Source organism: Lactuca saligna, chromosome 6 (assembly GCF_052625555.1).
Source record: "Lactuca saligna cultivar CGN05327 chromosome 6, ASM5262555v1, whole genome shotgun sequence".
Lineage (NCBI taxonomy): Eukaryota > Viridiplantae > Streptophyta > Magnoliopsida > Asterales > Asteraceae > Lactuca > Lactuca saligna.
In genome coordinates this window covers 15,627,049-15,691,735 of record NC_136422.1, presented here as the reverse complement: position 1 = coordinate 15,691,735, position 64,687 = coordinate 15,627,049, and the positions used below count along the sequence as shown (strand labels likewise).

Here is a 64,687-nt window from a genome sequence, read left to right as displayed (position 1 = left end):
ATTAACAATTCTGGAATTTCGAGACAAAGAACTGTTTTTACCTAAATCTAACAAAAAGTTAAACAAACATAGTAAATATAAACTATATACGATATTAATGTATAAAATCAGACATTTTATTGTAAAACAGTGATATTAAATACTTCGAAATTGACATCTCGGACATAAGTGGGGACATTTCTTCCAAAAAGAATTGAAAAAAAAAAAACAAAAATAACCTCAAATTGAGCATTCTTTGGAACAAAATTTTTTTAAGTAATCTGGAATATAAATAAAAGTCTCCAACAAGATATTTGAAAAAAGCTTTTAATTTTTATGGTTTAGGTCATTTTTTGTCACTTAATTTTTAGTTTTGTGCTCATTTGGTCACTTAACTCTTTTTAAGTTTTAAAAAGTCATCAAACTTTTGACTTTGTGCTCATTTAGTCACTTAACTTTTGGTTTTGTCACTTAAATTTTGGATTTATGCTTTTTTAGTCACATAACTTTTAAAATTGTGCCCATTTAGTCACTAAACTTTTAAAAAAATTTAAAACTTTAGTGACTAAATGAGCATAATTTTAAAAGTTAGGTGACTAAAAAACACGAATCCAAAAATTACGTGACTAAATGAGTACAAAATCAAAAGTTAGATAATTTTTTAAATTTTAAAAATAATCAAGTGACCAAATGAACAAAAAAACAAAAAGTTAAATGATTAAAAATTACCAAAACTATATATATATATATATATATATATATATATATATATATATATATATATATATATATATACACTTAAAAAAAAAAAAAAAAAAAAAAAAAAAAAAAAAAAAAAACTCATTTGTGTAACACCGTAAATTTCAAAACAAATTTTTCAAATTTTCATAAAACATAATTCATTTAATATTCATAAAACAACCATATTTAATTATCCAATTCAGGTAAATACAAAATCCCAAGATCACAAATGTATAAACTCCGTTTGTGTGTGTACGGATCAAGCCGTCGCCTTCCCGCGGTCGTCACTAGTACCTGAAACAATAACATCAAACACTGTAAGCACAAAGCTTAGTGAGTTCCCCAAAATACCACATATAACACATATTAGCCACTCGAGGCTATAACTCTGTAGGTCCGTGCACCCAAGCTTTGTGAACCCTCAGGTTCAAACTCTGTAAACATGCACATCATAAATCACATAGAAATAATGCAGTACAACACATAACATACATAGCATACAAATACTCTATCACATAACTCTGGTTACCTACTCAAGGTAAAGTATAGTGAGAAGACATACCTCGCGTGTCTCGATAAGTCGTGAATCCTGAAATCACTAGTGCTCGAGCTCCAGAGCTAAAGTCCTCCTAAATCACAATACATCTCTAATTAACACTTTCCCAACTAAGGTTGACTACTCTTTAACAAGTCAACTTAATCAACGGTCAACGGTCAACTTTGACCGGACTCGGCGAGTGCACTATAGCGACTCGACGAGTCTGAGCGTATACACTGATTTCCCTAAAATCCTCCCTTGACACGTCGAGCATTCTCTGTAACTCGACGAGTTCCACCTGGCATGAGTTGTGGGGCTACCACGACTCAACTCGCCGAGTCTCAAGAACAACTCGGTGAGTCCAACTTGACTCAGTCCACCTGTCCACTCTGACTTCCCCCTGACTTACTGAGTCAACCCTCCCCAACTCGGCAAGACCACTCGCTGTGTGGTCGGGCATTATTCATACTACTCGTCGAGTCTGTTCTTCAGACTCGGCGAGTCCGTGCCATGCAATGATCCAAACTTGCTCATAAGGTCAGATCCAGTCCATTAACCCATAGATCCAGTCCTTCCAAGCTTATTTAGCACGTAAAGTCACTATCTTGATGCACATACAATCTCTATATAACCATATATGATGTTTTTGTATCAAATACTACAACTCAAGGTCATAAACTCCATTGCTATACATAAAGCTTAATGAGTGAGGCTCTCTGGACCTCGATGGATCCAGATCCAGAGCCTCAACACAAGAAGGGAACTATTTAGCATCAAATCATCCCATAAATGTCCATAAGAAACCCTAAATCCCATTATACTTCACAAAACAGAAGATAAACCGAAATCATACCTCTAGATCGATGATCTAAGCTTCAAATCCACATAATAGCAACCTCCTTTGCTTCCTCTTGCCTAGAATCTTCTCCTTCTTTGCTAAATGACACACACAAGGTCAAGAATGCTTCCTTCTCTCTCAAAACGTTCAAGCACTCAAGGGTTTCTCTCTAAGGGTTGGGTGAGCACAATTGACGGCCATAAGGCCCTTTAAATAGGTCTCAATCCCCAGAAATTAGGGTTTCACCACACATCGTGGACTCGCCGAGTCCGGACGCGAACCCGTGCCCAAATCCGCGATCCTACTCGGCGAGTTTGAGCTCCAACTCGCCGAGTCCACTCACAATTTCCATAAATAAAACCAAAATAAATACCTGAAAATTTCGGGCTGTTACAATTCTCCCCCACTAGAACTAGACTTCGCCCTCGAAGTCTCACTCTGCAAATAACTCCGGATGCTGCTCTCGCATCTCACGCTCCGGTTCCCACGTCATCTCGGACCCCTTCCGATGCTGCCACTGAACAAAGACCAAAGGTACCTCCTTGTTCCTCAGAACTTTGATTTTCCGATCTCTGATGGCCACTGGTCTCTCAGCATAATTCAGGCTCGCATCCACCTGAATATCATCTAATGGAACCACTGCCGACTCATCGGCTATACACTTCCGCAATTGCGACACATGGAAAGTGTCGTGAATCTTCCCCAACTCTGCTGGCAAATCCAAGCGATAGGCTACCCTGCCTACCCTCGTGACCACCCGAAATGGTCCGATATATCGGGGCCCCAACTTGCCCCTCTTCTTGAATCGGATCACTCCCTTCCAAGGAGAGACCTTCAGGAGCACAAAATCACCGACCTGGAACTCAAGTTCGGACCGGCGTCTATCCGCATAACTCTTCTGTTGACTCTGAGCAGTCAGTAACCTCTGCCTGACCTGCTGGATCTGCTCTGTCTTCTGAAGCACTATCTCCGTGTTGCCCATAACATGTTGCCCGACTTCTCCCCAGCAAATGGGGTTTTGACACTTCCTTCCGTACAACAGCTCAAAGGGCGGCATACCGATGCTCGAATGATGGTTGTTGTTGTAAGAAAACTCGGCCAACGGCAAATACGTATCCCAACTTCCCCCGAAATCCAATACACATGCTCGAAGCATCTCCTCGAGGGTCTGAATCGTCCGCTCACTCTGTCCGTCTGTCTGGGGGTGATATACGGTACTAAAATGCAGCCTAGTACCCAACTCCTCATGGAACTTCTTCCAAAACCTGGAAGTGAAACTCACGTCCCGGTCGGAGACAATCGAGATCGGCACCCCATGCCGAGATACCACTTCCCTCACATATATCTCTGCTAACTTCTATGCCAAAGAACTCTCACTGATGGCAAGGAAGTGAGCGCTCTTTTTTAACCTATCCACAATCACCCAAATTGCATCAACTCCCCAAGCCGTCCTTGGCAATTTGGTGATGAAATCCATGGTGATCTGTTCCCACTTCCATTCGGGAATCTCCAATGGCATGCAACTTACCATGCGGTCTCTGATGTTCAGCCTTAACCTTACGGAAGGTTAAGCACCTCTCAACGAACCACGCAACATCTTTCTTCATACAGGGCCACCAATACTCCTTCCTCAAATCCAAATACATCTTAGTGGCCCCGGGATGGATCGAGAATTTTGACCGATGAGCCTCTTCCATCAAAATGGCACGCGCACCTCCCACGAACGGTACCCAAATACGCCCCTGAAAAGTCATAAGCCCCCGACCATCGGTAACGAACTCTAATACCAATCCAACAACTCGCTCTCTCTTCTGGTTTTCCGACCTCACTGCCTTAGCCTGAGCTCCTCGTATAGTGTCCAACACTGGAGTCATCACGGTCAAACACAAACATACACCTCGCAACGGGGCACTCTCCGCCCGACGACTCAGGGCGTCGGCTACCACATTAGCCTTGCCCGGATGGTACAGGATCTCACAATCATAATCCTTAACCACATCCAACCACCTCCTCTGCCGCATATTTAGGTTGGGCTGATCCATCAAATACTTCAGACTCTTATGGTCCGTGTATATCGTACACCGAACCCCATACAAATAATGGCGCCAAATCTTGAGGGCGAACACCACTGCCCCCAACTCTAGGTCATGGGTGGGATACCTCGACTCATGAGGCTTCAACTGCCTCGATGCATACGCTATCACATGTCCTCTCTGCATCAGTACCGCTCCCAATCCCAAAATCGATGCATCGCAGTATACAACAAAATCCTCCATTCCCTCCGGGAGGGCTAACATCGGGGCCTCGCATAACCTTTGGCGAAGCGTCTCAAAGGAGGCCTGTTGCTCGGGGCCCCATGAAAAAGTAACACCCTTCCGGGTCAACCTAATGAGTGGCACTGCGATCTTAGAGAAATCCCTGATAAATCTCTGATAATAACCGGCCAACCCTAGAAAACTCCTGATCTCGGAGGGAGACCTCGACACTTCCCAACTCACCACTGCCTCCACTTTGGCCGGATCGACCAATATCCCATCCTGGTTAACAAGATATCCTAGGAACTGGACCTCTTGCAACCAGAAATCACACTTGGAGAATTTGGCATAAAGCCTCTCCGATCTCAGAACTCCGAGGATCTCCCTCAAATGCTCCCCATGCTGCTCCCTAGATCTTGAATATACCAAAATGTCATCAATAAATATGATCACCGACCGATCCAACATCGGCCTGCATACCCGGTTTATGAGATCCATGAACACTGCCTGAGCATTGGTGAGCCCGAAAGGCATCACCACAAACTCATAATGCCCATAACGCATCCTACACGTTGTCTTCTGAACGTCCTCATCTCGTACCCTCACCTGATGGTATCCAGACCTCAAATCGATTTTGGAGAACCAAGATGCTCCCTGCAACTGGTCGAACAAATCGTCGATCCTCGGCAACGGGTAACGGTTCTTGATCGTCAGCTTGTTCAACTCCCGGTAATCAATACACATCCGGTATGAACCATCCTTCTTCTTTACAAACAGAATAGGCGCTCCCCACGGCGAGCTACTCGGTCGAATAAACCCTTTCCCCAGCAGCTCCTGAAGCTGCGAGGATAGCTCTTGCATCTTTGGAGGTGCAAGACGATAAGGCACCTTAGCGATAGGTGCGGCCCCCGGGACCAAATCAATACCGAATTCTACTTGCCTCATGGGAGGCACCCCCGACAACTCCTCTGGAAAGACATACGGGAACTCATGCACTATAGGAACCTCCTCCACCGACCTCGGCCTCCTGGAATCAACCTGCGTATCTAGCACGTATGCCACAAAACCCTTACAGCCCTGCTGTAAACACTGCCTCACCCTAGCGGCCGAACAAAATGCTGACCCAGAACGGGTACCCTCGTCGTACACTGTAAGAACTCCCCCACTAGGGTCTCATATGGTCACTAGCTGTCGCTCGCAGTCGATAACCGCACCGAACTTGCTCAACCAGTCCATGCTCACGATGACACAAACATCCCCCATGGTAATAGGAACCAAATCAATCGGGAACTCAACACCGAAAATCTCGAGTACGTACCCACGGATCACCTCCGTGGCATATATTGCCTTCTCGTCAGCTATGGAAACTCTTAGAGGCTGACTCAACGCCTCGCGACTAACACTGATGTGCTGACTAAAAGCCAAAGATACAAAGGACCGACTCGCACCCGAGTCAAATAATACCAAGGCAGGTACAGAATTCACAAGAAAAGTACCTACGCATAACATGATATAAGCATAATATTTCAATATTATAATAAATACACGAAAGAATACATACTAGCCACGACATCGGGCGCTGCGCGGACCTCCTCCGCGGTCAACTGAAATGCTCTCGCACGTGCCCTCGGCGCATCGGCCTTCACTAGCCCACTCCTGGTAGCTCTAATGGCGGCAGGGGCAGATCCCTAAGGTGCTCTCTGAGTTGATCCCCGCAATTGCGGACACTCCGCCTTCCGGTGTCCGGTTTAGTTGCGGTGAAAACATACTGCAAACCCCTTGGGGCAATCCTTGGCCATATGCCCCTCCTTGCCACATTTGTAGCAAGATCCCGCTCTACACACTCCATCATGACCCTTGCCGCACTTTCCACAAGTGCGGCCCTTCTGGCTCCCTGTTTTGGGATCAGCGGGCTTGGCCCGCTTGGCTGCCGGCTGGAATTGTGCCGGTCGCCGATCCCTCCCATGAGACTCAGCCTCCTCCCTAGCCTGGGTCTCCAGCTCGATCTCCCTCTTCCGGGCATTTTCCTGAAGCTCGACAAATGTCCGGTATGAGGAGTTCGCCACGAACTCCCGAATGTCCCGTCTCAAAATACTCAAATATCGAATCATACGTGCCTGCTCAGTGGACACGTGCTCAGGGCAGAACATCACCCTCTCGTGAAACATCCTGGTGATCACCGTAACAGACTCAGTGCCCTGCTTGAGGGTCAGAAACTCTTGGGACAAACGCTCCCTCTCCACCTGGGGAACATACTCATCTCGGAACATGGCAGTGAACCTCTCCCAGGTCACTGCCGCAAGCTCAGCAGGCGAAAAGTGTGTTGTGACAAACTTCCACCAGTCCTTCGCTCCCAAGCGAAGCTGGTTCAGCACGAACCATACTCTCAAATGCTCAGGAGATGAGCAAGTGAAGAAACACCCTTCTATGTCAGAAATCCATCTCATGGCCGCCACCGAGTCCTGGGTCCCATCAAACTCCGATGGTTTCGTGTTACTGAACTCCCGGAACAGCAACGCGTCACCACCCTACTGCCTAGCAGTAGCAACAACTGCAGTGGCCGCCGCAACCGCAGCCTCAGAAAGAGCGGCATAACGCTCGTCGAAGGTCTCGATCAGCGCGGTTTTAATAGATCAGAACATCTCTGGTATCTCTGCCCTGATGACCGTAGCCACCTCCTCATGAATGATCTGTCGGATCTCCTCATCACTAGCCCTGACACCCTCCGGCATATGACGTGTCCTCACCATGATCAACCTCTGAAATACAACATACGATAAATTAGAATCTGCTCGAGCATACTCACACTCGACAACCCATCCCTCCTTGATTCTTGGTATTCCGAAGATTCTTATTTGGACCGTGCACTGCCCCGGTGCTTTCAGTAGTACGGGCCCAATACTACTGTCCACACCATCTCAGTACACACCCCAAATCCCCCTCTTCGGATCCCAAATTCCAAGTACTCTATCACTCTCTAACAGATCTCTCATAACCTCCTCGCTGCTACCTATTTGCTCTCAAGCATCTCATAGCAGCTCACAACTCCCTAGGCTAAGGCATCACAAATCAGGGCACTCTAGTCCTAATAAGAATACCTAGCCTACTCTAGCAAGAGAATACATCATAAAATATAATATAAGGGTATTTTGGGAAATCACCGTTAGGGCGCTAACTGATCGTACACACGTTTCCTCCTTGAATTTCTCTAAAAATCTTTTACTCTTAGAAAAGTTTAGTTTTCTTTTGAAAATATTTTCCAAATCCTCAGTTTGAGTTCAAATACTCCCGAAGGTGTACCCGAATCCCTCAAACCAAGGCTCTGATACCAAATTGTAACACCGTAAATTTCAAAACAATTTTTTCAAATTTTCATAAAACATAATTCATTTAATATTCATAAAACAACCATATTTAATTATCCAATTCAGGTAAATACAAAATCCCAAGATCACAAATGTATAAACTCCGTGTGTGTGTGTGTGTACGGATCAAGCCGGCGCCTTCCCGCGGTCGTCACTAGTACCTGAAACAATAACATCAAACACTGTAAGCACAAAGCTTAGTGAGTTCCCCAAAATACCACATATAACACATATTAGCCACTCGAGGCTATAACTCTGTGGGTCCGTGCACCCAAGCTCTGTGAACCCTCAGGTTCAAACTCTGTAAACATGCACATCATAAATCACATAGAAATAATGCAGTACAACACATAACATACATAGCATACAAATACTCTATCACATAACTTTGGTTACCTACTCAAGGTAAAGTATAGTGAGAAGACTCACCTCGCGTGTCTTGATAAGTCGTGAATCCTGAAATCACTAGTGCTCGATCTCCCGAGCTAAAGTCCTCCTAAATCACAATACATCTCTAATTAACACTTTCCCAACTAAGGTTGACTACTCTTTAACAAGTCAACTTAAGTCAACGGTCAACGGTCAACTTTGACCGGACTCGACGAGTGCACTATAGCGACTCGGCGAGTCTGAGCGTATACACTGATTTCCCTGAAATCCTCCCTTGACACGTCGAGTATTCTCTGTAACTCGACGAGTTCCACCTGGCATGATTTGTGGGGCCACTACGACTCAACTCGCCGAGTCTCAAGAACAACTCGACGAGTCCAACTTGACTCAGTCCACCTGTCCACTCTGACTTCCCCCTGACTTACTGAGTCAACCCTCCCCAACTTGGCAAGACCACTCGCTGTGTGGTCGGACATTATTCATACTACTCGTCGAGTCTGTTCTTCGGACTCAGCGAGTCCGTGCCATGCAATGACCCAAACTTGCTCATAAGGTCAAATCCAGTCCATTAACCCATAGATCCAGTCCTTCCAAGCTTATTTAGCACGTAAAGTCACTATCTTGATGAATGACACACACAAGGTCAAGAATGCTTCCTTTCTCTCTCAAACGTTCAAGCACTCAAGGGTTTCTTTCTAAGGGTTGGGTGAGCACAATTGACGGCCATAAGGCCCTTTAAATAGGTCTCAATCCCCGGAAATTAGGGTTTCACCACACAGCGTGGACTCGCCAAGTCCACCCTTGGACTCGTCGAGTCCGGACTCGAACTCGTGCCCAAATCCGCGATCCTACTCGGCGAGTTTGAGCTCCAACTCGCCGAGTCCACTCACAATTTCCATAAATAAAACCAAAATAAATACCTGAAAATTCCGGGCTTTTACAATTTGTTTAGGCTATATTACTTATTGTAGTTTCATCCTTTCCAAAAAAAAATTAACAAAATTTGTTAACATAGTTAATCATAAATGGTGTTATAACATCGAAAATTAAAGATTGCAAACAAAAATCTCATAAATATATTTTGAAAAAAAAAAATTAACCACAAAGACTAACTACTAAATTTAGTTAAAAGAGTAAAATAGTTCTTTTAAATCAAATTTTAGGCAAAATAAAACCATCACAAGCAATCATGTAAAAAATTAAAACTAAAGGTGTTCTAATGAGTTCCGACAAACAACATAGACTAATCGAAAAAATTATGAACTTTTATTTTATTGTTAGCTAAAATGAAATTCCAACTTGTATAAATACCTCCTTATCTAATTCTTCCCATTTCAGCCTCTGGTTTAAGACTCTTCACCTTCTTCAAACTACAATTTCTGCAACTGAAAAGGAGGAACTACGAGTCTACGAACATGTTGCCAAAAGAATCTGTAGGTATGACCTTCGATCTTCCACAAGAGGTGTTGGAAGTGCTACCATCCGATCCATTCGAACAGCTCGATTTCGCACGCAAAATCACTTCCATTGCGCTTTTCACTCGAATCTCCGCCCTTGAATCGGAGTCATCCTCCCTCCGCGACGAGCTTATGGACAGGGAACTCGTTGTCGAAGACCTTCAGACTCAGATGGACTCTCTCAACTCTTCTCTCTCTGACGTTCTCCACAAACTTTCCCGCGCTGATCAAGAGAAAGTCAGTTCCATACTCCAACTGTTATCTTTTCCTCTTATTGTCTTTCGTAGTTCATTGCCTCACAATTTTCTTGTGATGATGAATAAATTTTCTATGAGCATTGTTAGGAAAATCTATTGAACGAGAACGCGTCGCTATCGGAACAAGTTAAAAAGCTCAACCGTGATGTTGCTAAGGTAATTCGAAAACCAGAGATTCGGGAGTGAAGTTAGGTCTAATTTAGGTTGTTGGATTTATCTAGTGTTCATTAAGTTTGGGGTTATCACATTTTGACGAATGATACTCTTGATTCCTTATTGTTCCCTGATTAGTTTGTTGAAAAGCTCTTCAATTCCTAAACTTAATTCTTAGTTTTGTAACTCGATCATGCAGTTGCAGAGCTTCAGGAAGACACTCATGATGTCCCTTCAAGATGAAGAAGGAAGTTCAGTGAGTTGCTTCTTTTAAGATTTCGGGTAGATGAAAGATTGTTTATATGGTTTAAAGTCTAGTTTTGTTACAATTTGACATTTGACTTACAGGCAAGGAACACTCCGATTGTTGCACAAGACAATTCAAGCTTATCATCTCAGTCGTTTGCTGGAGGTTTGTTTAATTTCTAGTTTCATTTCATTAATTTGTATTCTAAAAAAGAACGTAATGTGTTTCAGAAGATGAAGAAACTGAAACTGAGCCACCTTCAATCGATGAGCCTGTGATAGATGGTGAGAAATCTTTTGGTTGCTATTCGATCACTTGGGGTAAAATTGGAAATTTACATTTGGGTTTCTCTTATCAGCATCGAGTAGGGCCCACATTTCATCAGGCATGTTTTTAGCATCCCAAACAAGCACACCTCGGTTAACACCTCCTGGATCTCCTCCAAGCTTATCAGCATCGGGATCTCCAAGAAGAAGGCAATCTATTTCTTTGTCAACGACAAGAAGTATGTCTGATGATCATAGATCTTCTGTCTTTTCGTCTACAACCTCAACACCATACAGCTCCATGACAGGTGTCAATATGTTACTGGATCTCTATTCTCTACATAATACTATATGCTTTTTTTGTGTTTGCATTAAATTTCACTCAAGATTAATACCTTATAAGTTATAACTAATTATGAGAACTACTTTGTGCTTCTTGGCTTATTGTTGTAGGACGCACTCGAGTGGATGGGAAAGAATTTTTCAGACAAGTGAGGTGAAATTACCTATATGCCCCTCATTTGCTTTTTTTGCTATTCAGTTTGTTCTTTTATTAATCAGTCATCTATCACTTTTTTTTTTTTTACTTTTATTAGGGGAAGATTATCATATGAGCAATTTGGTGCATTTTTAGCGAATGTGAAGGAATTAAACTCACACAAGCAAACAAAGGAGGTATGTTTAAAGTGTAAACATTAGCTTTCTTGACTTTGTAATTTGTTCACCCGAAAATGCCCTCGAACCATTCATTGTTTTTATTTTGTGATCATATAGGATACTTTAAGGAAGGCAGATGATATATTTGGCCCGGAAAACAAGGATCTTTATGCAATTTTTGTGGGATTAATTAGTCGTAACGTCCATTAATTAAAAAGAAGGATTATATTGTTATTTTGTTGTTTTTAAGCTATCTATTGTTTAGTTTTACTCAATTGTATTGTAGGTCATCAAACATTTAGCTTTTGTTTTAATTTCACTATATTGTCATTACGTTTAACCTGGTAAATCATGTTGAAGTAAATGTCAACAAATTTTGCCATGCAGGATGCAACATGAGATTTATTACCATTTACTGGTTTATCATGTTAAAATTGATACAATAATTAAAACATAACTCTAATGTTTATTGGCATATTGATTACGACAACCCATCTCCATTTTTTCCCCCATAAATGGAGTAAACAGTGTTTCATCTCTAATCTTACTCCATTTTCTATCCTATTTTTTACCCTAAAAAGTATATTCTTGGAATATTCCATTTTTATAACTTATATATATATTGTCAAATACACCCCTCTACTAATTAAACTCTATATTTATGATTAATTAATATAAATTAGTATATAATATTATATTATAAATATTAAATACTGTATTTAAATTATTTTTGGTAGATAAAATAAACTAGAAATGTATAAAATAAAAATGAGAGGGACTAAAGTTGACAACCAAACTTCACCTCCATTTTTGGAGATATGAATAATATTCCCCCATATATGGGGGAATACTATTCATATCTCCAAAAATAGAGGTGAAAATGGGATAGAGTTGGAGAAGAATGGGGGAAGAAATGGAGTTTGGGAGTGAGTTGGAGATACCCTCATAGACTCTGGGATTATAAATCATTTGTTGCACTAATCTCAGTTAGGCCCGAAATTTTCTCCTGAAAGTGTTAAAACCAAAATTGAAATAACACACTATTCAAACATATTATATCAACCTATTAAACAATTATATATTAAATTATATATATATATATATATATATATATATATATATATATATATATATATATATATATATATATATATATATATATATATATATATATATATATATATATGAAAATTTACCGATAAAGTGCCATTTATTTTAATCTTAATTTTTATTTTTTTGAACAGAAAAGTCTTGATCATTTTATTTTTGCTCAAATTAATGAAACAATCTTTATATTTTCAACATAAATGACATATTATCGTATAAAATTAATTAATTCGAGACTTTTCTGTTTAAAAAAAATGTTGAGATTAAATACAAACTTACCCAAAATATTGAGACTTTTTTTTTGGATATTTCCAATATATAGGGTTAGGATTTTTTTAGAACCCATATATTTATGAGAACCCGACAACCATTTGTTTTAGATTTTTTTTCGAAAAAAAGTTTATACACTTGTAAATTCATTTGAAATTTCAGTCACAAGTATATTTGAATTATACGTTACTTGTTCTTGGTTGAAGTATGAGTTATGTATGAATCGATTGTTCCTGGTTAAAGATTGAATTGAACATTGAAGGTTCTCAAAACAAGTATGTGTTGTGCCTACGGTTTCTAGTTTAGATCAAAGAAATTAGACCGTATATAATCATGCGTATAAGTAGAAATACTACGTCTATAAGGATATTGAGTTGACAGCTCTTTATTTGGTTGATCTTGAGTTGGTGGGTCATGGTTTAAATCGAGATGAGTTTTTCTGAAATGTTTCTTCTTTGAGTACCCATGAGTAATTTTGTAAGCAACAGGTTCACAAATCGAAGTTGCAAACAATGCGATTTAGTAACTTCCTTACTAAATTTAACTTAACAGGTCTTGATTGTTTTTTGTAACAATAAAAATAGTAAATTACTAAAATTATCTCAGTGTTTTAGTTAAAATTGCACGTTCTATGGTTTGGTCAAAATTGCACATTTGGTTTGTAACTCTACGTATGTAAATGACGAAAAACGCAGTAAAATCAAATCATAGGGACGATTCAAATGAAAAAAAAAAAATTAAAGACCAAACGTATAATTTTGACCAAACCATAAATACGATTTTGATAATTTACTCTAATATCATAAATTGATCGTTCATTAAAATTATAAATTTAAAATGTTAAAATATATCATTAATAATTATTAAAAAAACAAAATTTGTTGAAAATGGATTTACATTTAAACCAACACTAAAAATAAAATAATAAAATAGAACATTTTTAATCAACATTATTTAAAGATTTTTATTACTCGGATAGTTTTTTAAAATTTATAATTATTTGATCTTTATATTTTAATGAATTAACAAAATACACATAATTAAGAAATATAAAAAAATATAAATTCCCGTCAATGGTATAAATTTTAAGATTATCAACATATATTTTTATTTATAAATTTCAAATAAATAATTAAGTTATTAGATTTTAAAAAGAAATAAAATATATAAGGGTTTGTTTTAAAACTTATATATAAGTTAAAGTAGTTAAAATTAAAATAAAAAAAAAAAAAAAAAAAAGGTAAGGGTGGTTTTGACTTCTTTAAGTGCTTTTTATTGCGATTAAAATCCTCCGGGAACAATATGACTCATGATCATAAGTTGTCAACTCAATTTGTAAACCTTCTAACAAGAACTTGTAACACCTCTTTAGGGATCGAGACCTAAATGTAAAACAAAATTGTTAGAAGACTGAAATTGAATATTGAGAAATACTTGATGGGCGATTTTGTGAATATGTTCACGAGGCGGGAAGGGTGGCTTCTTTGGGGCATGGAAATCCATTGAAATATGTAAACAAAACACAGCTCCCATGGCTACCACTATTTCATTTTCACCATGTCTCCTTCATATCCCCGATCTCTGTCTCTCTCTTTTTTCTGTCCATCGTCAGATGGAGGGTTCTGCGTCTTGTATCGTTCTAAATCTTCATACGCATTTCTTCAGATTTCTCAATATATCTCTCTTCTATAAATCCTAATTTAATTAACCAGCTTTTGTTATCGCAGAAGAAATTCCGTGTGTTTTTCTTCGTTAATCGAGCGTCTGTTCAATTCGATTTCATCATCATTGAAAACCCTCATTAGAATTATCGTGTTTTCATCATCTTCTAATTGGTCAATCTCGCATTTTATGATTTAGGTTATGTTCGATAGGATACATATAGAGTTTATTCTGAATATATAGCGAATGATGTCTGTTGATTTGTTCATCTTACATGCAAACATGAAGCTTCACAACGTGTTCTGTCACTTGACCTCATATTCAATTTTAAATATGCTTTTATCATGTTGATTTTCAGTAAGAAATGGCCGAAGACGAAAAGAATGAAGCTGTTACATCTGCAGTAGAAAATCAGAAACTTCTTCCCTCTAATTCTACAGTTTCTCTTTCTGCTGAAGGTATAAAAAGATTCCTCCATTGATCACTGCATTTTCTATAACACTAATTGCTAAAATTTAGCTTTGTAGATAAGGATGAGGAGAATTGTGATTGTGATAAGTCAACAGTGGAGGAAACTGAGGAGAAATGTGAATCTGAACCAGCATCATCTAAGGCGATTGTTGCTTCAACTTCAAGCTCATCATCTTTCAGATTTGGGATTTTAGATTTAGTATCTCAAATTGATCCAAAAAGTCATCCCCAACAATGGTGTGGTGGATTGTTAAGAAAATTAACAAAAGGGCCCTCAGCAAGCTTGCTTTCATTCAATCCTTGCCTCCCTAGCCTACCTTCCATTAAAAGAACCAAGAAAAAACCGAGTAGGAAACACACTCAAAGCATGTCAGAAATTCCCACCAGTTTTGATCCCAATTTGTATTGTTTTGAAGCTTCATGGACAATTTACTCACTTTCAGAACTCAAAGATGCAACTGACAACTTTAGTCATGGTTTGTAGTTTGTAACTTCTCTCTCTCTGTCTATATATATATATATATATATATATATATATATATATATATATATATATATATATATATATATATATATATATAATGAAAACAAATTCCTATTTTGGTTAACACACACTTTTTCATGATATTTTTACAGAAAACTTAATTGGAGAAGGAGGTTATTCTGAAGTGTACAAGGGTCATTTACAAAATGGACAAATTATAGCAGTGAAAAGATTAATCAGAGGTACACAAGAAGAGATGACATCAGATTTTTTATCTGAACTTGGAATTCTTGTTCATGTAAACCACCAAAATATTTCTAATGTTATTGGGTATGGAATTGAGGGGGGGATGTACCTTGTTCTTCCTTTATCACACCATGGGAGCTTAGCTTCTCTTCTTTCTGGTTAGTTTTTGAATTACATTTTTTCATTATGTTTGTTTAATAATATCATTTGATGATAAGTTGTTTTAGAACCATTTCAGGTCATAAAGAGAAACTTGACTGGAGTATTAGATATAATATTGCATTGGGCACTGCATCTGGGCTTTCTTATCTTCATGAAGGTTGTCAAAGAAGAATCATTCATAGAGATATCAAGGCAGCTAATATTTTGCTTTCTGAGGATTTTCAACCTCGTGTAATCCTTCTGACTTTATTATTTAATTTGGAATTTTTTTTTTTTTTGTGTGATTTACTCACAAACTTGTATTCGTTTTATCTGTTATAGATTGCTGATTTTGGGCTGGCGAAATGGCTTCCAGATCAATGGACTCACCTGAACGTGTCACAGTTTGAAGGGACATTTGGGTATATAAAATTATATATTATTTAATTAATGAATTTTTATAAAAAAATTTGTTTATATAAGTTGAAGGTTGTGTATTAAGCAAGTAACTACAGGTACCTTGCTCCAGAGGTTTTCATGAATGGGTTGGTGGATGAGAAAACTGATGTGTATGCTTATGGAGTCCTTCTGTTAGAGATCATAACTGGACGCCCCGCTTTGGATGAGGCACAGAAGAGTCTCGTTATGTGGGTATGTATTCACATTGTATTTATTTTTTTATTGGGTTAAAATGCAGGTGAAATAAATAAATGATTATTAATTTTTCTTTTTTGTTACAGGCTAGACCTTTAATACATAATAAACACATTGAGAAACTTGTTGATCCACATCTTGATGGTGAGTGTGAGTTGGAGCAGCTGAGCGACATGCTATGGATTGCTTCTCAATGCATCAACGACTGTCCAACTGAACGTCCACAAATGAGTCAGGTAGGGTAGGTAACATTTTGCATAATAATAAATTACGTCTTTCGTCCCTAAGTATAGTGATTTCTGCAATTTTCGTCCCTATTCCTTACAACATTACTTGCAAAAAATGGGTGAAACAAATTTGATGTTGTTTGTAAATTGTTGTAATGCAGGTTTACAGGATGTTAAGTGGTGATGAAGGGATTCCTGATAGCAAAAAGTTTATGAAATGGGCTGCTTTCAGAAGAAGAAAGAAGTCAACCGAGGTCTTTGAGGAACTACTCAAACTCAAAGATCTTTTACCCTCACCTCACCAAGCTGACGGAGTTTTAGAGGGTTAAATTGAATTTCATGATTTAAAAAGCATAAAGTACATACGTCGATTATTATTGAAATTCGTGTAATTTCTAACTTCATAATAAACTACTACCACATTCAGAGCCATTGTACTTTCATATTTATTGCTGTTGAAATCCCTGTTTCCTTTTATTATGTTTGAGAAATTACCATTCATTTTTTTTATATAAATCAAATCCAATTCAATCCCATTTTACAACAATACAATATATTAAATAGCAGCCAGGGCTGCATTTTATAAAAATAATTTCAGAATGATCCATCTTCAAGGTTTCTCCTACAAAACTGTGTTAAAATTGATCCTCTTGTATATTTATCTTCTAAAACCAGCTTGTTTCTCCCTAAAATCACCTCGTGGACCCCTGTTCATCTGATAATCTGGTGGTGGTGGGGTTGGTCCTTTCTTGTACCTATTTACCTCCACCGGTCTACTGGCGGCCTCAGGTTGATTTACACCCTGCCGCCGGTTGCCGCCACTTTCTGGTTCAAACTGTCTCCTTACACCACCAGGTGCTGCATACCTATTTTCCGGAACATTTACATTTGCTGACCTTGTGGCAGATGCATACCTATTTGATGATGTTTCTGGTGCAAACTTCATGGTGTCATCATAATTTTTGTTTTCAAAATCATCGACTGATTCAATTGGGTCTTGAGAAAGTGTATCATCCTCGGTTTCTGAACCAGATTCGTTTTGCTCTGGTGTTTCGGTGTTTGATGTTGCTAAAAGCTTCTTTTTGCCTGGACCTTTCTTCAATGGCCCAAATTTGACATGCCGAACAACAACGTATGCTTGTTTTGACTCCACTCTAGGGCCGCTTTCCACTAGAGAAAAATCATCAATCTGCCAAAATAAAACAATTTACTTATTCCTTTTTTAAAAATCAATTTCAATTAATGGGAAAAAATATGAAAATGTGCATACCAGAGCAGAAAGTCGTGATAGCAATCCTCCCAAATCCTGATCTTCAGTACCCACTGCCATACACTGGATAACAAAAACATAAACAATGAATATTTTTATAAAATTTTATCAACATTTGGTAATTGATATAATATAATTACTAAATTAGATACCTTGATTCGATGACCACGTTCAGCTAATCGCTTAACTGCATCTGCTTTTGTTTGCAAATCATTTTTATCCTACAAAAACAAAATCACTTCAGTTTCCGTATTCAAGGAGAAGAGAATCTAAGGAAAGGAAGGAACTTACAATTTTACAAGTAATTCGAACTTCTTTCAAGCCTCCTTTACGCAAAACCAAGTCAGACTGCAAAAAAAAAAATAAAAAAATAAAAAGTTAGAAACAAGAAAAGCAATATATTGACAATGGCAGTGTTGTAAATAGGGGAAGCAGTTACCTTCTTTTTTGTTTGTTCTTTTTCCTTTGCTTGTCTTAAGTACATTTCCCTGTTATAGTCCATGAGTTTGCAAACAGGTGGTTTACCATCTGGTTGAACCTAAAAAAAAAAAAATACACATAAATATATAACATCCAAAATGTTTTAAAAATAATATTTTTTTAACGTCATATAACAGTTATTACTTATTATAATTTATACCTCAACTAAATCAACATTCAGTCTCCTTGCACGTTCCAATGCTTCATGCCTTGACACAACACCATGTCCTGTAAATTTAGCATTATGCTAAAGATTATAAAATAAATAATAGAAATATAAAGTAAAATGATATGACCTTTAAAATGAATTCTAATCTTTTTACATTCTGAAAGTTGTATGAAGTACATGAATAAGTAGTAGACATACCTTCATCTGTCACAATTCTAACATACTGAGCAGATATTTGTTCATTCATTCGAGGACGCCCCTTATCCTTCTCATCATATTTTGGTTTGACCTAAAAAACCATTTCAATACAGATCTCCCAATCAACAAACAGAAAAGTCTATGTTGTAGTTAGTTTTGATGAAGTTGTCAATTGATTTGGACTTTTAGTTGATTCAAAGGATTAAATCAATATTATAATGTGTTCTACAGCGTAAATCTTGGAATAAATCACATATGTAAGATTATAGGGGAGTGAATACCTGAACAGGTGCAGCAAAGAATCTCACACAGTTGTTAAACTCAGATCCAGTTCTGTGAAAGGATGAATTTGGACCCTTGAGAACACCAACTGTAGTTCCTCTGATGATTGAAGAGGACCCATGAATCTGAAAGTAGCATCGTTTGAACTGATTTGATAAAGCTCTGAGCTGTGATTGTTTAGTCCGACACCAAAACATCACCATTCTTCTTCCTATGTCGCATCAATGAATCCAAAAATTAAGCTCACCTAAAGCTAATAAGATGTCCGATTCAAATGTTGAAGCTCAAAGCAAGTTTCGATTCCTATAGTCATTCCTTAAATCGCCAAACCAAATGGCACAAAAATCTCTTATCTTTTGAGTAATGGCACTACTGATGGAAAACTTCACTTCAACAGTTGAGATTTTCGGAAAGAAGAAAATTAGGAGGATCAAGAACTTTCGTAACCTGAGAGTGAGAGAACCGTATGTTTGATTAAGATTTGCAATCAACGAATACTTGTTTGAATCGTCTTCTCCAGAACCCAGGGCATCAGACGCCTCGTCTTCTTCGGCTTTAACTTCAATTCAGACTCCTCGTCTTCTTCAGCTTCAATTATCTGGCGTGCAGGCCGGCCCTAAACACATATTTATGAAACCAAAATAAAATTTTTAGGTTTTATGATGAAACAAATTCTCCAATAAATGCAACAAAAACACATATCGATTAGGGTTTCGTCATCACTGTGACAAACGGAATTGAAACAGGAAAATAAAAAAGGGGTATAAACAAACTAATTAAAAACCTAATTAAGATTCTGTTGGCTGCGATATGTCACTTGTACAGATAGTGGTTCGTTGACATGAAGATATAGAGAGATCAAATCCAATCGAATCAAGAAAAATTTACCAATAGAAGACGAAGATGGTTTTGCCGTGGCTATTTCCCTCCAGAAACCGAGAGTGGGGAGAGAGTTATGACGCGAACGTCGATTAGGAGGAAGATGGGGGTGGCAGTAGACTGGTGACGGAAACCATGAAAGTGTAATTTAAATTTGAGTATACTACAAAAATGTCTCGAAGTTTAAATAACTTTTGCAATCTTAGTCCCAAAAACTTTTGTTAATGTTTCGGTGAAAGTTAGGTATGAGAATTTGGTCTGGAAACTCGAGCCGAACCGAATTGGGCTCGAGTAAGCTATTCGAATCGAGTTTCGGGTATCTATATTATATTTATTTGGTTTTCGGGTTATTCGGTTCGGATTACCCAAATAATGGTTTATTTGGTTCTAAATACTCTACATGAATACGCATTCCTCATCCCATTTCTCTTCTTGACAGAAATCAAAATCACGATTCATACTTCTGTCATCGTCGTTCATAACATGGGAAAAAAAACCCTACACTCGTTCTCATCGTTTCAAAATCGACCAATCTTCTCAACTATTTCCAAACTCCAAATCACTTTTGTCAATCATTCCTCTTGTTTCAGACTTTCAAAAATCGACCCTTCCTATTTTCTCTAATGATTCATGAATTTCTACTTTTTCTGGTCATGAAAAATTAGGCTCAAACTCATGAAACTCAAGTAAGAAATTAATTCTTATTATATTAATCTACTATATAAATGCTATTTATTTCAATCTGTTATTGTGTTATGTTAGTCTTTGAATGTTTTACATTAATGTATAAATGTACATTGTTATTCTATTATTCGAGTTATAAAACCCTAATACGGTTTATTCAGTTTTTTTTCGGTTATATTAGGTCTTTAATCATATTGTACATGTTATTCGGGTTATTCAGGTAATAACTGAACCGAACCGATTAATACCCGAACCGATTAATACCCGAACCTAACCGAACATGTATTGGTTAATCGGTTCGGTTTGCGTTTCATGCAATTGCCCTTATTCAGCTTTCGGGTTATTCGGGTTTGGATCGGCTCGATCCAGTTCCAACCCGAATAACATCCCTAGTGGAAGCCATGAGGAAGGAGATGTGAATGTGATTGCTTGCAATGATTATTTTCATGTGAGGGCCTTTGCAATCAAGCTCGTATACGGTGCCAATCGTGATGTGTCTAATTTCTCAATAAAGGAAGCTTTAATCATGTATAACCAAGGCACTAACGTTGATGCTAACATATCTATTTGAGGGAATATAGACTTTTTTTTAGAACGACTAACACATACTTATTAAATCAAACTCCTAAACTACATCTTTATCCACTACGGGACTTGAACCCTCTACCTTCTATGGAGGGACATATTTTCAAACGCTTGATACCGCAGGAAAAGAATTAGAGGTATCACAAGAAAATATTATGATGTTAAGGTTAGTAAAGGTTTCAAGATAAAAGGTACAGAGAACAAGATGTTAGAATTTTTGTTCTACCATGTGCATAAAATAGGGATTTGTATTTATATTTGTTAGATGAGACCAAAAGGAACAAATACCAAAGTGGCATGTTTTCTAACTTCTACCAGAAAAGAAGTAACGATAATATAAAAAAGGTTTAGGATAAAACATATTTAATGAAGATTTTTTATGGGGTTTCGTATTTATAGTTGCTAGATGTGGACAAAAGTAACGAATACCAAAGTTGCTAATTGTCCAACTTTTGCCAAAAAAAAAAGTACAATAATATAGAAGATGATATTAGGGTTTATGTTCACATACCTTATGCCTAGTATGCGGTAGAGTGAGAGCCTTCATAGTTGTTATATAAAGACAAAAGGAACGAGTGCCAAAGTTGTCAATTGGCTAGCTTTTGCCAGAACAATGAGATAATATGATTTTATGGAACTTCGGATCAGACCCTTAAGAAAAATTATGAGACGTTGAATGCATTGGGTGCCTTTGTCTTTTAGGTATATCGGGCAATGTATATGAGTTCGGTCTCTAGCATTAGTGTATTAGGGACTACATCATCGAGCACTTCCCAAAAACCGTAATACGAAATTCTACATAGGTAACATAGGTTAGGATTGAGTTTTTAAGAGAATTGTCATTGTAACTCACAATAGCCACATGAGAGAATTCACATTTTAACCGACAATAACCATATAATAGATGGGATATACGAGATTTACTTTTGAAACTAATTAAAAGGAGTATCGCTCATCGGGAGTGAATGCTTCTTTTTCACAATAAATACAATTGATGCAAAATTGCAAATCTTTATATACCTTCCCTTTCCTTTTCATGCATAGGACCGAATCTTCAAGCTTCTAGTGTACTCGGTAGATGCGGAAGAGTGACCCTTGTTGGCATCGAATAGGTGCATAATGGATTTGCCCTAGCAAGTCTGCGGTTCTAGTTTTCTACTGATGACGACATATCTCCAGCCATGGCCCACCACGTCCATCACAGAACGCTGACTCTAAGGAGGAGGCGTAGGTGTTAAGGTCTTTCTTTTCACCTCAAAATCATTCTCTTCCCCGCTAATCAACCACCCAACTGCCGCCACCAACCGCCACCAACCATCACCAACTTAGGTCTTTTCCCCCAATAATTACAATCAAATGCATAATCCCCCTCCACCGTCCTCACCATCCCCACCCTCACCACCTCAACAACCACCGTCTTTGAACATGGACTCGATCGACGAGTCGTCAACTTTGATTTGGGACTGGAGTCAGTTCCTGGATTTCAACATTGACGATCACTTACCCTTACCCGGAGAAGAATCCAACCACTCATCCGCGATTCCAACATCTCAGGAGCTCTATCCGATTGACAATCCTCAGGTAGAGCCGGTACCCGACTCGTTTCCGGTCAATTCGACTTCTAATACTAACGATAGGGTTCGGAAACGGGATCCAAGGATGGCATGCTCCAATTTTCTGGCGGGTCGCATCCCTTGCGCCTGTCCAGAGCTTGACGCGCTGCTGGTGGCGGAGGAAGAAGAGGCCGCTCCTGGAAAGAAAAAGTCCAGGTCAACGACGGCGAGAACGGCGTCAAGTTCCAGATGTCAGGTTCCTTCTTGTGAGGTGGATATCAGTGAGCTCAAAGGATATCACAAAAGACACAGGGTTTGTCTCCGATGTGCTACTGCTACTACTGTGGTGCTTGATGGCCTTAATAAGAGATACTGCCAGCAGTGTGGGAAGTAAGTTCTACGATCATTTCAAGGCTTCCAATCAAATGTTCATTATCATTTATTCATTCATATGGACCAAAATATAGAAGGTTATACAACTTCATGTGTATTTGGCAATTCAGAATTTTTTACTGCAGGAATGAGGTGAGTTTTGTAATAGGCATTTCGGTATTGGAAACTTAGCTGAGCAACCACCTTAAAAATTCTATAACAAGAACAATATAATCTTTCTTGTACAGGAAATAATTGTAAGTCAAGATTGACATTGATCTTATCCTCAGTAGCATGCTAAATGGGCTCTCTTCTGTAGATTCTACTTATATGTTCTTTGATTTAAGGAAATAGAGATGCTTCATTGGAACTAATACAATATTGATCCTGATGTCTGTCAATATATAAGATTAATATGAGAGCTAATTCTCTTTAGATTATGATATTACCAGAACTTGTAAATTCTGTAGGATAACTATCTTTCCATGATATCTTGATTTCAAGTACCATAAGTATATGTTGACAAACTGAGCATGTTGTATGTAGGTTTCATATCCTATCAGATTTTGATGAAGGCAAACGTAGTTGCAGAAGAAAATTAGAACGCCACAATAACAGGCGTAGAAGAAAACCATCAGACTCCAAGTCATCTGCACTTCAATCAGCAGATTATGATGATGCTTATGATGAAGCTGGAAAAGGTGGTTGACACTAAGAACATCATATGATAATGATATGATATCCCATGTGTTAATTCTTTTTGGATTACTGAAGTAATTTTTATGGTGTAGCAACCAAATGTACAACTAGTGAAGCAGCAGGAGAAGAGAAATCATTAATAGCACCTGGAGTTCATAATTCCTTACTGGGCCCCACTAATGCCCAAATCATCCACAGTGATAGCATCCCATCTCTAGCTGTATCTGGTGAAACTCAAACAGATGAAGAGAAAGAAAGAGGCAACCATTCTCCATCTTATTGTGATGACAAGAGTGCCTTTTCTTCTGTGGTAGGTTCTTTATAAATATATATATAAAAAAAACTAATTTTTATGTGATAATTTGATATATTATTTATTGAATTGTAGTGCCCAACTGGTAGGATCTCATTCAAGCTCTATGATTGGAATCCAGCAGAGTTTCCTCGTAGACTTCGACACCAAGTACTAATATCAATAGCATTTGAAATACTTGTATTTAACTGTTTATCAGATAATTGATGTTTGTATATATATGGTTTTACAGATATTTCAATGGTTGTCCAGTATGCCTGTGGAGTTGGAAGGGTATATTCGTCCAGGATGCACAATCTTGACCATATTCATTGCAATGCCTACAGTTATGTGGGTGAAGGTGAGAAGATTTTTTCTTCCACTTTGGATTAAAATGTCCAAACTTTATCCTATCAAAATCCCATAAACATTATTATTTTTAACTCTTGAACAGTTAAATGAAGATCCGGTTGTATGTATACATGAGCTCCTTTCTTCACCAAGAAACTTACTTTCAGGACGTGACACATTTTTTGTTAACCTGAACAGCATGATCTTTGGTGTCATGAAAGGTTTCTTCACCTCCATATCTTCTCTTTTAATATTATGATTTTATACGTTATTCCAATATTTAAACTGTTTTTGACTTTTTGGGAATGCAGGTGGAAGATCTGTGATAAAAATTAAAACAGGTGAAAAAGCACCAAAGCTTCATTATATTGAGCCTACATGCTTTGAAGCCGGAAAACCCATAGAGTTTTTGGCATGTGGAAGTAATTTACTTCAGCCCAGACTTAGGTATTTACACAATTGTCTTATTTCATTAATTAATTATTATAAAAAAATAAAATAAACTTATAACATTTAAAAAACTACAGGTTTTTAGTATCTTTTGCTGGAAAGTATATGACAAATGAAGCAAGTGTTTCACCATCATGCAACCAAAGTGAAACCTCTACAACAAACTTAGATCATCAGTTACTGAAAATATCTGTCCCTCATACTGAATTGGACGTTTTTGGCCCTGGATTTATCGAGGTTAGCTTCAGATTATATTTTTACAAAAAAAAAAAAAATGTTAATTTGTTAATTTATATATTTGTAATTTTTGAAGGTTGAAAACGAATCCGGGCTGTCCAATTTCATTCCAATTCTGATTGCGGATGAGGAAGTGTGTTCAGAGATTAAAATCATGCAGATGAAATATTATTCAAAAGATTCAGAGTCTATTGCTGTTTTTAGAGTTAAACAGAGCAAGTTCTCTGAATTGCTTGTGGATATGGCGTGGTTATTAAAACAGCCAATTGTAGAGGAAATAGAATGTGTGATGATGTCATCACAGCTGCAAAGATTCACTTGTGTTCTTGATTTTTTAATCGAATACGAGTCCACTACAGTTTTGAAGAGGATATTAAAGTGCATAAACATGAGAATTATGAAAAATGAAAGTGATGGGATGCTGATTCAGGGAACTGTGAATCATGCTACAGAAATTCTTCATCAGAGACTTAACAAAAAAGTAAACCAAGAAGATGAGATGCTTCCTTTTGTGTCAACAGTTAATCAGGTATGTTTGTTTTCATGAAAATCTATTATTCTTTTACAAAATTATTGTGTTAAATACTTGTTTATGCAGGATATGGTAGTAGCAAACAGAATGGAAATTCCAACTTCCATGGACAAAAGCGAAAGTGTTTCACTTTTAAATGCGGAATACATCATGAGTGTGACACCTGGCAAGGAACAACACCCTGTGGGACCCACAAACCGGATATTTACTTATAACACCAATAATAGTAGTAGATTATTTCCTACCCGGCCTCTCATCCTTGTGGCTACTGTGGTTACCTTATGTTTTGGTATTTGTGCGGTGGTTTTCCACCCTCACAAGGCTGCTGCAATTGCAATAACTATTCGTAGGTGTTTATTTGATGACAAATAGTCTTTTTAGTTTTATAAATCTTGGACCCATTTGAGGGCTAGTTTGTAAATTCACTGTTGTATGTTAGATTAACCTAGAATATGAGTTAGTCTATAGAATGTTATGTTTTGGTTGTCGTGTATCTGGTTGAAAAGATTTTATTTTTTGTTTGTAGGTTCAGATGACTGCAAATAAGGTAGTGTGTATAAACAAGTGATTAAACGAAATAATAATTAATGACATGATTAGGATCACTATGTCGAAGAAATATCCAATATGATTATGGCATCCATAATGGTAGCTTTTTTAGGTCAAATCAGGATAAGAGCGTTTTCCAAATCAATGGCTTCTTGTTGGAATGCGGAGTTACAAGCTCAAAACATTGTTTTTTTTAAGCTTAGTGTGAATATATAAAAATATATATATATATATAACAAAACCCCCGAGATCATATTTATGTGGAGTAGAGTGAGGTAAGATGTCGACAATCGTGCTTCCTTCAAGTATACATAGTCAATGATTGTTAACCTGAAAATATGATAAACAAAGAGGGTGAGAAATGTTTTGCACAGTACACCATACATAGGTAAATCATATTACAAGCATATGGATCAGAAAACTAGCAAAAATAGAAAACAAAGAAAAAGCAAGTCAAATATGTGTAAAAAAGAAATACATGAATACATCGTGATACAAACATAAGAACACGAAACATTCATCAACACTATAGTTCTAAACATAAAACATACAACACCTATATAGATGCTAGGTTAGTCAACTATCGTGATAGTTAGCCATCACATCCTTCTATATGAGGTTATATCTTAAAGTGAAAACTCATTCATATCCATCATCACACTATCTTCGTACTTCCTTTTAGGACGTTTCTTTCTCCTCATCTTGCTATCAATCATCATTGAATCAACTCTCCTAAAGTGATGTTGATGGTGGCCTCCTTCGAACACATCCATATCATCTTAATCATCATTCCCTTAATTTCCTAGTAATTCGTGACACTCTCAACAAATTTCTTATTAACCTCATTTAGTATCTTGTTAAGGTTCTAAAACAAGTCCACCATCAACCATCATATAAAAAATTTAGAAACTTATAAATGTATATTTTGAATTTATAAATAAAAGTTTTAAATTTGATAACATTTAGAAAACTTAAAGTGTTTTTTTTTATAAATAAAGTCTCCATGGTTAAAACAATCATTTTTTATGGTTAAACCAAAAAAAGAAAAAAACTGCATATTTTTATGGAATTTGTCTTAGATAAATTGAAAATTAGAAATTTGGTAATATTATTTTATGTATTAAAAATATGCTTATATAGGATATGTTTAATTTTAAATATATTGATGAATTATATAGAAAATGAATATATATATATATATATATATATATATATATATATATATATATATATATATATATATATATATATATATATAATTTAAATTTGAGAAAATGTCCTTGTAGCACAATAAACTTTTGTTGTTTATCCAATTTGGTCAATAATGTTTTTTTTTTTTTTTTTTTTTTTTTTTTTTCTTTCGTTCAATAGGTCACTAAACTGTTATTTTAGCTATTAAATAGGGGAATGGTTCAAATTTATCTTGGTTTCATCGGTTACTAGGGCCGTTCCAAACCAATTTGAAGTCCGGGGCAAAATAAAAAATGAGGCCCTCATAATGATTTTTTTGTTAATAAAATGCAACATCTCGGAAAATTTTATTAAATTAAAAATTATTACAATAAGACTCTTTATGCAATAATAGTTACTTTATTTACGTGTATTTTGTTTCAAGATCTACAATTAGTACAATAACAAATAAAATTTGCAATTGCAAAGTCTCTAAAAGATATTCATAGAGCATTTACATTGCTTATAAATTTTTAGTAAAAAATAATAAAATCATATTTGATTGAATTCTAGAATTCAAATTAACAAAAGTGCTTAGTTACGTAAAGCTTAGATATAAATCAGTGCTAATAACAAAAAACTAATATTAAAGTATTTTAACTAATAACAATAATATTAATACTTTAAGGGAAAAAAAACTACAGGATGACCTTTAGCCAAACTCCAGTGATATGAATAGAATATATGGAAATCGTTGGTCCCCAAGCCTTAAAAAAGTGACTTTTAGCTAAAATGAAGGTTCGAACACCACACGTGTAACATAATCACTGACGCGTCTAATCCAAATCAACTAAAAGTAGTTCTTTCTAGTTATTTTTGGCATTGTTGTTTTTATATCAGCTAAAAACTATATATATATATATATATATATATATATATATATATATATATATATATATATATATATATATATTAATCATTATTTGTAGGGGCCCCGATATTTGGTGAGGCCTGTGACGGTCGCCCAGCTTGCCCACCCCTTAGGACTGGCCCTGCCGGTTACCTTAGGTTATGTGGCTTTTTTTTTTTTTTAAAATCAAAATTCAATAGTGGATCCACGTTAGTGTGAGTGAAAGGGACATCGTCGTTTCTAGGCATATTGATCCTAAGATTATATATCCTCAATTGAGCCAGTCCTTTCCACCGTTTCCGGTGCTTTTAGTCATAGTTCATTATGTTGTCGATGTGCTTTTGTGGTGGCATAGAGGCTTGCCGATTGGTCGGTCCGGTCAAATTCCAAGAACGGATTCTTGATGTTCAACCCATAAACGGAGCTAGAAGGAGCCCAAACAATCGACAGATATGGATCTACGTTTTTTGAAACTTCTAAGAGATTCACATATCCGCTAGAAAGGAACAATGTCAAAAAGATTCGTCAACAACTTGTTGTCATTCAGATTTTAGTTTGGATTCTCCATGGTGACATTGTTCTCTACCTCTGCCTAGGTCTTTGGGTTCAAGATTTTAGTTTTAGGGTTCAAATTCTTCAATAGCTTGTTTAGGGTGGTACTCGGAAGTAAGCTTCAAAGTTTGGCAAGATGATTATTGATGCGATCTTGACGTCGTCTTTCAGCTTCACTGTGGCTCTCTAAAGCTGCTAAAGCTTTAGTATCCATGATCTCTTGAGATGTCATCTTACCTGTAACGCCAGTAGATCCGGGCTAGTCAAGTTAGAGATAATAGAGGTCGAAAACGAATTTTTGACAAAATATTATTTAGAATAAATAATATTAACCAAGTTTTACAATACATCTCAAGGGTTCCGTACATATAAAGAACGTCGAAATCCGAGTTATAACGAACAAATTATGGTCCGTTGAAGTTTTACGGCAAAACCGACACGACACAGGGAGACGTAAATAGTGAATTTACGATGGAGAACTTTTTAGCCTTAGAAATCTAAACAAAAGTTATAGTATACGTTAAACCGAGAACATACAAAAAAAGAACGCCCAAATTTAACTTCGTATGAGGACGTTATGAATTTTCTAAGATTTGGATTAGCTGTACACAACCCGAAACTCGAATTTTAGAACGAGCGGTTTTTAGCCTACGTGAACTAAATGAGAATTAAATATCTGATTAATAAGAACTCAACGGTAAAAAGACAGACGAAAACAGAGTACGTATGTAGAAGTTATGAATTTTACGCGAACATTTAACAGTATAATCTTCTTTTACTGCTAAATTTAATATCGGTCGAGAATTAGCTGATGGATTCAAAATGAAAGTTGTAGATCTTATTTTTGCCTACGCGTGGATATAAATAACATCAAAAACGGAGCTCGTATGTGAAAGTTACAGATTTTAGAATTCGAAAGTGTATTGTGCGAAAATAGGTGACGTGACACAATCTTGGTCGTTGCTTTTTCCCCAAGTCTTGCCACCAGATTGGTGACATGTGGCACCAAGTTCAGTCATATTTCACCCTATAAATAGAACCTATCCAACCCTCATTTTCTTCACATATTTTTCATTTTTTTTCTCTTTACTCTCTCTAGAACCTCTCTTTAGCCCCGAACACCCCCCACCCCCCCCCCCACCCCGCGCGCGCGCGCGAAAGCCTAGGGAACCTCCCTAACATGAGGTGGAAGCCCCGGAGTGCTCGACAGCTCTGAGAAGAAGAGCTTTTCGGCTCGGGAACGCTGCTCCAAGCAAAACCCAGTTTTCTATAAAACCCGCTGTAAGTGAGCTACCCCTACGCTATTTTTAATATAGCTTTTATTTAATTATAGTAACGTGGTTAGGAACTTATAATAAGTACTTGGGCTATCATTATGAGTTATATAATTATTGTTTAACGCTTATATAATGGTAATAATAACTAGACTATTAATTTGTCTCGACAAATAATAGACTATGTAACATCCCGGAATATCAAGAGTAGAGTTGAAGAGCTAAAAGTGAAAATATATAAGGGCATCTCGGCGAGTCCATGGGTGGACTCAGCGAGTAGGGTCGCGACTTTGGTCGCGTGTTAAGTGGTCTACTCGGCGAGTCCAAAGATGGACTCGGCGAGTAGGCACTGAGTGGAGAAAACCCTAAATCCGGAGGATGAACCCTATTTAAAGGACATTATACCCTCTCCCCAGCCTCTTTGATCTCCCTTGAAGTACAAAAACCCTAGATATGTGATTGTGGAGGATTTGAGTGCATTTGGAGCTTGGGGAAGTGGTTGTTGAAGAAATCTTGAAGGAGAAGAGACTTGGATCAAAGGGCTTTGCAAGGATTCAGATTAACCTTCTCTTGGAGCATCCTTTTGAGGTATTACTTCATTGTTTGAGCTGCTATTATCTAGATTCATCATTTTTGGAGGTGTTAGAGATCATATCTTTTGTTGTATTGGATTTTAGAGGTTAGATCTGAGGTTGCTACCTCAGATCTGGAATGGAGGAGGGTTAGAATGCATAAAGGTCCCTGTTTTTGAGTGATTGATGGAGCTATCTTGTCCCAAAACCCAAACCCTAGAGTGAAAACGCCTAGATCTTCTTAGGAGGGGTAGATCTATGGTTTGGATCATCTGCATGGCTTGGAAAGCCTCTGTATGGATTCAGACCCGGTGGTACTCAGCGAGTCACATGGGTGGACTCCGCGAGTTGGAAGAGCAACTCGGCGAGTTGGATGAAGATGGCCTGGAACTCGGCGAGTTGTAAGAACAACTCGGCAAGTAGGTTGAAGATAGTCGTAGACTCGGCGAGTCTGTTCTTGGACTCGACGAGTCTGGTCGTAGGGTCCAAGTTTCTTTTGGATAGGCTGTGACTCGGTGAGTCAAGGGATGACTCGGTGAGATGTGTGCGTGTGGACTCAGAGTTGTTGGACTCAGCGAGTCTCGGGGTGACTCGGTGAGTAATGTCAGTCAGGTGTAGACTTTGACTTTGACCAAGGGTTGACCTGTTGATTTCCAGGGGCATTTTGGTAATTGTTGAATATTGTTGTAAGTTTAGTGTATTGGTGGTTGGCGAGTGGTGGAGATCGTACCAGTAGTTGGAGCAGCTTGAGTTATCCGTTCAGCCGACAGTTTTGAGGTGAGTTATCCTCACTATATCAACATGGTCTAAGGCACCAAGGTCGGCCCTTTATCGGATTGAGATCTGGGTATCTGTTGTTATGTTATTGCTTTGATATGTTTGCATCCTGGTAGTTAGGATGGTATTCGTTAGAGACCTGGTTAAGATCAGTATCCTGGTATATAGGATGATGCTATGCTAGTGACCGGTTAGGTCGGTATCCTGCTTAAAGTATGTTGTGTTACGTGATCTGCTAGATCGGTTTGATTAAATATGAATTGTTATGCGATTGTATGTTTAAGTGCACGTGGTTGTTTAGACTGGAGTTGGGTTGAGGCGGGTCCTGCTTCGTGTTGTAGGCCACGATACCCAGGGCGGACCGGTTGTACCGAAGGCCCAGCGAGTGGTCCGGATAGGCTGTAGGCCCCACGAGGGTGGACCAGACTTGCCGAGGCTCGGAGAGTGGACCAGGCCGACTGAAGGCCCGATGCGGGCGGACCAGTCATACTGTAGACTCAAAGAGTGTACCAGGTGGGTTGAAGGCCCGGTGCGGGCGGACCAACCACACTGCAGACTCGAGGGACATGACTAGACTCAGAGGGTGGACCAGGTGGACTGAAGGCCCGACACGGCGGACCAGTCTCACAGTAGACCCGATATGCATGGCTGTTCTGTGATTTGTTATGATATGTGTATGGTATATGTGGTTGGTATTTTGGGGGTATCTCACTAAGCTTTCGGGCTTACAGTTGTGGTTTAATGTTTTTCAGGTTCTTCAGGAGACCGTGGCAAGGCAAAGGCGTGATCGTACCGCTCCTCGTGTTTATGTTTTATGATATGGACTTGGGAATACTCTGATAATAAATGTATTGAAAACCTTTTTGTAATAACTTAATGAATTGGGATGTTTTTGAAAAGTTTAAATTTTGTTGAAATTTTGGTCGTTACAGACTAAACTCTAGTGGTAATAACAGTAGGTTTCGTCGAAGGAAATTATTTTTAAAAAGCGAAGTGTTGTCTGAGTTCGGAATCACCACCTTTTCAAGTGAGTGGATGACCCCTTTCATCTTACACATAGATATGAAGTATTTAATATAAATTACGTGTTATGTGTGCATATTGTCTGAATGCTTACTGTCTATGCTGGGTGAAATATTTTTATATACGTTTAAATGATTTAAATTGTATATGTATTTTATATCTATAAAATGTGTTGGGTAAAACATGGGTATATGTAATAGTTGTTGTGTGACCAAATAAAATAATGAGAGACCTCGATATAGATGTTACTGATGATCCAGTCATCTAGCAGAGTATAGATGACGACCACAGACTATTTTAGGCAGTCGAGTGGAACGATAGCAAACTCGCAACCTGTATGTGTTTATTTGAATTGTGTGCTCACCAGCAGTACTCCATCCCCCACATGGTTTCCTTATTTGACATGAATTGTTGAGAAACCCCCAAAGCATGTGCTGTCACCCTGATGGAAGTCCTTAGACTAGGTCCCTTGGGTTAGATGTTTTAGGGACGGAAAGTGATGATAACGGAAACGGGTAATCGGGTTTGTTTGGTTTGATAAAGTTAATAAACTTATTTATTGTGGGTTGAAAACCCTATGTACTCACTAGGTTTCCCAACCTGACCCGCTCAGTTTATTTATATCACATGTGTTGATATGAAGTCACATTACACTGAGAGATTAAGGAAATATAAATCACTAGTGATAATGAATGTAAGTTCTGTTTATGCTTATGTTTCTGTATTGACGATCACATCTCAAATGTTTTAAAATGAATAAAAATAGTTTTCTTCGGAAATGATTTAATAACGTATTTATCATGTTTTACTGGGAACAAATCCCGCAACATTTTTATTAAAAGAGGTACTCTGATTCTATAAAGCTTAAAAAAATCGGTCTTTTCTGACCGTGAAAATTGGGATGTCATATTATCCATTTCAATTGAAGCCCAAATGACAAAGACCATGGTTGAACCATTTGACCAAGTGTCTCATATATAAACTTCAGGTGGTTAAGGTGGTGGTCTAATGAACCGTATTCGGTTTTCGGTTTTGACCCAGTGTCATCTTAATCGGTTTTTGGTTCTAGTTCCAGTTCGGTCCGGTTCCAAACTGATTTACATCCCCAAGCAAAACCACATTCTCATAATCACTGTTAAAAAAACCCCAAAATCGATGTGACAAACCTTCTATAGATTTCGCAAAAGAACGGGATGAACTCGAACCTGCGTTTTCTTCTGTTACAGGATCTAGTAAATTAGGAACATCAACACACATATTGCTTCAAACGATGTGATAAACGCCTACTATTCACCACCGTCTACAAAGACAAAAGAAAGTAACCACCGTAGGCAGTCGTTGCTCTTAGGGCATGTTCTAGTTAAGACATTGCTGTTGACAAGATCAACCAAATGGTCCATGAGGTTCTAGACAGGCCCAACCACGATGAAATCATTGGATGCATTGTGTTCAGTTGCAAGGAAGGGAAAAAAGGGCAAGACTGCATCTATAAACAACGTGAAATAAGGGGAGTGCAGAAGTCAGCTGGAGGTCGGAGGAGGACATGTCAGTCGGAAGATGATAATAAGGGGAGGAAACAAAGAGAATGGTGAGACATGCACGTCGGTTTTCACATATTGATTCTCTACAATGATGAATGAAGCGATGAATTGAGAGTCAGAGGTGTATGGTGGTGTTGAACTGAGTGTTACTAATGAAAAAGAAGTGTTTCAGTTGTAGGATCAATTTTATAACAAGAAATAAAAGAAAAGCTAATTAGATAAAAAAAATATTTTAAATTTTTAAAAAAATAGAAACACAATGTGTACTAAATGTTACCGGTGAAACCAAAATTAAATTTAATGGTTTCCTATTTAATAGATAAATCGATACTTTAGAAACCTATTTTGAAAAAATAATAATAAAAAAAAATGATGATCAATTCAGAACAAATCCAAACTTATTTATGAGGCATTTGAAAACATACAAACAATACATTTTTTCATTTATAATTTATAACATAGTACTTCATTTTATTTTACATATTATTATTATTATTATTATTATTATTATTATTATTTTTTTTTTATTTTTTTTATTTTTTTATTTTTGTTAAATTACAGCAATGGATAATCGATGGAGTTCAAGTGAAGACTAAAGATTAAAAATTTAAACTATAAAAAGTTACCTTGTTATAAATTTATAATGAGACGAATTGAAGTGCATGAAAATAGTGACATTTGGTTTAAGACCTTGTACTTGTGGATATGGAAGTTAAAACGGCCCCCACCATCGATGGCCGTTGACTTTTGACCACCTCCTCCACTTCAGCATGACCGGCCGGTATTTCAGCTAACCATTCCTTTCTTTGTTTGCTTTGCGTCTTCATTCCACCATAATTTTATAGATAAATATTAGACTTCCATTCTATCTCCTACACGTATCCTCCCTCCACTTTCTTTTCTGCTTCTGCAACATCAATTTTGGTAAGCCAGTTGCTATTTCTCTTCCATGGTTTTGATTGATTAGGGTTTATCTTTGTTTTGATTAAACTAGCTGCTGTTCATGTTTGCATATTCGTTTATGGATACGCTGATTGTTCTTTTGAATTTTGACTATTGTTACTTACTTCTTTTGAATTCGATTATCATATTTGTTGATTGTTACTTGGGTATTGATCGTTGCTAAGTATAATGAAGAGGGGATTATTTAAACCGATTCTTTGTGCGATTTATCGTTTTCCTCTGAATCACTGAACAAATGGAACACGATGCGATTTATGCCGCCTTTACACTTCTATTCATAATTATGCTTATACATGAAGAAAGGACTAACATCGTTTCTGAAATAATTGATAAGGGACTTTACGTAACATCTCCATGGATTCATACTCTGCTAAACGAGCTGTGAACTGGGTTAGTGCCCTTAGAAAGGGATCAGGTCCTTCTACACGCGATACTAATGGCACTAGAGATGAACCTGAACCTATTCAATTCTGCAATCGAATTGGATGCAGTGGCAGATTAAACCACACAAAACATACGCCAAATCAAATCGTAAGTATCCCTAAAAGGCCTTCCTCTCGATCTTCAAACATCAAGGAAGTAGTGACAAACGTGAAGAAACCTCTCCACGAATCCAAGAAGAAGCTATCTTCTAAGCCTGAAATTGAACAACTTAAAACTTCAACAACTAATCATAAGTCAAAATCCAAAAGCACTGAGTCGAATGGTAGAACAAATGGTCAAAAACCTGGTCTTGCAAACTATGATGCTCAAATTGGTTTAGCTAGGAGAAATACAGTAAAGAAAAGATCCACTGAAGGAGAAACAAGTTCATCTAGAGGCAAGAAGACAAGTGAACCATTATCTGTAAGAACTCGGAGATCTGTAAACCTAAATGGAAACAATCAGTCTGTGGTTCAGTCTAATGGTGAAACTTCATCAGATCATGGCTTATCTAGCATGATGACTGCTGGATACAATGTTGATGCCATTGCAAATGTAAGTTCCTTAGGTTATATCAAGTTACAATTTCTTAATGAGAAATGTTAGAAAGAATTGATTTGTGGTTTTCAGGTATTACTGGCACTTGAGAGAATCGATCAAGATGAGGGGTTAACATACGAGGTAGTGATTCCATTTGTTTTTTTAAAGAAAAACAAATCCAAAATACCTGTAGTTATTAACCATATAATTTTTTTTTCATATTTGCAGCAAATTCTATCTTTTGATGGAAATTCATTCCTTGGTGGCTTCAATTTGTATGATCAACACAGGGACATGAGACTAGACATTGATAACATGTCCTATGAGGTTTTCTGCTTTTTCTATTTCTTCCATTTAAGCCCAAAAATCTATGGAAAACATGAATCTTGCATGATTTTTCTAACAGGAACTATTAGCATTAGAGGATGAAATGGGTATAGTGAGCACAGCATTATCTGAAGAGGAATTATCAAAATGCCTTAAAATTAGCATATATGAACCATTGCAAATTAAGGATTCAAGAACAATAACCAGTTGGTGTTTGGATGAATCAAAATGCAGCATCTGTCAGGTGATGCTTCTTAAAAATCTTTTCTTTTATTTATATCATTTAGCTGTTATAATGATGTAATAGGAAAAAAATGAAATTAAAATGTTGTAATAAACAGATGAATGAAAATATGTTGCTCTTTCTTTCAGGAGGAGTTCATAGCAGGAGATGAAATAGGAAGAATGGGATGTAACCATGGTTACCATGCTGTGTGTGTAAACCAGTGGCTGCAGTTAAAGAACTGGTGCCCTGTTTGCAAGGCCTCTGCTAAACCATGAGACTCTTTGGTAAATATGTAAAATTTCTTTGTACAAAATCGTCTTTTCATGTCTTTTGTACATACATATTTGGATTCAAAAGGGTAATACAGTAATAAACTTAGGTTTCTTAGCTTTGTGAACTTTAATTACATCATTTTATTTAATAGGAAGAAATGAAAGTAAAATGTTGTAATAAAAACCTTTATTTATAAACACTTATGGTTACTTACCATGATCGGATCTACATCACCTTATTATCATAATTACATTTCCACCTATTTAAAATACCTATACAGATTTTTTGATGCATACACAACAATCAACACAGATACAAAAACAAGCAATGGTTTTCCTGCATTGGTCATTGAACTCAATCGCATTGACCTTGAACTTGACATGGTCTGTGGTGGGTGCACCGGTTCTTGAGCCACCACGGTTGGTGGTTCATTGGGTGCACCAGTTTTGGGTTGTGGTCTTTGTTTTGTTGGTTCGGTTTTGACCGGTGTTGTGATGTTTGGGATCTCAATGTTTTTTGCCTATAAAAAACGATAAATAGTTGTTTAAAGAATGATGTAGTTTTTATCGATTTTTTTGACACAAACTATAATGAAAAGGAAAAGGAAATGACTTACCAACTTCTTGAACTGTAAATCGTACAAGATGTCAATGTATCGCTGCTTCGCTTGCTTATTCTCTTTGTTTAGTTGCTTCCAAAAGCCATACATCGACCCCATGTTCAACACCTTGTTAGCATAGATCTTCCATGTGTAGCTGAAAGAACCAAACAATTAAACATGATTCAATTCTTTGAGTTGCACACATGGACTCATCTTATCCTGGTTCGGTCCGGACCAGTAAAGACTTTATCACGGTCCACAAAAGTTTGGTCCGGACCGAACCAGATAAAGTGTGGTTTGTGGTCCAGACCAGATGAAACCTAGTCCGGACCAGATGACACTTGGTCGGACCAATGCTATGACCACATTTGATTGGACCTCATTTTTGGGTGTGATTCAACTTACCACTCGTAAATTCGTTGAAGTCCAGCTTGAGACAACCGATCCCAATACTCAACATCCACTTTACACTTGGTAAAAAAATCAGCAATCTTTTCACTCGATTCATCTCCGTTATTCGGGTCAATATGAAACCCTGAAACACCATCAACCACAATTTCCGCGGGCCCACCTTGGTTTGTCACAAAAGTCGGGAGCCCACAATTCATTGCTTCAATAACCGTCAGCCCAAAAGCTTCATACAACGCGGGCTGCACAAAAGCCCCTTTAGTATCAGCAATACACCGATACAGTTCCCCATTACGGGTCCTATCATTTTGAGCCGCTATCCATCTCATTTGGCCCTTAAGTTTATATTTTTCAATCAATTCATGCATTTTCTTGATTTCCGCCATTTCTTCTCTATCTTTCGATTTTGATGGATCAAAAAAACCCGCAACAACAACCAAATTTACAAGACTTCTGAGTCGTTTATTCTTCCCGAACCACTCGGTTAATCCAGTTATATTCTTCACTGTATCGAGCCTCGCCATTGAAAATATTATCGGTTTTGTTCGGTCCACCAAATATCCCCTATTTGAAACACAAAAGTATGTTATGAGGTGCACAAGTTAACTTGGGCTTTTTTGGGCTGGGTCGGGTCCAATTCGGAACAACTTACATATGCTCATTGTTGTCTTCTTTGTTGAAAAGTAGTTCTTCAATTGCGGGATGAAAGGAAGTTAATCGTTTTTCTTTTTCTGTGATTGGGAAATAAACCGATTGTTCTGCACCGGGTGAGGCTATGTTGAACTTTGGATCAAACACATTGATTCCCGATACAACTCTACAAAGCCCTGGCATCGTAAAAGCTGCATGTGTCTCATATTGTCCAGGCCTTTTATTACTACACAAAAAAGTAACAAAAGAAGCACTTAGATTAAATTTATATTAACAACTTAACTTCAAAGATTTTAAAGTTAGGTGTATTGATAAAGTAGTTGAATGATAATGATGATTGTGCGGATAAAATGCTTTAAACATAACTTCGTCTTACACAACCGACTGAATGAGATTAAATGAGCATTTCGCCTTTACATTCCAAAAATAAATTAATTTCGTAACATCCATTGGTTTTAGCAATATTCATCGGTTTTAACTAGAGAGGAATCGAGGAAAAAAAGAAAGGCAAATAGATAAAAGGTTAATGCTTAATACATGCATTAAGCCATTAGCCAAGTTTTTTTGGCATAATACATTAAGTGATTGTGTCTGGATTAAGTACAATTGAAACAACCATGTATAGTTGTCTAGATTAAGTGCTTAACCCATTAAGCCCGTTATGTAAAAAAGAAACAACTCTTAAATAATTGAAAATACTTTTTTTTACTATGTGTTTTGCTAATTTCATTACAATCTAAGTTTAGGAATCAAACATCTAACCTTCCTGCAATTTCTTGGTAAGTGCTTGTGATAATGAAATCAGCAGCGTTCATTGAGATCAAATCTGCAGTGAATTGACATGAAAAGTGGTACTTGTTTTCAAATTTTTTCCAGTTAATATCCGAGTCTTCATACTTTGTCTTCTCCAATGCATGTGCAATCGTCCCCTGGAGTTGAAATTCGACCAAAAAACAATGATTTGAGGAACTAAATAATTTAAAAGAACGAAAAGACGAGTTTTAATAAGTTAAAAAACCTGTGTCACTCCAAATTTTTTAGCCATTAGAGATGCCACAATGTTACCATCTGTGTAGTTTCCTAATATAAGATCCGGTTTACATTCCATCACTTCTAGCACCTTAGAGGCAGCATCCTAAAATTGCATTTTATTTTGTCTCATTAACATCAGAGTCTCAGTTTCAGTTCAATGTAGTATATAAAAAACTTGCCTGTGAAAAATTTTCAAGGTAGGGGTAGATATCAAAGCGTGAAACCCATTGAGGGAGAATGCCTTTTGAAGTGTGGAAAGGAACCCGAAGGATGTGGGAATACATAGTATTCAAGATTGGCTCCATCTCCTCGTTACACTTTGTTCCTTGTGCCTCGGGAATGAGTCGACTCACCTGTAGATTTATATTTACATTTGATTATAATTATACACAAATATGGTGAACATTTGAAGCATCGAATTATCTCTATTAGATATGTGGAGCTTTTGAATTTCATTCCAATAAAGGTTCGATTGTTTAATAACTCCAACTTTATGTACCACAAGAATCCGAGGCTTTGCGTTCAACCCTTGCTGCTTTATTCGTAGTAAGATCTCTTCCTCTAGTGCTTTCACTTGATCAAGAATGTAAACAACCTGCATGGAAATTATGTTGACTTTTTTAGGTCAAACTGAGCTCTTCAAGAAACGAAATCTATCAAGTTTCTATACACCAAATTCTTTTCCCGCACGTAAAATTTGTTAATCCATATGGGTTTATCAAAAATTTCACAAAAGAAGATAAAATTCAAGTTAATTTTGTGAATTGTGAATCGTAAATTTGACTTTGGGAATTAGTCAAGCACCTGGCCTCCTGTATCAGGCAATCCAAGAACATCTGATTGTCCAAAGTAACCATGAATGGAGAATATAACGATATTGAATATAACCGGAAGCCTGCTAAAGAATGATTCCATGTTACATGGATCTGGAGCTTGAAGAATCTCTGAAAGCATCTTCATTGTCTCCTTAACTCTTTCTGCACTATCTCCCCATCCTTTCTCAAATCCCCACTCTTTAAGCCTACAATTCACGATAAAATCCGTTATCATTCCTTAAATTCGTACATAAACAAAACTTGGGTTATCAATTACTTGTGCTCAAAGGTACGACATGGCTCGTCTTTCGGGTGTGCAGATAAGTAGACATCCGCAACAATCAATGCCTTTTGGAGCTTCGAAACTGTATCTAATGTCTCATTGATCATAAGCTTCTGCAAAAGAAACCCAAAAGAATCGAATCCATGAGTCGATCTGAGCAGTTATAGATATGTGTAGTCCTTGATTATCTGTCATGGCTACCTACCTCTCCACGATGATTTAGAGCTAGCAAGTAGTCAAGCAATGGCTTCGCATTCTCTAAATCCCCACTAAGCTTTGAAGTTGTAAACTTTGAAATGTAGTTGAATCCATTTCCGATAGAAGAAGGGAGCGTTAGGCGAGGCATGCAAAAGTCGAACGCTCCGAAATCCACCTCCACTGTGTCTTCACTCTTCACCCTGCTCATCCAATACTTTGTTTTGTAAGATAGAAGACGATAGGAGTGAGTGGGATTATCATCATAAATAGCTCTTAAATATTTGTTAAATCTCGTCTCATGATTCAGCAAAAATGCAATTTGTAGTGAATAAAAAACAATGTATATATATACTAGTAAATTCTTTGATAAAAATTTATACGTATTTTGAAACAAAACGACGAATTTAATGGTAAATATACCGATCCTTATCGTATATGGACTCTTTAAGAGACAAATATTGTGTAGGCGTAATGGCATGAACTGTGACGTCATCTGCATTGACTTTCAAGTAATCCCAACGTCCTGGACTCCCTCTTATCGCCAATACCACATATGGTGGAATTACCACAGCCTCCTGTATTTCAACAATTTCAGTTAATTTATAATTTCATAGTCAAAAGAATGTAGAAACCTATAATGTAAAAGGAAATTGTACCATAAATTACACATCATATAAGGGGAATAAAATACAAGGAATATATGATATATTCTAAGCCTCTCAATTCATGAATGATTACATACTTGAAGTTCATTTGATATTCAAAAGTACGCCACATATTATTGACATAGTCGATTGTGTTTGTGATTTTAGTATCACTAGCAGTTTAGTGCAATTGGGTTAACGTGAGTGTCAAATAAGATTTTAAATCAATATCTAATACAACTTAGAAGATATGACACAATTGTATATAAGATAAGTTTGATTTCGAACATATAAATATGTAAGGTTAAGAGACATGGGCCAAAAACATCTACAAATTAGGAATAGTGAACTTACTCAATCCATAAATTATCCAAAAAATTTATTACCAAACCTTGTTATCAGTCCATGTTCTCTAAGATATTGTTTTGCTAAAGTTGCTTATTATAAAATGATAAAATTATATCCGTTTTTTATGGTGTTTACATTGATATCACTTATACTATTAATTTTGATTTAAGTTTAGTAATGCAATAGCCAATCGAAATTATTAAACATTTTGTTTTTATTAAATTAAATAATATAAGGATAGAGAGGAAGATGATAACCTGTGTGGACCTCAAGATTTGTCCCAATGAACCCTCCAAAACCTTGGTTCTTTCAAGCTCGTCATCTATGGTTTTCTCGATTGCGTAAATCAATTCCTCGGGTTTTACTAATCTTCTCCCACGTGTCGTAAAACTTTAAAAAGAAAAAGAAATTGGGAGTCAATAAAAAAAAAATCAAATTTGGATATTAATATTTCCTAAACATATATGATACTTCATTGAAAAAACAACAAAACAGATTTGGATTCCGAACCATTATCTATCAGTTGCAACAAGTAAAATTTCAAGACATACATGATAACAATAAAATAATTTGACATATTTAGCCTAGTAAAAATAATATTATGTTTTTTTAGAAAATATATATAACACATATCTTCTAAATCCTACTCCTAAACTATATATTTGTCTACCAACTAACGGGGCACATTTTCAATCACATGATACCGAATAGGGGAAGGGGTAGAATAAAAAAAAATGATATTATGTTGGTGTTAAAGACATGCATACCGATCAAAGCATCTTTTTGCATGATATCGGCTTTGTTTCAATGCATTTGCCAAACTATCTTTTATTCCCAAATCCATGAAAAGCTTGAAATCTATAGAATTACCGAATGAAATTGAATATAAAAATACAAAATCTACTGGGTGGATTTTACAGTTTTGAGATGACACTTTTTTCCCAAAATGGCTACCTTTGACTTGTTTCTATAACGACAAATATAATACAAGATGAAATGTTCATTGCCCAAAAATGGTTTTATAGGGAAGTTGTGTAGTTAACCTTTGATAGCAAGATTAGAGATGGTGTTGTGGGGGAGAGAAAGAACATTCTTTGGTTGAGTATGTGGGCCAAAATAACAATGACTTGTACAAAGGAAAAGAATATGTGATTTTGTGGAAGAAACGTATTATTTTATTTGTTAGAACTTGGAACTAAAAGTAAATAAAAAAAGATAAAATAAAATGATTAATATACATTTGGGAGAACTAAATATACTTTTTAGGTTTGATTTGGTTTTTGAATAACAATGAAACCAAACAAAAGAATTCAGTTTTTATTTTGGAAAAAACACTATTTTATTTTTTGTTTTTTTAGTAAGAATAAATGTCAGGAAAAATCAATCTATTATAGGTTAATAATTGAAAATAATCATATGTTAATTCTATGCTTGATAGACCTGATACGGCAACTCGACACGAATTTAACATGTTCCACTAACGACTTAGCAAGGTCCAAAGTGTAATTTTATGGAATAGCATCAATTTCATATTTTCCTAAAGTAACTAACATTGAAAATTTAATAAAGGTTTAGTTACTTTATAATTATCATTATACTTTTAGCAAGGATTAATGTCCTGTCCTACACGTTCGGCTAACGACCCTCCACCAGTCAAGGAAGCGGTGGGTGAGAGTGGACACACAGTAAACCACAATTTTATAGGTAGTAACCTTATACCCCCCTTATAGACCGATTTTGTGAATGACACCTACTAACAGTAAGACTGACTTGTGTTATATATATATATATATATATATATATATATATATATATATATATATATATATATATATATATATATATATATATATTAAACTTTTAATATTATAATAGTATAATGGTTGAATTTTAAAGTTTTAAAATTCTAAGGGTTGGAATTAAATGTTTCATAATGTGAGATTTTACAAATTCTAAAACTTGAGGGTAAGTTTTGTAACTTTCAAAACTTTTGGTTTCCATAACTTATGAAATTTATGAGTTTTTAATGTTCATGAATGAGACTTTTCATACTACCTGAGGACAAGTTATAAAAACTCATTCGAAGAACAATCTTAGATCAATTTTAACTTATCGTATTATCATATAACATACTATTGATCTAATCTAACTCATATAGCAAGACAATTCATATCAAATAATACAAATAATTACTTTATTATCTTAAAATTTGATAATTTTCCTTTAATTGGATGAGGATTTACATTACCAAACTAGAAAATACATTTTTTTTATGATTACAAAACAATTTGTGGTAATGTTCATAGTCCAATTCTGGCCAAAAACTCGATTTTCTACAACCAGAGCTAACAACTCGACGAATGCATAATCCTGACTTGTCGAGTTGCCCTTCCACTGAGTGGACTCTTTGAGTAAGCCAGTTGACTCGGCGAGTTCATCAGCCAGAGGCCAGAAAATCGATTTTTTAAACTTTGAAAACTAGCAAGCGTCAAATATAACCGAAAACAATCATTGGATCTGATACTACTGTTGGGTTTTAAGAACTATAACACTCTTATGGTGCACATGCAACCCTAGATGCTTTGGATCTATGTTTTCTCTAATTATACATGCATTTTCAAATTTCCAAAGCATACATCCTAACTAGCATACATGGAGGATAAACAATACAAACTCATAGTTAGATGAATACCTCTTTGATGTAGATGTAGTTCTTAGCCTTTGAAAACTTTAACATCTCAAGTGTGATGCCTCTAATGTGTCACAAACACCAAATGCAAAAGGAGGCTTAAGAGACTATGCTAGTTAGCACACAATATCAAACTCTTAGAATGATAGGTGTAGCCGATTTTGGCTATAGGGGATCCTTTTTATAGTGTAACAAATGCTAGGGTTACATCTTTGCAGACCCTAATGCACCATGATCGTTCATATTACTTAGGCTTCATGGGTTAAACCTCCATGGACTATCCATGAACTATTACATTGGTTTAGCCCATCCTAATTAACCATGGATCATTGGCCCACACTACAAGAATCATTGATTTACTTAATTAGTCCCCGTATATTTAATTAGTCTCTTTTGATCACTAAATTGATTCCAAATTAATTCTTGATCAATACTAATTAAATAATATGATTTATCAAATTAATATATTATACTTATAGTATATTAATAAATCACAATTAGCCATATTCTCAAAAGTCCATCCTATCAAATTGCACTTGTGAAGTCAACCCAAAAGGATCATACTACAATCGGGTCAAGTACATCCTAGTTATAGTGGTGGGATGTCAAGCCCACCATGTAAATTACACCCTTTGTTTGCAAATAAAATGTAATATAATGGTAAAAATGGGTATCGATCCTCGGGGAAATGGTAGTATTCAATCACCAATACAATCTAATAGAACTAGTGTAAATAAACTAACTAACTACAAGTAAACTAAAGGGGGGGGGGGGGTGTTGTGATTGCTTGAAAACTAAAAGACTTGAATAACTAAAAATCTTGTAATTAAGCAAGATGGTGAGATGCTCAAATATTGATGAGAATTGGTTAACCAAGGTAATTCAACACAATGAACATTTATGTGTTTATCATTAGGATTCAATATGAAACTTATCATTCATCCCAAATTGGTTATAGCAATCATGAAGCATGATATACCAAGATTCCTCATAAGTAGTATGGATGGTGGGGACAACTTGTACACAAGTTGTTGAATCGCTCCCAAAAACACGAAAAGTCTCATTCTCCCCTTGACGAATCCCCAAAATGTCACTTCTTTGACTTGATATCCAGGAGGTGGGATAGAACTTTCTATTGAAGGCATTTAGTAACTCTTCCCATGTGTGAATAGATCCCGATGGTAAGTTGAATAACCACTATCTAGCTTTATCTTCCAAGGTGAGCGAGAAGGAGGTTAGCTTAAAATTATCCAATGTCATGTGTTCGGGCAACATGCTAACACATATCATACGAAAGGACTTCAAATGCTTTTATGGATCTTCTGTATCTAAACCATGGAACTTGGTTAGTTGATGTATGAAACTTGACTTCAATTCAATTCCTCAGTGGTTTGCGGGATAAACAATACCAAGTGGTATGTAAGTAACATCCGTCTCCATCATTTGTCTAAGTGCCAACTCTTGAAGGGGACTGGGTGGATTGGGGTTATTGGGGACAAACAATACCAAGTGGTGTGTAAATAAAATAAAATACACTCCATTATTTAACATGAGCTTCTATTCACCGATCCTTGTAACAGATGCAGTTCCTCTGCTCCCCATGATCAAATTCAACTCCCCATGCTTCAACCTTTTACTTTCCTTTGGTTCCTACAAATACGAGTAAATATAAGTATCACATCCAATATCAACAACCCAAGAACTAGAAGTTGACATACTATGAATTTCAATCATAAAAATACCAAACGTGCCAACACCCTTGGCTTTTTTTTTTTTTTTCATGTCTTAAAGGAACTTTAGGCAGCTACGTCTCTAATGATTCTTCTCTTGGCAGTAAAATCAAATGACCTCCTTTAGTTCGGTATTAGGAACTATCTCAGAGTTAGCTTTTTCTCTTGAGACCTTGATTGGAAGGTCCAACCTTTTTCTTACCCTTGTGGTAGGGTAAACTTCTTCTTCTTCTTACCATGTCCAATGGTCAAGACATGAGAAGTAGGTTGGAGCCTTTTGCTTTAAGAAAGCTAGCTTTGGCAGTTTTCAACATGCCATGTAGTTCCATGCGGGTAATTTCGAGATTGCTCGTATTATATTTCATGATGAATTGATGATATGAATTAGAAAGCAAGTTTAATACCATGTCAATGGCCAAATCCTTTGGAAACTTAACACCCAAGTTCCATAGTCTGTCAATGTATGAATTCATTTTCCAAACGTGCACACATACAAAATTTCGATCTTGATGTTTGCATGCCATCAAGGACTTCACGATATCGAATCTTTCTTGCTGATCTTTCTCTTGGAACATTTCCTTGAGGTGCTCATTAATGTTATACGCCCCAAGGTTCTCGAAACTCTTTTAGAGCTCATGAGACATAGTTGCCAACATTATGCAAGCAACTTTGGTAGATTTATCGTTATGCTTGTGATAAGCGGACATTTCTACTTTAGTAGACTCATCAACCACATAAGGGAGATCTTCATTGAGGACATACTCTTTGCCCTCATACCTTAGGGAAATCCTCAAGGTATGAATCTAGTCAGATAATTTTGACTGGTCAGATTCTCCTTAAATAGGATCTTGAATAGAGAGAAGTTTGAGTTTGATAGAGGTAGAGGAGGGGGTGCACCTCCTTACACATTTCTTAAAGTATTAGAGTGTGCACCTAATCTTGATTCGATGATAATGTTTCAATTAAAATTTTGAGGACATATGTGGTATGATTGTTATACATACAGTAATTATATCATATACTAAATTTTAACCTTTTAAATTTATATAGTCTTATCTTTATAATTTAATTATCTTAATAAATAAAGTTCAAGATAATTATTCAAGTTTTAAATTCAAGTTTAAATGTTATTCAAATTTTAATTAATTAAATATTTAAATTTAAATTCTTATTAAACAATATTTTAAATTAATCTAAAATTCAAATTATAAGATTTAAACGACTTAAAATAATAATTTAATCAAGAGGATAATCTCCAGCTTTTTTTTAAGAAACAGATAAATCTGAATTCCTGGAAAATCGCCAGACGTGTTGCGTCCATCAAGGAGGCGTGCTGTGTAGGCAACTAGCAGGTTTCTTTGTTTTCTTCAATTTTTACAAATTTTGTGCAATACAACTAAAATCTATTAGGCTCTGATACCACTTTTGGGTTTTATTAGCATCAATACACCTCAAGAAGGTAGTGGACTAATCTAGAGATTTACCAAAGTATACATGGACCTTAGATCTAGGTTTGACTAGTTTTAGCAACATACTTTGAAAAACAACAAAGAAAAATGTACTAACCACTTGGCTTCTTGCTTGAGATCTTGTGATTGATATTTGCTTGAGATCTTGTGTTTTAGTAACATACTTTGAAAAACAACAAAGAAAAATGTACTAACTGCTTGGCTTCTTGCTTGAGATCTTGTGATTGTTAGTTTATGCAAAGGATGAAGGATCCAAAGTATAAACCTCTAATGTAGAATAACCCACGAAATCCAAAAGAAAAAGGAAGAACCCTAGATTAGGGTTTATGCAAAATTTAGTAACCCTAGGAGGGTTATGAATTTCGTAGAGAGAGAGAGAGATAGAGAGAGAGAGAGAAGGAGAGAAATAGAGAGACTATGGACGAGAGATAAGGGAATCAACACCTAAGGTGTGAACCCTATTAGTCTATTTGTAGGCAAATGATGAAACCCTAAAGGATACAAACTCTTAGGGTTTATCCTTATCTTATTTGAAAGTTGGCTTGTCCCTATCTAGGATGCAGTCAAAACTGTCCATATGAAGATCTCTAGGAGCTTTTGAAATATTCAAATTAATCTCTTTGGATTAATTAATATTCAAGCCCTTAAATTAATTAAAATTTTTAATTAATTACGAATAATTTCTAATTAATTTATTAATTCCTTAATAAATTAAGAACTTATTTTCTTCATTTCCTTAATTCTATTTGTGTCATGAGGCCAACCCAAAAGACCTTGTTATTATTAGAAATATTACCAAAATAGATAATGACCTTGAACACCAGTTCCAACAATATGATGACTGAGATCATGTAACTTTATGATGGTTGAGAACCTATCGATGTTGATGACTAAATAACACTTAGTTATTGCTGATGACGGAATGACACTAGAGTCGAGAGTCAATGTTGATCATTGGAAAAACACTATATTTGCGAAGCCTTTGTTTTGTATACATTGCATGTATGGTGGAATATGTGGTATAATGGGAAACTTACAAAGCTTTATGATTATGTTATTAAGTTAAATGTCTTTCAGGTTGACTAGAAGTAAGAGGGAAGGGTGCAGTATGATTGTACATTGCATCGTTGTCACATTGTTATTTAGACTTCCGCTAGGTTAATAATTTAACTCTAGTTTGACTTTATGAATTTTAAACAAATGAATGTTATGATAGGTTTTCAAGGAATGAATTTTGAATGTTTAATACGATTTTAAATGAAATTTTTGGTTTGAAATTTGGTATGTTACATAAGCAGTATGAATAGAACCCAAAATTCCTGAAAACTGAAACTGAGTTTGTTGTCCCAATGGTGCACCTACAAATAAACTAGCACCAGTATAATAGATAGAACTACCCCCCCCCCCCCCCCCCCCGAATGGAAGTACCCCGATGATTATTTCAACTTTTATTCCATTTATTTTTCTATTTTCCGGGTTGGGTGGATATAGAATATAGAGTAGATGTAGTGGAGTTTCCCAAGTCGAATGCAGAGTCGGTGTTTTCAAGAGATTCTTAGAGTAGTGGCATATTATTGGTTTCCAATAAAGATGTGAATAGTTTCATATTAGTAACCACATCCATAATATTGTGATATGAGGGTGACAATTAATGGAGGATTTGCATCATGAGTTCAGTTTCTTTAATTGTGGAATCTATATCAGCAAAAGCAGCGCCAATGTTTTTAAGGGCATGACAATATTCTATAATTGAGAAGGCATCTTTGTTGGTATTGCGGAATTGATCTTGAATCATTCTTGATATTTTGTTGTTCAATAAGAACTCATCAAGTTTGTCCAATAAATCCTTTGTATTCTAGTTATCGTTCGAAATAATTTGAAGTAAGTTCAGGCCATTGATGTGTCCAACAACTTTAGCATCTTTGCAAATGTTTAAAAAGATAAGACACCATAACTTGTACTTTGAACCATCAACGGTAAGCTTGAAATTAAATTGTCGTTAAATATTTGTGACTGCATACACTAAATTATGGCCAGCCGCCAGGCGACAAGGAATTGGAGGATTTAGGGGGAGATGTCATGGACCAAAAAAAAACAACAAAATATGTGAAATAAAAAATCAAAAATAAAGGTTGAAACACTAACTGCATGTAGTTAGATCGTAGTAGATGTATTAGAGTAATATGTGAGTCTATGAGAATGCAACACAATAATAAATCTTTGAAGAGATGTGGGTAGGATTGATAGAGATGGGAGCCGAGTACACACAAGAAGATTAGGCTAGAGGGTGTGGTCGCGGTTTGTGCCACCTCAGCCGCGCACACCGCCCCTAGGTTGCGGTTTTGTGTGGTTTTGGCCGTAATACGGTAGATTTTTGCTACACTTTTACTCTATCTCTCCTCTTTTATTTGCTCACTCTCTCTCTCTCTCTCTCTCTCTCTCATCTTTCAACGAATCACTTCTTTTGTTTTTTTCTCTCTCTTTACCATAATCTCACTCCCTTGGTGTGGCATGAAACCACACTTGTGTGGTAAAAAGTGACGTAGTGCATATGTGGTAGTGAAGGGAGTGTGGTTTCGGTGACACCACTCCCTCCAGCCTTAGTTAGTAGAAAAGGTCAACACTGATTATTGTAGCCAATAGAGATGGATGTCGGAAAAGGCAGCGCGACACTGAAAAATGCTAGGGTTGCAGGAAAAAAAGTGTACGTACTGAAAGTACTATGTTATTTTGGGAAAATACTTATTATAGTTTCTTGTATTTTATCTCTTTATATAGTTAATAATATTTACAATAAGAACCTTGCACTATATAAATGTTAAAATAAATATACACATTCTAATAGTAAGCAGTGCAAAACAAATGGATAAAGCCATAAGGAATCACAATGTGCATCACTAAAACAAATTGGATGTTGTAAGGCAATTTATACGATGGCAGTGCCCAAGTCACAAGTTCAATCTTTTTGCGCTTGCTTTCTGTCTTTTATTTTCAAACTAGGTGAATACCTGCACGTTGCGCAAAAAAAAACAACAATAAAGTTGAAATCTTTCCAAATATATGTTTTTCTTTTTTAAAATATAAAAACAACGTTATGATTAAATTTGATATAATAATTTATATATTAAATTGATATAATATATTGACTATTTTGAATTATATGATAATATATACATCTATTGTAGTTTCATTACCTCAATCATTTGAATGACTTCCATCCGCAAGTTACACATAAATAAAATTAAATATAATATATGGTTGAATGTTATTTGTAGTTGCTGTTATTGTTAATTAATTTTCTAAAATTTATTTATTTAATATTTTAATTTCTGTCATTATAATTATTTAAAATATCAAACCTTAACAATTTCTTTCTAGGCTCTTTTTCACTAGCAAATGACCCAAAGACATCATTGTTTAAGACTTCTAAAGGTTCATCTTTAATGTCTTCATGTTCCTCTGTATTATTGTTTGTCGGATCAGGCTGGCCCAAGTCAATGTCTTCATCAAGTACACTATAGAAGTTGATCATGTTCACCTCCACATCATCTATCAAAGGTTCCTCATCAAACACTGTTTTTTTTAATTTTTTTATTATTTTTATTTTTTTATATTTTTTGCACCATGATGACTATCAAATTCACTTTCATCTGCAGTATCCTCATAATCATATTCATCATCTACAACTGGATCATTATTCATAATTGGCTCATCATATTGATCATCTATGATTGCAACATCATTCATAACTGGCACATCATTCATAACTGGTTCATCATTCATAACTGATTCATCATTCAAAACTAGCTCATCAGTCATAACTTGCTCATCATCCATAACTGGCTCACTATCCTATATCACTTGTGAAGGTCCATGAAATGTTCCATATGACACAATAGACTGGGAGTAGTATAATATTTTCCTAGAAGATCCAACAAAATTTCCCTTCTTTTGGTTCCTATCTAGTTTAGGGGATACATCAGTAACCAACTCCTCAATAATAACCTTGGTGGGGGACAAAAAATAACTATTAACCCTTGTATGCCCATGCTCTATGTAGATACTTAAATGGTTATTTTTTCCACATAATTTGACAATACATGCACATCCCCATCATTTCCTAAAGGTAACAGAACACCGTCCAACTCTACTTCTGGAATAAGAAAATGATAATACAAAGTTTGCCCTTCTACGTACCCTATTTCTCGAATCATTGTATCCAACTCATGCACAGAGAAACGTCAATATCTACGAGGTCAACGTAGTCTATTGTTCCATCTACGTACCTTCTCCCAGGGCTTTTCGTGAATATCCCACCATGATGGATTTTCATAGTGACATAGTTGCTTATTCCCTCTGAAAAAAAGAATAACAAAAAAAAATTTCAACCATTTGGGCATAATATCAAATCGACAAAATCAAAGATCACTTTAGTAAGTCACTTACGATATATCCTTTCCAAATCATAGTTTGATGCTTTCATGTGTTTGGAACGAAGTGACCATAACGTTAACACCATTATCATTTTCAATCGGCAGATGATCCTCGCCTTGTGTTCTGTTGGAGAAGACGAAGATGAATGCGAAAAGGTAATGGGTAGCTGGGGAAGATGATATTTGTACTTAATTGCAGAGTTCATGCGTATATTATGTGCATAATGATCGATTATTAGAGTGACTGCAAGATGAAAAGACAAATTTACCCCTTCACTTACAGTTCAAAAGTGACAGGGTTAGGGTCAAGGACCAATCGTGCAATTAAATGAAACCTTAAGGACAATTCGCGTGACTTTTTGCTAGAAAGTCCTCAAAGTGCGATATTGTGTAAACCACATGGACCAATCGTGAAATTTTGTCATATACATACATACATACATACATACATACATACATACATATATATATATACATATATATATATATATATATATATATATATATATATATATATATATAATGGTGTTAGTATAATTTTAAAAATGTTTCAAAATTTTCGTTTATATTTATACTCATTAATGGATTATAAAATGAAATATTATAAATTATAATATTTCATTTTATAATCCATTAATGAGTATAAATATAAACGAATTATGAAATTAATTTTGAATTATGAATACAAAAATAAAATTAAGCGAACTTAAACATGATAACTAAGATCAAATACTTAATTAGGTTTCCTAATACATAGGCTTTATGACAACTAGACCTAGTTGGGTGCACCTAAGTTTTATTATGGTCATGCTTCATGCATTATCCAACTTAAGAGATGTAGTTGATAAGCTAAAAACTTGGAGATTTAAGGACCGAAAAATAACAAGCACAATCAATATACATGAATACTTGATATATTTTAATTATGAATGTGTGTAATAAATCAATGATATATATATATATATATATATATATATATATATATATATATATATATATGTGTGTGTGTGTGTGTGATACTAATATACTTTAAAGCTATTAATTTAGATGAATGAATTATGGATGATGATTCATCCACTAGCTGACGAGCCAATGTATCCCGTGCTACATGGATCCCTTTACTTCCCAGAGTTTCCGGCCATGTAGAATCCCATTCCTCCAGCAGAAAATGCATCACTACAGCCTGAGAACAACGAACCAAAGGAGGATCCCAAGGAAGAAATAGAGGAAGATAATTTTGAGGAGGAAATGGAAGAAGACTCCAAGGCATATACGGATCAAGACATGGACTCCAAAGAGAGTGTTGAGATCATAAGTGAAGATGAGTCAGTTGGAACACCACCTACCACTCCTAGCTGCACACACATTAAGGCTTCCTTACGTCGCATAAGACTCATTAAGAGGATGTCCATCCCTATTTGGGAACCAACCACCAAAAGGAACTACATGAGGTTCTCTAACCTCTAGGGAAGATACAAAAATCCCGCATGGTTAGGTAACCATGTAGGGATTTATGAAAAGGGGAAAGCTTCGGGGACAACACACCCAACATCCTCGAATATCGATACTCTGTTCTTTTTGTTTGAGTAGAACACCCGCTTGAATGGTTATTTATGACCTATAAGGGATGAACTAAGTAATGTACAAGATGATACTGTATGACTAAAGGAAATGATGTCCCGAGAAGAGTGGTGATACAGGAAAGACCGAATCTCTTAAGACAATATTCAATAAACGATATACTATAATCAAGAAAAAGTGATAGGTTGTGACATGAGGATAGCAGGAGTGGAGAACCGGTGTTAGATCACCCTTTTGTTAGCACACGGGGTGGAAGAAAGATATGTGTCACTGGAGGCATGAGTAGAGGAGATGTCTTGAGCAATGGCCCAATATATGGGGTTCTTTTAGTGGGATGAATGAAAGCATATGTGGCACTTGTGGTGGAAGTGTTTAGGAAAATATGCAACTAACATGCCAATTTTGGGTTGAAATTCAAAGTGAATATGTGATAGGTTTATCTAGGTTAAATTTCGGGCCCGCGGGCATTGTAAAATTCGTATGTTACGACTTTCTCGGACTTTGATCTTAGCAAGTATTGTACCAAAAACTATGTATGAAATATGAAGCATATATTAATCTATTTGAACTTGTCAAGCAAATGTGTGAACTATATGCTTGAATGGAAGTATCATGTAAACCTATAAACTGTTATAAACAAGATTGTTATTTAATATTGTATTCTAAATGACTAAGAAAAACATCCCAAACTTACCATTTCCTGCTAATTATTATAGGACGTCAGTTATGCCACCAAGAAGAATAATCACCCAGTCAAATCCAGGAGAGATGCCAACTCCGAGACTAAAGAGCTAAGGACCCAAAAGAGGTTGGACAAAGCAAGTGGTAAACCTAGAAACATAAACACCACTAGTATAGGAGGATCAATATCTTCCAATGTGTAACCTATACCAACGACTGGAGGACCCAAAAAAGGTCGGCCAAAGCAAGTGGTAAACCCATAAATAGAAACAACACCAGTACAGGAGGATTAAGATCCGCCAATACCTAACCTAGACCTACCAAAAACCATCTAGGAATTGGAGCAATTAATTTCAGAACGAACGATGATTTCACTAAGCAACATAAGATTAGTTATGACATCCCCAAGTCTACGGCCATTTTAAAACATTTTGTTTATGCTTTATTTGAAACAAAGTTTATTTATAATTATGGAATTTGGTCCCGTAAAAGTATTTATAATTATGGAATTTGGTCGTGTAAAAGTATTTATAATTATGGAATGGGCCTTATAGTATCTTAGACTAACAATCCACATCTCCTTGAATCTCTTATCATTAATGTAACTTTATACCATTACCTGTGATACAAAGAAGCTGAGTAGGTCAGGTTGGGAAACTTGGTGAGTATATAGGTTTTTGAACCCACAGAAATAAATTCAGTATGTTTAATTATAAGAAAATTGACCCGATTACCCACCTCAATTTTCTTATTTATTGTTCCCTAAGGATCATCCTATCCTAAGGGTTATCTTAGTCATTGATATGTGCATATTTAGTTTGTATTAAGTATAGATTTTTATTCATTTATTAGCTAAATTATTGCATATTATGGACAAAAGGTACTTAAAAGTGTTTAAATTGCATTTTCAGTCCGAAGATGAAGCTTGGAAGTGGGAGAAGCGGTTAGGAGCTCGAGAATGGAATAAAGAAGAAAAACACTAAAAAAGGCACTTACTCGGCGAGTCAGATAGACTACTCGGCGAGTCCAATCGAAGAAATCGAGAAGATAACGACTCGGGATTCCAGAGAGTTATCGCAATACAGGGAATGTGAGAGGGACTCGATGAGTCACCACTTGACTCGACGAGTCGATTCGTTTATTTAAAGATAATTCCACAGATCGATTGAAGAGAGTTCTGGGATAATTCAGAAGTACTTTGCTATGATTGAGAAGCCAGAAAAACCCTAGAAGACAACGAAGGAAGCTAGAATTCAATTCCAGAGAGTAATTAAGGCAAAATTTCATCATTCCACTTATTCTTTTGTTTTATCATTATGATTAAGCAACTTGACTTTGTTTGTTTGCTGTTATTTACTTTAATTATGAACTAAAACCTTTAGACTTCTGTTTGGGGATACAAAGTTGACAATATGGTTTGATTGATTGGTAGGATTAATTCCAAGTTGGTGAATTTTTGTTATTTTAGCTTGCTAAAGAACCTTGTGTGTGAATAATAATTAACTTTCTATTAATAGGAAGATAATTGATTAGCATGAACATCTATTGATTATTGACCTCATATGATATGTGACCACTATACTATATGTCTAGGATTAATGAATATGAAACTAGAATTAATAAGAAAATTGAGTAAATTCATGTGCAAGCTTGTAAGATGACCATCAAACAAGAAGTTAATTAAAATAATAAATTAGTTAACTACTGCAAGTCTAACTTAACCCGAATAATTAATCTAGTGAATATAATTGAATTAGACAATTGGCCACTGTTTAAGTTAGTTTATTTGCTAAGGATTAGGGTAGTGAACACAAATCTAATCACTTGAATCGGTAACCAACGAAAGAATTAATCCATTGCACTATTACCTTGAAATTAACCATAGAGTTAACCAAGTTGAACTAAACAGAAGTTCCTTTCCAATTATTGAATCTAGTTAAGTCGTTATTTTCTAGTCTCAAATTAGTAATAGTTAGTAAGTTTCTAGTCTTGTAAAACTAGAGAAAAACCCCTACTTCTTAATTAACTTAGATAGAATTAGTTTTTAATTTAATTTGCCGTTCCCTGTGTTCAATACCCTGCTTATTTAGCTATACCACAATTGATAGGTTCACTGCCTTTTGTGTGTTATTTGATAATTAAAAGTAGGTTTAAAACTAAGTGAGTTTCACACACATCAGTCATCATTGCTAAAAATATTGTTACATGGATTTCTCTGTAATATATGTATGTAGGTTTTCCTTCTGTGTTTATTCCTAAGCATTTGTTCTAAGGAATAGGCACGGAGTCTATCACTTCCTAAGCTCCACGTTACTGGCAAATAGGTATGAAGTCCATCACTACTTTTTCTCAACAAATAGACACAAAGTCCATCACTGGCTGAGTCTAACTATTAGGCACAAATTCTATCACTCCCTGAGTCTATCTAGTAGGAACAAAGGCTATAGATGTCCGAGTCTATCTATTAGGCACGAAGTCTATTGCTCCTAGTTTTCTACGAGATGGTCATGAATAGTCTGGTGATTGTCACATATCCTTTGTTAGGTGATGGCATTATTGGTACGCTAGTACCATTCATACATATTTGACACACTACTACCATTTCTACAATTATGGCATCCTATCATTGCCTACATCTTTCATTATACTATGAAATCTATTACTACCCTTCGTTACCCAATGTGTTGTATTTATAAAATACATAGATCTTATAAATCATATACTTTATCTTTGTAGTATTTCATCTAACACATAACATCTTTGCCCATAAGCACATATAATAACTAATTAATTAGATACTTCATATATATATATATATATATATATGTGTGTGTGTGTGTGTGTGTGTGTGTGTAAGATGAAAGTTACTATGCACTCACTTGATAAAAGTGGATGACTAATAATTTTGGCAGAGCTTCACTTTGTACTTTGAAAAGTGATGGGCGTGTCCCAGTACGCGCGGCGTAAGGGGCCGAGTACCCCGATTTTGTGAAACCAACGGGTACACTTAGTGTACAGATCTGGTATGCGCCGCATACCCCAGAAGTGTAACGACCTGTTTCCGGTATGTTAATTCCTTGGTATTTGTTTTGAAGTTTTGCAAGAGGGACTCGGCGAGTTCATAGCCTGACTCGCCGAGTAGGGTCGGGATTTCGAGCACGTGTTAGCTGGAGACTCGGCGAGTCCATATTCCGGACTCGGCGAGTCTGTCCGTCTGGGAGAAACCCTAAATCCCCGGGTTGCCCACTATTTAAGCCACCTTATGGCCCTCATTCTCGCCTCCTTCACCCTCAGAAGCTGTGAGAAAAACCCTAATTCGTCCTTGAGTGTTTGTAAGTGATTTTTGTGTGCATTTGTGAAGGTTTGAAGAAGGAGAAGAAGAAAGGATCAAGAAGAAGGATTGTAGAGCAGAGATTCAAGGGAAAGCAAGAGCTCTTTGAGGTATTCTTCTAGTTTCTTTTCCTTTTTATGCTTAAAAGCCCTTTTGAGATCTAGTTGGTGCCTTTCTCAAGCTTTGTGTTGATATGGAAGCCTTCTTATGCCGAGATATCTTTAGATCTGTATATTTAGGAGTTGTAGAGCCCAGATCTATTGCCTTTTTGGAGCTATTTTGCATATTAGCCCTAGATCTACCTCCTTTAGGCATCTTTTAGCCTTTATTCCCTTATTCATGTGTTTGTGCACGTAAAGTTGGAAACTTTACGTGGTAAACCAGCTTATTGGACTCAGATCTATCATTTGTATGTTCTGGATTCGAGCAGAAACGAGTGTAGAATAGTTGCATGGCGGTGACTCGGCGAGTCGGAAGAACGACTCGGCGAGTCGAGTCGCGAGTCCCCGATTCCTTCCTTTTGAGCGGTGTCTGTCGTGTGGGACCAGTGAGTAGTAGGGTGGACTCAGCGAGTCGAGGGTAGACTCAGTAATGAAGGGACTCGGCGAGTTGTTCACACAACTCGGCGAGTCCAAGGTAATCTTCTTAAGTTTAAGAACAACTCGTCGAGTTGTTCATATGACTCGGCGAGTCGGATGAAGATTGTCTGAGTTCTTGGATCGAGAGGGTACTCGTCGAGTCGATGCCATACTCGACGAGTAGCAGCGAGTAGGGTTGAGGTGTGGGAGTAGAGACTCGACGAGTTGGCGGCCCAACTCGGCGAGTCAGGTCAAATGAGAGTTGACTGTGACCAAGGGTAAAAGAGTCATTTTACCCAAGTGCAATGTTTAGTATTTGATTGAGTGTGTTTATGGACTTGTAGCCGGGGAGATACCAGAGCAGCAACAGTTAGATTCCAGAGTCTTACACTCAGCAGCCAGTTTACGAGGTGAGTTTCCTTCCCGTAGTTAGGGTGCTTGAGGTCTTTGTGATACAAGCATGTTTGTGTTATGAGTTCCGGACTCTGTTCCGATGCAGTGTGCAGTATATGTGATTATGATAGTGTTAAGTGTTATGCTATGCCATGATCGGTTAGTTCCGGACTTCGGTCCGATGCAGTCAGTTCCGGACTTCGGTCCGATGCAGTTAGTTCCGGATTTCAATCCGATGCAGATAGTTCCGGACTCGGGTCCGATGCAGGGGACAAGGTCCCAGTCAGTTCCGGACTTCGGTCCGATGCAGCTAGTTCCAGACTTCGGTCTGATGCAGCGGGCAAGGCCCGGTATGTGCTTTATGTATATGTTGTATGGTATGTGGTATTTTGGGGGAGCTCACTCAGCTTCGTGCTTACAGTTTCAGTTTTGGTTTCAGGTACTTCCGCAAGCAAAAGGAAGAGCTCGGGGTGATAGCATCGCACACACCACAGCTTTAGCTTTTATCATGGGAATTGATTTAGTTTGTTTTGATTTAACATAGTATGATACAGCTTTCCGCACAGTGTTTTTATTATGTTTGGGATACATCACGTATGGTTTTATGATATGACACTCAGATTATGGTTTTGGTTATATTGAAAAACGAAATTTTTGGGTCGTTTCAAGAAGGTTGACTTTTGTTGACTTTTAGGGTTTGGTCAACTTTAGAGTATTTGAGCCTTGAGAGGGGTAAAATGGTCTTTTACCCTCCTGAGAGTGCTAAGAGAGGGAATGGTCTAGCCTTGGGAAATGTGTTGATGCCGAGTGTTTATTTCGTATGATTAGGCAGAGGCTAGATCCCATTTTCACAGAGTCCGAGGTTTCCGAGTTACCGAGTTACACGAAGTGAGTCTTCTCACTATACATTACCGAAAGTGGTATTATGAGTTGACCGGAAGGTCTTATGTGCTATGTATGAGATTGTGTGCCATGTATGAAATTATGTGCTATGTGATGTATGTATGATATATAATTGTATAGACCGGACCGGAGGGTCCAACGAAACAGACCGGGTCGGGGGGCCCAACGAGCTATGACCGGACCAGAGGGTCCAACGAGCTACGGGATTGGAGGGTCCCGTTGAGAGACATCGACCGAAGGGTCGTACAGTAGCCTCGAGTGACGTATGTGTTGTATGTGGTATTTTGTGAAACTCACTAAGCATTTATGCTTACAGTTGTTGTGTTATGTGTTTCAGGTACTAGTGATGACCGTGGAAAGACGCCGACGTGACCCGGACACAGAGAAGGGATTTGATTTTATGATTTGATAACTATTGTTGAATACTTTTGAGAATATTTTTATATAAATTTGGTTGTTGAAAAATGAAAAATTTGTTTTGAAAATCTCATGGTTACCATATATATATATATATATATATATATATATATATATATATATATATATATATATATATATATATATATATATATATATATATATATATATATATATATATATATATATATATATATATATAATGTATGATTTCTGACGACTCGCTAATTAATCATCGGTTAGATCGATTAATCTCTAGTCGATCGACTTAGTATCACCTAATGGTTTTTACAACATTGATCGTAAGACATTAATACTGAAAAAACTATAAACATCAATAGTCATTTACTATTTTAAATATATTGTTATTAGTATTTTGTAAAAAAAAAATCAGATGTTATAAATACCCTTGTCGAATTTATAATAATTGCTGATAATTAAAAGATTAAATTTGGACCAAAAGCTTTTGAACAGGTGTTGAAATCTTCCTGATGATACAAAAGGAAAAACATTATATCTGTTTTATAAATAAATACATGACTTTCTATTTATGGTCATAAAAGATACTGTATTTCTTTTAGACAAGTTTTAAATGTTAATTTGCTTTTTTGGACTTGAACTTAGTAAGTTTGATTTTAAATTACATATCTTTCGAATTGAAATGGAAAGTGAATTTTGAAAGAAGAAAAAAACAAATGATTAAAGTGTGGTAGAGTTGATAAGTATAATGTTAGATATCTGTGATTAAACTCAACTAAACAAGAGGAGGGGTGATGATTGGTGGGGTTGGATTAGAATCTAATGATGTTTGTTGGGAGTTTGGAGCAGAGGGAACATGATGGCCTCCATGTTTACATTTACAAGCCCTGCTAGACAGTATCACTACTTCTAAAAGATCCCCAATCAATCTCTTGGAACTGACACCACATTATACATATCATATCATTTAAGCCCTTTTTTGTTTTTGTTTACTTTGTTGTGTTTTGTTTTTTCCCAAACCACCCATCCCCACCCACATGACATCTTCATGTCATCAACCCACATAAGGGGATTTTAATCATTTTACTCCTCTTTCTAGAGCATTCACAATACTGAATCACCTATTGAGCTATATTATTTACAGCCTTTTGTTTTCTAACATCATTTTTTTGTTATAAATTTCATTAAACAAAAATTTTCTTTTTTTATCACTCTAAGCTTTTATTTTAAAATAATCTATTTATATGAAATATTTTATTAGAGCTTCCTATCTAACTTGTTATTTATTAAGTACATATAATATTTAGAGAAATAATAAATATTTCATAATAACAGTTTACAAAATCAATGGTTGTTTGTCATCTCAATTTTGATTTTATATTTATTTACTCAATTAACTTAAAATTTTAAAATATGAATTTACTTTATAATTATGTACATAATTATTATGAGTAGCGAGCAGCATGTTTCAAAATTTATTTTGGTTATCGAAGATTATTAATGTATTTCTTTATTTAGGGTAATTGATTCTTTTTCTTTTTGAAGATCATTAACATTTTATGTTTGTCGAAGATTATTTAACTTTTTTTAGTTTTCTAGGATTTGTTTTACGCTTTCTTTTTTATTTTTTATTTTTTTAAATTCATTTTTCAAGTTTAGTTTTTATTTTATTTTTTATACAATTATTTCTTATAACATATTTCTCTTACTTCGTTTCATATATTTTGTTTTTCAAAATTTTCTTTTTTTACTTTGTTAGGGATGTGGGAGTCATTGTCTTCCAACCCATTCTTCTCACTACCGCATCAATTTTTCTCTTTCATTTTTTTTTCAACCCACAATACACGAAAATCCTATTTTTTTCAACTCATTCAATTAAAAAAAAAATACAAAACAATCAAGGTAAAATCTTAATTAGCAATAGAGTTACCGTCGATACCACTCTTTCTTCAACAAGTTGTTTAATTGGTTTCACTAATTCACTTCATCATCAGTCTCTACTTTCTTTCTCTCATTGCAATCTCTTTATCACAACTTTATTTTCACGTTGATTCAAATGTTTTTTCAAATCTATTTTTATAACTTCATCATCAGTCTCTATCAAAAGGGAGTTTACGACCAAGGAACCTTCTTGGGCCGTAAACTCTATTTAAGGGTCCTAATGAGCCCTAATCTCTTCCAAAGCCTTAGGATCAATTCTAGAACACTTCTATCATAAGCTAGGGACCTTAAACTTCGATTTGGTACAAGATACCATGAGTGTACGGCCATAAACTAATGGGGAAATGGTCCTTAGACCATGAACACTAGTTAGTGGTGCAATGGGGCCACCATTCCTTCTTAGGGCTTGGACTTGAGCATAGAACACTTCATATTGGCTTATAAGACCTTAAATCACAACTTAACACTTAGTACCATGAGTTTACGGCTGTAAACTCATGAGGAAATGGTCTTTGGGCCGTAAACTCATGTGGTTCATACCATATGGGCCATAAACTCCCAAATGAGGCCCTACATGCCTTATGTGCAACCCTATGTGGTTTAACACTTCAGTACAAGTGTTTCCTAGTCCTAAAGGTTGTTCCATTACCTAAATAGTTGTTATAAACACTAACTGTAAGCATATGTGTGTCTTTATATGTTAAATAGGATATGTGTGTACTCAAGTCCTCACTTGACACTTGGCATCCTTTACCGATCCTACTATCACATCACTCATTTCAGGTGAGTTCATACCGCTTAATCGAACCTTTAAATACTTTTAAATGCTTTTATGAGGGGGGGGGGGGGGGATACAAGTTGAATATCATAGTTATTATATCAATCACATGTGATTAATAACTATCAAACATATGGATTTATTATACTTTCAAACTGTTTTATCAAACAAGCTACTTTCAAATCATTTTATAAACTGACATCAAGTCATCAATTCTTATTTATTAATCTCTTCAAAGGTTTTACAAAACTTCTTTTAAACTTTTATATTGACAAATGCATGCCTATATATTATGTATACATACATAGACATAAAGGTTCTATCAGTAAATTCAGTACCTTTGGGTAGCAAAGACATACTTTCGGCTATACACGTACATTACTAGTAACTATAATATGTATAGTTAGGAGATACTACTTAGTATTCCTAGTACAAGGAATCTCACAAGAGTCAGTTCATTCATGAGTCTATAAATATATATGACATACTATATGAAGATATACTATTACATACTATATGAAGAGATACTATTACATAATATATGAAGAGAAACTATTATATACTATATGAAGAGATACTATTACATACGTTACGAGACTTACCATTCTACACCCGACTATTAGCTATAGTGGGAAAATGCACATCGGCGGATGTCTACGATTATACTATTCATCAAGTTACTATGTTGTGTTTATCCTAGACAAATGGATACGATTTCTTATTTACCTTTATTTTGTGACACGTTCACATAAACGATGAGGTAGAATATATTTTGTGACACATTCACATAAACGATTTCAATGATATATTTTGTGACACATTCACATAAACGATTTCAATGATTATATAATTTTCCCTTTTACTTTTATCTTGTGACACATTCACATAAACGATGAGGTAGACTATATTTTGATAAATAATAGTTGTACATGGGGAAAAACCTTCATTCATACGGAGAAGCAAACCTCCAAAACTGTTGGGTCTTGGTAGAAGACTACTTTTTATACTAGTAGGAAATATGGGATTTCCTAGGGTTTTCATACTTGTACGAACTTTTTCATCAAGCATTTACAAGTCTTTTATTTACAGTTTTACAAATCAAAGACACTAAAATACTTATGAATTCACCAACTTAAATGCTGATCTACGCTTTCAAAATAACTTGTATTCTATCAGTAGATAGGTACCAGTGACAGGTTTTGAGAAGACAGAGCACATACAAGACTTGTCTTTTATTTTGAATCATTCATTTTTGGTGTCTATTACATTACAAGGAACACACATGTATTAAAACTTTACTATTAATGCAATGGATGATATTGTTGCTTGTTTACTACTTTGCATTGTTATGATACTTTACATGACGTCCTCCGCCTCAGAACGTTTCCGCCATTCTCGGTTTTGGGGTGTGACAGTTTCGTTCCGAATACCATTGGAACTTTGACTCTTGAATCTCCCATCATGCCAAACTTTGCCAATAAGGTTTTGGTGTAAGCCTCCTAATTTATGAAAATGCCTTCTGATCCCTGTCTAATATTCAGCCCAAGGAAAAAGTTAATGGGACCCATTGAACTCATCTCAAATTTAGTCTCCATCAACTTGTGAAACTCAGCTGTTAAGCTAGGATTCATAGAACTAAAGATGATGTCATCAACATAAATTTGGACGATTATAAGGAGGTCACCCTCTTTCTTGCCAAAGAAGGTTCGGTCAACTGAACCTTGTTTGAATTTTGACATTTTTAGAAAGCGAGTTAGGGTTTCATACCAGGTTCTTGGCGCTTGCTTTAGACCACAGGGCCGGTCCAGACAATGGGCAACCCGGGAGACCGCCCAGGGCCTACGACTCCAGGGGCCCAAAAATTATGGGTTATATAGTGTGTATATATATAAACCAATTATTACTAAAATGGTTTTTAGGGCCTAAAGTTGGTTCAAACTCAAACTAGCTCAAAACATAAACAATTTGGCTTGTTTGTTATTGCTAATTGAATGTGTTTGTAGTGAATAATAAATGATATTTTTTGTTAGTCTTTATTATATTTGTCTTTAAGGGGCCTTTTTTTTTGTCTTTTCGGCTCGGGCCCCATATACTTTTGGACCGACCCTGTTAGACCATAAACCGCTTTGTCTAAAATGTAGCAGTGATTGGGAAATTTCTCGTTCATGAAACCCGGTGGTTGCTCGACATATAAAGTCTCTTCTAGTTCTCCATTCAGGAAAACACATTTAACGTCCATTTGAAAC

The 64,687-nt window shown here is 36.1% G+C and overlaps 6 protein-coding genes across 8 annotated transcripts; 4 read left to right on the top strand and 2 right to left on the bottom strand.

The window, feature by feature from the left end:
• Window positions 1–9,421: 9,421 nt before the first annotated feature.
• Window positions 9,422–11,483, top strand: LOC145003444 (uncharacterized protein At4g15545-like). Of its 2 annotated transcripts, none has more exons than XM_078962570.1 (9): window positions 9,422–9,800; window positions 9,908–9,976; window positions 10,173–10,229; window positions 10,322–10,385; window positions 10,454–10,504; window positions 10,579–10,794; window positions 10,940–10,982; window positions 11,083–11,161; window positions 11,261–11,483. In XM_078962570.1, exons 1-9 carry the CDS (start codon window positions 9,522–9,524, stop codon window positions 11,351–11,353), a joined length of 951 nt encoding a protein of 316 aa, XP_078818696.1. In that variant the 5' UTR covers window positions 9,422–9,521; the 3' UTR covers window positions 11,354–11,483. The 2 variants fall into 2 exon arrangements, with proteins under 2 accessions (XP_078818696.1, XP_078818695.1); XM_078962569.1 differs by having other exon boundaries at window positions 10,451–10,504.
• Window positions 11,484–14,035: 2,552 nt separating this feature from the next.
• LOC145001047 (receptor-like cytosolic serine/threonine-protein kinase RBK2) lies at window positions 14,036–16,884 on the top strand. The gene is made up of 8 exons (XM_078960376.1): window positions 14,036–14,640; window positions 14,710–15,129; window positions 15,290–15,541; window positions 15,622–15,776; window positions 15,867–15,946; window positions 16,040–16,175; window positions 16,265–16,414; window positions 16,567–16,884. Exons 1-8 carry the CDS (start codon window positions 14,547–14,549, stop codon window positions 16,732–16,734), a joined length of 1,455 nt encoding a protein of 484 aa, XP_078816502.1. The 5' UTR covers window positions 14,036–14,546; the 3' UTR covers window positions 16,735–16,884.
• A 73-nt stretch (window positions 16,885–16,957) lies between these two features.
• On the bottom strand, window positions 16,958–19,836 carry LOC145001048 (translation initiation factor 3 (IF-3) family protein). Of its 2 annotated transcripts, none has more exons than XM_078960377.1 (10): window positions 19,693–19,836; window positions 19,252–19,420; window positions 18,804–19,015; window positions 18,523–18,613; window positions 18,316–18,383; window positions 18,115–18,213; window positions 17,967–18,023; window positions 17,828–17,896; window positions 17,676–17,738; window positions 16,958–17,594 (listed from the first exon to the last, which is right to left on the bottom strand). In XM_078960377.1, the coding sequence occupies exons 3-10, from the start codon at window positions 19,005–19,007 to the stop codon at window positions 17,064–17,066; spliced, it is 1,182 nt and encodes a 393-aa protein (XP_078816503.1). In that variant the 5' UTR covers window positions 19,008–19,015; window positions 19,252–19,420; window positions 19,693–19,836; the 3' UTR covers window positions 16,958–17,063. The 2 variants fall into 2 exon arrangements, with proteins under 2 accessions (XP_078816503.1, XP_078816504.1); XM_078960378.1 differs by having other exon boundaries at window positions 19,589–19,708.
• Window positions 19,837–22,012: 2,176 nt separating this feature from the next.
• Window positions 22,013–25,931, top strand: SPL7 (squamosa promoter binding protein-like 7). The gene is made up of 10 exons (XM_078959786.1): window positions 22,013–22,895; window positions 23,424–23,578; window positions 23,669–23,886; window positions 23,965–24,039; window positions 24,122–24,229; window positions 24,323–24,440; window positions 24,531–24,666; window positions 24,747–24,906; window positions 24,983–25,435; window positions 25,505–25,931. The coding sequence occupies exons 1-10, from the start codon at window positions 22,309–22,311 to the stop codon at window positions 25,808–25,810; spliced, it is 2,316 nt and encodes a 771-aa protein (XP_078815912.1). The 5' UTR covers window positions 22,013–22,308; the 3' UTR covers window positions 25,811–25,931.
• Window positions 25,932–34,596: 8,665 nt separating this feature from the next.
• LOC145000457 (uncharacterized) lies at window positions 34,597–36,672 on the top strand. Its single transcript, XM_078959686.1, has 6 exons — window positions 34,597–34,730; window positions 35,104–35,747; window positions 35,823–35,873; window positions 35,961–36,059; window positions 36,139–36,303; window positions 36,432–36,672. The coding sequence occupies exons 2-6, from the start codon at window positions 35,124–35,126 to the stop codon at window positions 36,558–36,560; spliced, it is 1,068 nt and encodes a 355-aa protein (XP_078815812.1). The 5' UTR covers window positions 34,597–34,730; window positions 35,104–35,123; the 3' UTR covers window positions 36,561–36,672.
• Window positions 36,673–36,727: 55 nt separating this feature from the next.
• LOC145000456 (sucrose synthase 7-like) lies at window positions 36,728–42,517 on the bottom strand. The gene is made up of 14 exons (XM_078959685.1): window positions 42,306–42,517; window positions 41,796–41,928; window positions 40,967–41,121; window positions 40,554–40,746; window positions 40,343–40,461; window positions 40,055–40,271; window positions 39,750–39,845; window positions 39,430–39,603; window positions 39,237–39,353; window positions 38,981–39,147; window positions 38,220–38,444; window positions 37,565–38,131; window positions 37,175–37,313; window positions 36,728–37,078 (listed from the first exon to the last, which is right to left on the bottom strand). Exons 1-14 carry the CDS (start codon window positions 42,380–42,382, stop codon window positions 36,818–36,820), a joined length of 2,640 nt encoding a protein of 879 aa, XP_078815811.1. The 5' UTR covers window positions 42,383–42,517; the 3' UTR covers window positions 36,728–36,817.
• Window positions 42,518–64,687: the final 22,170 nt, after the last annotated feature.

Bases quoted from the DNA above. Each gene is read 5' to 3' on its own strand.
- LOC145003444 (XM_078962569.1), top strand. From the start codon at position 9,522: ATGTTGCCAAAAGAATCTGTAGGTATGACCTTCGATCTTCCACAAGAG. The intron at 10,230-10,321 runs GTGAGTTGCTTC...TTTGACTTACAG, and splicing joins AAGATGAAGAAGGAAGTTCA to GCAAGGAACACTCCGATTGT. The intron at 10,505-10,578 runs GTGAGAAATCTT...TTCTCTTATCAG, and splicing joins CGATGAGCCTGTGATAGATG to CATCGAGTAGGGCCCACATT.
- LOC145001047 (XM_078960376.1), top strand. From the start codon at position 14,547: ATGGCCGAAGACGAAAAGAATGAAGCTGTTACATCTGCAGTAGAAAAT. The intron at 15,130-15,289 runs GTTTGTAGTTTG...ATATTTTTACAG, and splicing joins AACTGACAACTTTAGTCATG to AAAACTTAATTGGAGAAGGA. The intron at 15,777-15,866 runs GTAATCCTTCTG...TATCTGTTATAG, and splicing joins CTGAGGATTTTCAACCTCGT to ATTGCTGATTTTGGGCTGGC.
- LOC145001048 (XM_078960377.1), bottom strand. From the start codon at position 19,007: ATGGTGATGTTTTGGTGTCGGACTAAACAATCACAGCTCAGAGCTTTA. The intron at 18,024-18,114 runs GTAACTGCTTCC...TTTTTTTTGCAG, and splicing joins AAGAACAAACAAAAAAGAAG to TCTGACTTGGTTTTGCGTAA. The intron at 17,897-17,966 runs GTAAGTTCCTTC...TTGTTTTTGTAG, and splicing joins TTCGAATTACTTGTAAAATT to GATAAAAATGATTTGCAAAC.
- SPL7 (XM_078959786.1), top strand. From the start codon at position 22,309: ATGCATAATCCCCCTCCACCGTCCTCACCATCCCCACCCTCACCACCT. The intron at 23,887-23,964 runs GTAGGTTCTTTA...ATTGAATTGTAG, and splicing joins AGAGTGCCTTTTCTTCTGTG to TGCCCAACTGGTAGGATCTC. The intron at 24,667-24,746 runs GTATTTACACAA...AAAAAACTACAG, and splicing joins TTACTTCAGCCCAGACTTAG to GTTTTTAGTATCTTTTGCTG.
- LOC145000457 (XM_078959686.1), top strand. From the start codon at position 35,124: ATGGATTCATACTCTGCTAAACGAGCTGTGAACTGGGTTAGTGCCCTT. The intron at 35,748-35,822 runs GTAAGTTCCTTA...TGTGGTTTTCAG, and splicing joins ATGTTGATGCCATTGCAAAT to GTATTACTGGCACTTGAGAG. The intron at 35,874-35,960 runs GTAGTGATTCCA...TCATATTTGCAG, and splicing joins ATGAGGGGTTAACATACGAG to CAAATTCTATCTTTTGATGG.
- LOC145000456 (XM_078959685.1), bottom strand. From the start codon at position 42,382: ATGGATTTGGGAATAAAAGATAGTTTGGCAAATGCATTGAAACAAAGC. The intron at 41,122-41,795 runs GTTATCATCTTC...GTTGAAATACAG, and splicing joins AAATCTTGAGGTCCACACAG to GAGGCTGTGGTAATTCCACC. The intron at 39,148-39,236 runs GTTTTTTAACTT...TTTCAACTCCAG, and splicing joins AAAAATTTGGAGTGACACAG to GGGACGATTGCACATGCATT.